Source organism: Mytilus galloprovincialis, chromosome 2 (assembly GCF_965363235.1).
Source record: "Mytilus galloprovincialis chromosome 2, xbMytGall1.hap1.1, whole genome shotgun sequence".
Lineage (NCBI taxonomy): Eukaryota > Metazoa > Mollusca > Bivalvia > Mytilida > Mytilidae > Mytilus > Mytilus galloprovincialis.
In genome coordinates this window covers 59,364,851-59,436,939 of record NC_134839.1, presented here as the reverse complement: position 1 = coordinate 59,436,939, position 72,089 = coordinate 59,364,851, and the positions used below count along the sequence as shown (strand labels likewise).

At 34.6% G+C, this 72,089-nt stretch overlaps 5 long non-coding RNA genes across 5 annotated transcripts; 3 read left to right on the top strand and 2 right to left on the bottom strand.

Annotated features, from left to right (window-relative positions):
- Nucleotides 1-25,967: 25,967 nt before the first annotated feature.
- Nucleotides 25,968-30,788, bottom strand: LOC143063989 (uncharacterized). Its single transcript, XR_012975156.1, has 3 exons — nt 30,353-30,788; nt 29,054-29,251; nt 25,968-27,351 (listed from the first exon to the last, which is right to left on the bottom strand). It is a non-coding gene; the product is annotated as an uncharacterized LOC143063989 (long non-coding RNA).
- On the top strand, nt 26,201-29,014 carry LOC143063988 (uncharacterized). The gene is made up of 2 exons (XR_012975155.1): nt 26,201-26,340; nt 28,062-29,014. It is a non-coding gene; the product is annotated as an uncharacterized LOC143063988 (long non-coding RNA).
- A 1,985-nt stretch (nt 30,789-32,773) lies between the features above and the next one.
- Nucleotides 32,774-34,935, top strand: LOC143062333 (uncharacterized). The gene is made up of 2 exons (XR_012974694.1): nt 32,774-33,098; nt 34,761-34,935. It is a non-coding gene; the product is annotated as an uncharacterized LOC143062333 (long non-coding RNA).
- A 16,948-nt stretch (nt 34,936-51,883) lies between these two features.
- On the top strand, nt 51,884-57,367 carry LOC143062332 (uncharacterized). The gene is made up of 3 exons (XR_012974693.1): nt 51,884-52,158; nt 53,908-54,051; nt 56,600-57,367. It is a non-coding gene; the product is annotated as an uncharacterized LOC143062332 (long non-coding RNA).
- A 4,571-nt stretch (nt 57,368-61,938) lies between these two features.
- On the bottom strand, nt 61,939-71,423 carry LOC143062331 (uncharacterized). Its single transcript, XR_012974692.1, has 3 exons — nt 71,085-71,423; nt 68,583-68,844; nt 61,939-63,046 (listed from the first exon to the last, which is right to left on the bottom strand). It is a non-coding gene; the product is annotated as an uncharacterized LOC143062331 (long non-coding RNA).
- Between the last annotated feature and the right edge of the window lie 666 nt (nt 71,424-72,089).

The window sequence follows — 72,089 nt, the reverse complement described above, 5'->3', positions numbered from 1 at the left end:
ATACATGTACTTCTGATATGCTAAATAATGATGTTTACAGATAAAATGAACGTGACTTTTTTAAAAAGTTAAAATTCTAAGTTTTTACTTCCGTGAATTGCAATTGAACTTTTTGTATTAATCTAACATTTCAGTTATGTTGATCTGTAATATACATTGGTATCTAATAAACTTGACAACTTCTTAAAACCAGGCGGTACGCGTACAGTCCGAACGTATTCGTATTTTGAAAAAAGTACGAAATACAGTCCAAATACTATGATCTGGAACATATACATGTAGTACATTAGGTGCAAGAACAAGGGCTGGTCGTCAGAAAGGTTCATGATAATGAGGAGATTCACTTGTTGTCGAGTATCGAGTTGCGAGTTACAAAAGTCGAGTTGTGAGTTACATAAGTCGAGTTGCGAGTTAAGAAAAGTTAGGAAAGTCGAGTTGGGAGTTAAGAAAGTCGAGTTGCGAGTTAAGAAAGTCGAGTTGCGAGTTAAGATAGTCGAGTTGCGAGTTACAAAAGTCGAGTTGCGAGTCACAAAAGTCGAGTTGCGAGTTACAAAAAGCGAATTGCGTAAAAATGTGGAAACGAAACTATTTTAATTTGTTGGTTTAACTGTTATAACATTTTGGAATGATGATTGCTTATAGAATTGTATATACAGTATTGTTGATTATTTTTGTGGTTTGGACTTCATCTGAGTCTCTTGTAAAAATAAAATGGATTGCTTAAGCCTCGGTCACACCTTACCGGATAGCACGAACGGACGCCTAACGGATGAAAATAAAAGTTGTCCGTTGACAAAATTGTTATCCGTTGGGAGTCCGTTGATGTACTGACCGAATAAAACGGACATGTAACGGATGCATAACGGACACACACCGGATATGCAACGTACGAGAAACGGACACATACCAGACAGAACGGATGTCGAACGTACATCCAACAGACGAGTACCGCATAAAACGGATGAACAAGATATACGGAAAAATCAAAGGCGACAATAATAATACATGTAAATCGCATAAGTATTCAAAATGTTTCTGTGTAACTGGTTTTGGTTTGTTCTTCAAAATTCCGCCAAAGGACAGTGTCTGGCCTGAATAAGAACTGCTTGATTGTGTTGACGTGCCTATACTCTAAGATCGATTATGAATAATAAGAATTCATGAACCTTAAGAAATCTGACTTACCAATAATTGGCATTTCTGACGCGAAATTTTCAATTGGCATTTATCCGTTTCAGATCCGTTCATCATCCGTTTTATCCGTTATACGTCCGGTAGAAGTCCGTTTCTCATCCGTTCAACATACGTTTTATCCGTTAAACGTCTGGTAGAAGTCCGTTGGTGAATTTATCTTCCAGACCTCCAACGGATGTTTAACAGACACGTAACGGATACAAAACGGAAACGGAACGGACGAGTACCGTACAAAACGGACGCCTAACGAACGTTCAACGGACAGTTTATCCGTTGGACGTCCGTTCAAAGTTTTGAACATGCTCAAAATTTTCCACCGGACAGAACGGACGTCGACGGATAAAACGTACGCTTAACGGACATGCAACGGATATGGACGGACGTCTAACGGATAAGAACGGACGTCTAAAGGACATGAACGGATTGAAAAAAAGATATTCGTTAAGCCTCGGTCACACCTTAACGGATAGCTCGAACGGATGCCTAACGGATAACTTTTTTTTCAATCCGTTCATGTCCGTTAGACGTCCGTTCTTATCCGTTAGACGTCCGTCCATATCTGTTGCACATCCGTTTAGCGTTCGTTTTATCCGTCGACGTCCGTTTTGTCCGGTGGGAAAATTTTGAGCATGTTCAAAACTTTGAACGGACGTCCAACGGATGAAATGTCCGTTGAAAGTCCGGTAGGCGTCCGTTTTGTACGATACTCGTCCGTTTCGTTTCCGTTTTGTATCCGTTACGTGTCTGTTATACATCCGTTGGAGGTCTGGCAGATAAATTCACCAACGGACTTCTAACGGACGTCTAACGAATAAAACGGATGTTGAACGAATATGAAACGGACTTCTACCGGACGTATAACGGATAAAACGGATGATGAACGGATCTGAAACGGACAAATGCCAATAAAAAATTTCGCGTCAGAAATGGCAATTAGATTTTTTAAAGCTCATGAATTCTTATTATTCCTAATCGATTTTAGAGTAAGGGCACGTCTTCACAATCAAGCAACTTGATTCAGGCCAGAAACTGTCCTTTGGCGACATTTTGAAGAACAAACCAAAACCAGTTACACAGAAACATTTTGAATATGTTTACGATTTACATGTATTACAATTGTTGCCTTTAATTTTTCCGTATATCTTGTTCATCCGTTTTATACGGTACGCTTCCGTTAGGTGTCCGTTTTATGCAGTACACGTCCGTTGAATGTACGTTCGACATCCGTTCTGTCTGTTACGTTTCCGTTTCTCGTACGTTGCATATCCGTTGTGAGTAGTAGAGACGGATCAGTTTGAGGCACCCCAAAAACACAGGGCGCTAGGGCGCTGACGTCATATGCGCATGCCCCGCCCCCAATATGATATATGGGCATATACTAGCCCTAATGACGTCAGTGTAAGTAAGTAAGATGAGTCATACCGAATGCACGCCGTCCATATTTGGTCATGACGCGGTGCGACCATGAATCATCAGGATGCAAGATCAGGGCATGACTCACTACATGATAATACGGGCTATATATCAAAACGGAAGCACCTGATGTCGGATTATGACTCTTGGACCACCATATGATGAATCCCATATATGGAAAGCGACCACAATACTCTATGACCATATATGGAAATTATGACCAAATTTGGTAAAAAAAACTTATTTTCACTCAAAAATCGAAATAAAATACATGATCACATATGGAAATCGACAAAACAACCTATGACCATATATGGAAATCATGACCAAATTTGGTAAAAAAAACTTATTTTCACTCAAAAATCAAAATAAAATACACGATCATATATGGAAACCGACCAGATACCCTATGACCATATATGGAAATTATGACCAAATTTGGTAAAAACTTTATTTTCACTCAAACATCAAAATAAAACACATGTCCATATATGGACAACAGGTCACGTGGTCGTATCGAGGAACGTTAACTCTGGTACAAAACAAGGGAAGCAACTCTGTATATATATCTCTCTCTTGGATTGACAATTCAACGTTCGAGGCAAGGTCACATGATCATATCGAAGAACTCTGGTACAAAAAAGGGAGGCAACTCTTCAAGGTGTGAACGTCAATCACCGATTAATCGTATCGTGTTCGGGGCAAATAGAGAAAAAAAATACCAACGCAGATGTCAGTTTCATATACATTTATTACATTCATTCGTACAATGCAAGCAGTTTGTCGTCGTTACTCATCAAGTCACTAGGGGAAAAATCTTTCACAATGTCTTCCATGCTAATGTTTCTATATCTCATCTTCACGAAATGTACACAATAGAGTCCGCACGTATCGGATGATCCCGGTTGCACTTGAGTCGTACTGAATCTGTATTGAGGTCCATTGGCGATGAGCACGTTCCTGAAGCGACGATGATAATACTCCGGAGAACGTCCGAGTGAATCGAAGAATTCTGCCGGTCCCGTGGATGGAAAGTGAAAGGCCACCCAATGCTTCCCCGGTCCATCGCAGGTATCCGTGTTGACGACATAGGTCATCGGTCGGTGCGAGATGTCTGCGGGTAACTCTTCGGCACAACGTACGTCCACCGGTAACCCTTTCAACGCTTCTTCTAGTTCTGCGTCGCTCATGGGAAGTATGTCTTCGTCCGTGTCGTATTCGGAGGTATCCTCGCTGCTGTCGAGCCTCCTCGCCTTGGAGATCCTTTCCTCCTCCTCCCTGCTGCACGCATGCTCCTCCAGTCCGCGGCGGTGTACAAAGACCAGTCCGCATTCTTCGCAGGCGATCAGATCGTTCGTGGTCGTTTCTTCCGTTTGGGTCGTCTCCTCCTCCTCTCCCGCCCCCGTCAGGACGTTCGTGCGCAGTCTCTCAGTCTCGGGGGTCTCCGGTTTGACGTCGACAAGGAGATAACCGTGTCGTCTTCTCGTGGCCTCGTCGAATTGTCGCAGGAAATGTTCGGATCGACCCGGGTACATCTGTCGTGCCAGGGTGGCCACGGGCTGTCGATCGATCGGATTGTCAAAGAGGACCATGTAATGACAGTTTCTTCTCTGGGTGGGGTCCTTTCCAAAATACAGGTTCTGGTAGATGGCGATCACGGAAAGATTTCGATGGTGACTTCCTTCGGTGAAGAGATCGTTGATGCGGGTGTCTTTGCTGGCGAGGGTCATCAGATCGTCCAGGACCACCATGTTGCGCACTCTCGGATCGAAGAAGTCGTCGCTCTCCAGGTCGGCGGGGATGCCTCTCACAAACTCCACCGGCGGGTGCACGCCGTCTCGTACGACGTCGTAGAGGGGTTGCCACCTCTTGTACAGCCAGACGATTCTCTGCGGTGCCGGTTCGCACATCGCTTCCGCTTCTCGGAGGACTTTCGCCACGAAATGCGTCTTGCCGCAAGACGTCGGACCCGAAACGATCATAGTAAACGGGTGTCGAAACAGGAACGGACCGGACGGCGGTTGTTCTACAACCGCAGGCACGGGCGGCGGCTGTTCTACCACCGCAGACACGGGCGGCGGCGGCGGCGGCGGCGTATCCCCATTACCATGCTGATTGCGATAATGTCTCAACATGACATCTCTCCTGGAAAACCGTCTATGGCAGGTAGGACATTCCATGTTTATACATGTACTTCGAAATCGAATCCGCTATCCTCTTATAACTTTTTTCTAAAATGCAGCAAGCAGAATACGTGATCGTCCTTGAATCGGCACACTCGTAATCTATCGTCTCTGACGGTGATTTCCAATAGTGTCACCTCGCCTCCTCTCGTCGTGCGGTAGAGTGGTCTCTCGAAGACGACTTCCATCGTCTCGTCCCGTCGCACTGCTACGGATTGAAGTAGTGGTAAATACGTGTCTCTGACGTACGATTCTTCCCTCACCACGTCGGAACATAGGTAGACCCTGCGCGTGGGTATTTCGAAAGTAGGCACGAACGTCATTTCCAATAGGGCACACTCCCACGTTCCATTCGTTAAGTGTGATCGAGGTAAACGTACTGAGAACTGACCTCCCCTATTCTCGGGAAAGAGATCGAGCGAGTCTCCGCTATTGACGAATAAATAAAACTCGTCCATGATTAGATGAAGCCCGTGTTCTCTCCTTCTTATAAAGTTTTGAACAATACCGCCGCCGCCGCCCGTGTCTGCGGTGGTAGAACAGCCGCCGCCGCCGCCCGTGCCTGCGGTGGTAGAACAGCCGCCGCCCATGCCTGCGGTGGTAGAACAACCGCCGTCCGGTCCGTTCCTGTTTCGACACCCGTTTACTATGATCGTTTCGGGTCCGACGTCTTGCGGCAAGACGCATTTCGTGGCGAAAGTCCTCCGAGAAGCGGAAGCGATGTGCGAACCGGCACCGCAGAGAATCGTCTGGCTGTACAAGAGGTGGCAACCCCTCTACGACGTCGTACGAGATGGCGTGCACCCGCCGGTGGAGTTTGTGAGAGGCATCCCCGCCGACCTGGAGAGCGACGACTTCTTCGATCCGAGAGTGCGCAACATGGTGGTCCTGGACGATCTGATGACCCTCGCCAGCAAAGACACCCGCATCAACGATCTCTTCACCGAAGGAAGTCACCATCGAAATCTTTCCGTGATCGCCATCTACCAGAACCTGTATTTTGGAAAGGACCCCACCCAGAGAAGAAACTGTCATTACATGGTCCTCTTTGACAATCCGATCGATCGACAGCCCGTGGCCACCCTGGCACGACAGATGTACCCGGGTCGATCCGAACATTTCCTGCGACAATTCGACGAGGCCACGAGAAGACGACACGGTTATCTCCTTGTCGACGTCAAACCGGAGACCCCCGAGACGGAGAGACTGCGCACGAACGTCCTGACGGGGGCGGGAGAGGAGGAGGAGACGACCCAAACGGAAGAAACGACCACGAACGATCTGATCGCCTGCGAAGAATGCGGACTGGTCTTTGTACACCGCCGCGGACTGGAGGAGCATGCGTGCAGCAGGGAGGAGGAGGAAAGGATCTCCAAGGCGAGGAGGCTCGACAGCAGCGAGGATACCTCCGAATACGACACGGACGAAGACATACTTCCCATGAGCGACGCAGAACTAGAAGAAGCGTTGAAAGGGTTACCGGTGGACGTACGTTGTGCCGAAGAGTTACCCGCAGACATCTCGCACCGACCGATGACCTATGTCGTCAACACGGATACCTGCGATGGACCGGGGAAGCATTGGGTGGCCTTTCACTTTCCATCCACGGGACCGGCAGAATTCTTCGATTCACTCGGACGTTCTCCGGAGTATTATCATCGTCGCTTCAGGAACGTGCTCATCGCCAATGGACCTCAATACAGATTCAGTACGACTCAAGTGCAACCGGGATCATCCGATACGTGCGGACTCTATTGTGTACATTTCGTGAAGATGAGATATAGAAACATTAGCATGGAAGACATTGTGAAAGATTTTTCCCCTAGTGACTTGATGAGTAACGACGACAAACTGCTTGCATTGTACGAATGAATGTAATAAATGTATATGAAACTGACATCTGCGTTGGTATTTTTTTTCTCTATTTGCCCCGAACACGATACGATTAATCGGTGATTGACGTTCACACCTTGAAGAGTTGCCTCCCTTTTTTGTACCAGAGTTCTTCGATATGATCATGTGACCTTGCCTCGAACGTTGAATTGTCAATCCAAGAGAGAGATATATATACAGAGTTGCTTCCCTTGTTTTGTACCAGAGTTAACGTTCCTCGATACGACCACGTGACCTGTTGTCCATATATGGACATGTGTTTTATTTTGATGTTTGAGTGAAAATAAAGTTTTTACCAAATTTGGTCATAATTTCCATATATGGTCATAGGGTATCTGGTCGGTTTCCATATATGATCGTGTATTTTATTTTGATTTTTGAGTGAAAATAAGTTTTTTTTACCAAATTTGGTCATGATTTCCATATATGGTCATAGGTTGTTTTGTCGATTTCCATATGTGATCATGTATTTTATTTCGATTTTTGAGTGAAAATAAGTTTTTTTTACCAAATTTGGTCATAATTTCCATATATGGTCATAGAGTATTGTGGTCGCTTTCCATATATGGGATTCATCATATGGTGGTCCAAGAGTCATAATCCGACATCAGGTGCTTCCGTTTTGATATATAGCCCGTATTATCATGTAGTGAGTCATGCCCTGATCTTGCATCCTGATGATTCATGGTCGCACCGCGTCATGACCAAATATGGACGGCGTGCATTCGGTATGACTCATCTTACTTACTTACACTGACGTCATTAGGGCTAGTATATGCCCATATATCATATTGGGGGCGGGGCATGCGCATATGACGTCAGCGCCCTAGCGCCCTGTGTTTTTGGGGTGCCTCAAACTGATCCGTCTCTACTACTGTTGTGTGTCCGTTATGCATTCGTTACGCGTCCGTTTTATTCGTTCAGTACATCAACGGACTCCCAACGGATAACAATTTTGTCAACGGACAACTTTTATTTTCATCCGTTAGGCGTCCGTTCGTGCTATCCGGTAAGGTGTGATCGAGGCTTTAGGCGTCCGTTCGAGCTATCCGGTATGGTGTGACCGAGGCTTTACATAATCACTACGTGTAGTATTTTCTGAAGAAGCAGATAGCCTTTTGAAATACAGCAGATTAATTATTATTTAATTTCATAGCTAGCACCGTCATTATAACGTAAAGGGAAATAGCAACCAAACTATAGTACATAAAAAGGGTCTTTGCATCGGAACTAAACACATTTATTCAAAAACCAGTTGTTGGCATGACACGGGTTATGTTCTTCTCATATTTGTTATGGTGGTATGATACTAAACCCCTAACGGGAAGGATTGTGCCTGATGTTCATATGATGAAATCATAATCTTTCAGTCAGTGTAATTGAAGTCTGGAGCTGGCATGTCAGTTAACTGCCAGTAGTCTGTTGTTATTTATGTATTATTGTCATTTTGTTTATTTTCTTTGGTTACATCTTCTGACATCAGACTCGGACTTCTTTTGAACTGAATTTTAATGTGCGTATTGTTATGCGTTTACTTTTCTACATTGGCTAGAGGTATAGGGGGAGGGTTGAGATCTCACAAACATGTTTAACCCCGCCGCATTTTTGCGCCTGTCCCAAGTCAGGAGCCTCTGGCCTTTGTTAGTCTTGTATTATTTTAATTTTAGTTTCTTGTGTACAATTTGGAAATTAGTATGGCGTTCATTATCACTGAACTAGTATATATTTGTTATGGGGCCAGCTGAAGGACGCCTCCCGGTGCGGGAATTTCTCGCTACATAGAAGACCTATTGGTGATCTGCTGTTGTTTTTTTATTCTATGGTCGGGTTGTTGTCTCTTTGACACATTCCCCATTTCCATTCTCAATTTTACATATATGTAAAAGACCCCTTCGGCAGATTTCGTTTAGAGTGGGCTTTTTGGGGCAGCGGCAGAGCCGGGCAATATTCGTTAGGGACCGCAAAATTTATTCTTTGGCAGTGACACTCAGAATTGTGGACGTTAAAATTATATATGTCTACATTGGCTAGAGATGAACGAAACACGATGGGCGTGCATAAAACCAGTTTAAACCCGCTGAATTTTTGTGTCTGACTTTGTTGCTCTTGTATATTTTTTTTATCTTGGTTCATCTTAATATTTAGGTGCAGAGACTGGCGTCCATATTCTTGACATTGTGTTTAGGGACCTGCTCGGAGCTTCCTCTAGGTGTGTGATTTCTCTCAGTGTTGCAGACTTAATGGCTTTTGGTTGAATTGTATATTTTGGTTGGGTTGCTGTCTCTTTCACTCATTCCCCGTTTTTATTCGTTATTCTATACATGAAGCTGTCAAAGATACTATAATTGTAAAAACTACCTTTGCGCCATTTTACAGGTAAGATTTAATTGGAAAGTTTAAAATGTTTAAAGCTACATCGTGAATAAGATTTTTTTTTAAGTATTCCTCCTGGGTACTGGGTAACTTATAAAACTGAGTCATTTAGGTTCACATGTTTGAGATTGTCAATTATGAGTTAGTAAAACGGTTTCCGTTAGTTTTATAAGAATTCCACTTGGATTATTTCACATTTTTCATGTTTGGGCCGTTTATAGCAGACTACAAAGAATGGATTTTGAAGGCCATACGGTTGTCTATGGTGGCTTTAATCCACTTCATTTGACCTTGATAGTGCCTCATTGTCAATCATACCACATCTCCTTATTTTTATATAGAGGTAATGATTCTGTAGCTTTTAAGGACCACACATGTAGGCAGTTATCCAGTGTAAATTAGTACGTTGCTTTCAAGTCTCGTGTTAGAAAAAACTTTTGGTTTAACTATAGTGTATAGTGTATAGTGCTTTCTTTTAGTTTTATGATGATGTTAATTTATAACAGAACTGCGCTTCAACATTTTTAGTGGTTACGATGACCGATTCTGGAAATATGCTTTATTATGCAATCAAAACCGTGCTTTAAATATAAAAAAAAAGAAGATGTGGTATGATTTCCAATGAGACAACTCTCCACAAGAGACAAAAATGACACAGGAATTAACAACTATAGGTCACCGTACGGCCTTCAACAATGAGCAAAGCCCATACCGCATAGTCAGCTATAAAAGGCCCCGAAATGAGCCTTTTATTTAGTATTGAATTGAATAGTTTTCCTATACATATATCAATTGAAATACCTCTATAGTTTTCAGGTTTAGATGGACCCTCACGCTTTAGAAATTGGAAAATATATGCTTAGGCTGTCGATCCTCCTCTTAGTAGTGGTGGATAAAGAATTAAAAAAAATGAGTTTTCATAATTGTTGTCTATGATTATAGTAATAGAAATCATCATTTTGACTTCTGCGGACACGAGATTCATCTTCAATAAGTTTATCGGATATATATAAGTCCAAGTTATAGGTTTTTCTGACTTGTGCATATATTTCTTTATACCGACCGTTTGCTTTCCCAGACTATCGTATGGAAGCGCATATGGTACACCCCTTGGAAAATTATTTTGTTGCAAATTAGTCGGAATTATTAGTTAAGTGGTGTGTTATAAGCTGGAATGAAATCATCATGAGGAATTAACTTGTCGGAATGATGAAGAAAAAGTTGCATTACAATGTCAACTTGCTGATATAAATATATTGACATGGTATTAAGAAGTCGACATGTTAAATTCAACATGTTAATTGATTAAGCCGACAACTTATTTGATGATGAGATAAAACCACGAGACCATTTTGGAAAAAAAAACATGATATATCTTTAAATCGATTTTCATATGTCGTTTTTTTAATGTGCTTCGGATGAGTGTCGCTATCCATTGAGTTAAATTTCAAATTAAAGTTCGAGTTGATGTTCTGAGTTATTTGGTATGATAAGGGGTAACGGCAGTCAAAGTACTAAAAAAAAAACCCACTAATTCGGACATAAGGGGGATATCCCCACACTAGTTCGGCTGTTTTTCCCTCCCTATTTCTCAAATGGAATCAGTATTATAATAAATTCGTGAAGGACTGCATAAAACCTTCCGTCTCGCCTGAGATTGCTGCTGCGGGGGAATTTGTGTACAGTTCAAAATAAAATCGTGACAATATATTTTAGCTGTTAAATGGGCTATGTTTGTTTGACTGTCCGTATTTTCCGTATGTCCATACATTTTTGTAGTATAAAACTAAGAAGATGTGGTATAATTGCCAATGAGACAACTCTCCATAGGACACCAAATGACACAAAAATTAACAACTATATGTCACCGTACGGACGAATATTAGCAACACCTTTTTTTACGCTTTTTGACACAGTTAAATGATACAAATGACAAATGATTTTTGTTTAATTCGTTATATATATATTATATATATGTACTAAACAGTTTAAAAAAAGGTATTATCCGGTGGATTGAAATTCTAATTTTGACCAAATTTTGGGGAAATATGCAACATCTTTACCCTTTTTTCCAACATTATTAGTAAAAACAAGCGGTTTTTTGCCATTGATACACCAAAAAGAAATATCTTGGACCATTGAGCTAATTTGTGTATCAAATCTACGGAAATTACTGGTTGCATACATATGCACATGTATGACACAAACTATAGGCTTAATTTGTAAGAAAGCAAGGAAAAGGGGGTGGTAAAATTTATGTATACTGCTGTCTAACATCAGTATTAATCCAGTGACACATTTTGAAGAACAGTAAAACTCCCATAACAAATCAGCGTCCTAAATAACTTTTAGTGAGTTTTTATAACCATTGGGATCCTCTTTGTTCAGCTCCTGCAAGTCTGTAATACCTTTGACTTTGCCATCTGATTAGGGACTTTCCGTTTTAAATTTTCCTCGGAGTTTAGTATTTTTTGTGATCACAATTTATACTACCCACACAGTGGTCGCCTTGTAAGCCACTCGGCATCACCCAGATTTCTAGGCACCCTTTAGTTTGCTGTCTACCTCTTTTTACTGGTCTTCTACGCTCTCTGCAAGCTCCGTCACAGCTATTAATCTGTCTGCTTGAGCTCTAACCACATTGCAAAACAATCCAACTGCTTTATTTCTATATAGATACTTTAAATGTATATTTTTACTCAGACATTCTGTGAACTTCTGAATCTAACCAAATAAATGGGGAACGTGTTCATTGGACACAAATAATGCCCAGCTTGCATATAACGTTATGGAGAGTCATTACCAACAACGGTAAAAGTGACACCATCCAAATTCGCTATGATCTGCGTTTTATTGTATTACGTTTCAAAATGGTTTCGGCAAAATAAAATAAGAGAACGGAAACAAATTGTTGGGACGTACGTATACGGACAAAGGTATCACTTATTGCCTCCGCCATTGCAGCGGGTGATATAAAAAAAAATCAGATGTTTTTTTTTATACTGAAATTGTACATACCCGAGCAATGCCCGACTATCCCTATTACCCCTATACGATCAAGTAGATTTGTTCTGGCAGAGATCAGGCTGAGATCGAGCATAGTTGATTAGGTCTAGCTAGTCGAGTAAAGATAGTGAATTGGTCGGATTTATGGAATATGTATTCGATTAGTGATCGGGTTGGAGTGGTGATGGAATCATCAAGGAGTCGTGAATGGTTTACTTAAGCTCGTATACAGTCGGATAGCAGTCGGGTAGAAGTCGTAAACAGGCCCGATCAAGTATTTTGTCACGTTCGGTAGTGGAAATTTGGACAATCGGGATCATCGAATTGATCTGATCGGCCTTGTGTAAATAAACAACAAAAACTATAAAAATCAGTTGCAGCTGTCTAACTCAATATATCAGTATTATAATTGGCTAGTGTAAATTCATCTAATCCGGTGTAGATCTCGATGCTCCGGGAAAAGTAAGCTGACCCTGCTCAACGTGAGTCACCTGTCGCACGGGTGTCATTCGGTTTATCGAGAGAAATGGTTGTGAAAGAATATCCAACGGCGGTCAAGTATTGAGAGACGATCGTGAAAGTTCTGGTAACGGATCGTGAAAGACATTTAATCGAGAAGACATATGAAAGGTCAGTAAATATTCTAATTTCATTAATTACACAGACACATTTACGACAAAATAAAACTGTCTGTCAAAATGGTTCAACATTATGATCAGTATGTCAGAATATCCAGTTTCAAAAGTACATAGTTATTACAAAACGACAAAAGGCAGATTGCTTCTCGACATTTCAATGACATAAAAAATGTAAACAAACACGATTTTTTCACAAATTCGACTAGATAAACTACGTTTATCAGAAAAAGGGCATTGTATTTGAATTAATTAAACGGTTCTCATATTTATTTTGTATAAATATAATCTGAAACTTGGTAAATAAAGAACTATTTACACAAAATTGATTTTTTGGATCGTGAAAGATCACGGGCCGAATTTTTGAAGATCGTGAAAAGGATCGTGAAAGATCTGATGCTACGTAGACGTTCACATTATTCTTTTATATATGATAACTGATATTTGTTATTGGTATTGAGAAAGGCTAGATAGGTAACATCCTCAATAGGTTTAAGCCAAACAAGTAAAATGTTGAAGAGCATGGAGGATCCAAAATTCCAAAAAGTTGTACCAAATACGACTATGGTAATCCTTAGTTTTTCGAAAAATTCAAAGTTTTGTAAACAAGAAATTTGTATCAAATGACCACATTATTGATATTCATGTCAACACCGAAGTGTTGAATACTGGGCTGGTGATACCCTCGGGGACGAAACGTCCACCAGCAATGGCATCGACCCAGTGGTGTAAATAGTTATTAAAGGTACTAGGATTATAATTTAGTACGCCAGACGCGCAAATACATTAAAATTATTATTTGGGCATTTGTGAACATGTTGTTTGTAAAATAGTTGGATGATTGCAGGATGAAGTTTTTTTTATTGTCATGTGAAGTACTCACTTATCATGAGTTATAGGATACCCATATTTTGTATATTGGATCCTATACACTGAATGTCCGTCAGACAGGATTCACCTGACCCTGAATTTGCCTCATTTCATGAATGAAGATTCATTTTAGTGGTCAAGTCCGTATCTAGGATTCGTTAAGCTTTAGGATAACTGTCTGTTGTTATGATTGTAAGGTGTATATTTTCGACTTGTGCAAGGTTTCAACTAACATTGAACTCATTATCATGCACCATTCGGCAATGTCTGTTTTATGTTGTTTGGCCTTTTGAATATATACCTGTATGCTATAGCGACAAGGTGTTTCGTGTATGGTGTACATGTCTGTCTGCATGTTTCTTATATGACCATGATTACGTCAATTGTGTTTGATTTATTAAATGATAGTAAGATGTCTATGTCTGGCTGTCGGTCAGGGTTCATATACTTTTGACCTTATGTTCCGAATTAATTGGCCAAGCATAACTTTCACATTTGTCAGTTTCTAATGCACTGTAAGGATCGGAACACATTTATTTGGTGTACGGGATATTTGTAGAGATCTGTATGGCATAGTTCATCTGACCTTGACCTTTTTTATGAAACATTGACAATCTTAAGCGCATTTGACACTTCTAGTAAAACCCTTGATATTATAGACGTTCAACAAATATACTATCATAAGTAAAGCAAACAAGACATTACAGCATTTCCGCTTTGGTATATATACGTATTCTATAGTATGTACCATATAGTTAAATCAATACTTATCTGCGTTGTTTATAAAGAACTTAAAAAGTTCTGTTGCACAAAATGTTGGTTATCATTCAATCCAAAATTACACATGAAATGTGCTGTTTTTGCTATGATTTTTTGTTTGATGGATAACATTTTGGTTTAAACGTTGCATATCCATATTATTGGCTAACTAGTGTCGGTCTGCCTGAAGTGCACTAGACTGATTCACAGAGCTGAATCTTTCACACTTATTTAGACACGTTATTAGTTTGGTTTTTTTTTAACTTTCGAGGTAAAGTGTTAAATAGAAAAAAGATAATAGCTTTAATGTCCATCCTTATCAAAATAGTTACAGGCTTCAACCACTTGCAGATTTATCAAATGGTAAAAGAAATACTGATTTCTGATTACTAGTATTAAGTCTGGTCACGCATTTTCTTTCACGATCAAAATAATACGTTGCCTGATCTTTCACGATCAAGTTTGATGGAAATTCAACAAATTCAAGGTTTTCATGAACAAATTAACGCTTTTAATGGAAGAACATACTTTAATTTTACTGTACTATCAGATACACCAAAGATTAAATTCAAAAGCGTGTTATTTGTAATTAATTTCATAGACACGCATTGCGCCTTTTGTGTTTTTTCAAAAAGTACTTCATATTTTCTTTATCTTCTTTCGCAGTTATGTTGAAGAAGTAAAACCATTTTGACAGACATGTTTTTTTGTTCGGATTTGTTCCGCGTTTTGAAAATTAAGCGATGTTTTCAAAGATTCTGAACTAGAATGTACATTAAATGTCTTTCACGATCCGTTACCAGAACTTTCACGATCGTCTCTCAATACTTGACCGCCGTTAGATATTCTTTCACGCTCATTTCTCTCGATAAACCGAATGACACCCGTGTGTCGTGTCATTGTGAAATTACAAACCCGGCGATTTGGTTCAATGCAGTAGGTCATCTTCGAGGAAAAGTGGACAGGATTATGGTTACAACAATTGAACATATATTATCTGTTGTTTCCCTGTAACTTTGGTGTGAAGATACCAGGATTAAAATTTTGTATTTACACCAGACGCGCGTTCTGTCTACAAAAGACTCATCAGTGACGCTCGAATCAAAGAAGTTTAATGGGCCAAATAAAGTACGAAGTAGAAGAGAATAGAGGATCACAATTCCTAAAGGTTTTGCCAAATACAGCTTAGGTAATCTATTCCTGAGGTAGAAATGTATTTCAAAAGTTCAAAAGATTTGTAAACAGTTTTGTAAACAGTTAATTAATGAAATGATTAATTTAAAAAGTGTTTCATTTGTTGACAACAAAGTACGAGTCATTGGATTTGTGTCGAGACTTCGACATTAATGTCGCGGAAGTGAGACACAGCAAATCTTTATTCCGTTGTCGTCAATGGCGTCGGCGTCTTCTCCATTTAGATCGTATGTTTCTCGTGTGATTTTTTTTACTAGTGTCATTTCAGAATGTTTTAGCTTACTATGCGGTAAGGATTTTGCTCATAGTTGAAGACCATACTGTGACATAAAATTGTTTACTTCTCCATGATTCGATATGTGGTCGAGAGATGTCTTATTGGCTATCATACCACATCTTCTTAATATCTTTATACAAGGTTAGGTTTTTTGATGCAGTTAATAAAACTGTTTTGTCGTGATAAGTTTGCAAAACTCCATGAATTGTTATTAAACTTTCTTTGAAGTTAATCTTTAAGATCAAGATAAATCATCTACATAAAAAAAAATATTTTCTAAATTTTGTATGTTACAGAAAAATTAACATTTTACAGTCAATATTACAAATTTTGCATTGACAGCAGCAATCTCAGGCGAGACGGAGAGTTTCATGCAATCCTTCGTGAATTTATTATAATACTGATTCCATTTGAGAAATAGGGAGGGAAAAACAGCCGAACTAGTGTGGGGATATCCCCCTTATGTCCGAAATAGTGATTTTTTTTAGTACTTTGACTGCCGTTACCCCTTATCATACCAAATAACTCAGATCATCAACTAGAACTTTAATTTGAAATTTAACTCAATGGATAGCGACACCTATCCGAAGCACATTAAACAATCGACATATGAAAATCGGTTTAAAGATAGATCATGTTGGTTTTTTTTCAAAATGGTCACGTGGTTTTATCTCATCATCAAATAAGTTGTCGGCTTAATCAATTAACAAGTTAAATTTAACATGTCGACTTCTTATTACCATGTCAATATATTTATACAGTATCAGCAAGCCGACATTGTTATGAAACTTTTTCTTTATCATTCCGACAAGTTGATTCCTCATGATGATTTCATTCCAGCTTATTACCCGAGCGGTGTACCATATATCGTCGCTGGGCTTCTAAAATGTTGTAAATTACAAATTTTTGAAGAAAAAAATATCTCACAAACAGGCTTTGAAAATTTGGGCAAAATGCATGCTTCCAAAATGTCGTATGTGAACTTGAACATTTTTGTAAATAGCAGTGAAATAAAAACTTTGACATTTCTGGATTATCCAAGAACTTAAATTATTTTCACAGAAATAAAGAAATGTACAATTTTTTTTTCCCAAAGCCATTCTACAACGATTTTCAAGTTTTCATACAACATTTTGGAAGCAAACTTTACAAACAACTGACATTGGCAATTTTGTAATATGTCTTATTTCACACATTTTGATTGGTCTAACTGAATGCTATTTTGTAATACCAAAGATTTCCTCCCGCCCAGACCATTGGTGTAAAAAAGTATTTTTAGCCAAAAAAGTCTTATACGACATTTTAGAAGCCCAGCGACGATATGCGCTTCCATACTATCGTCATGAAAAAGAAAGTCGGGACGTAAAACTATGCTTGTAACATCGCTAAAACGACTTTAAAGAACCTTCTTAAATCAGTCATCTACATGTATATCAAAGTCAAAGGATGAAGTTTTAAGTGAGAGATTGTACTTGCTTTTGAACATTTTTTCCTTTACGGACCAGCGATAAAAGAAGGAGAGGAGACGTCTCGAACTATGCTTCAAACACGTGCGTCGCAAAGTTTTTAATAAATCCTTTATGTTTCATGTGACGGACGCCATTTAACCCCATTATTTCGTCAAAAATATACAATCAACACCTTTATTAATTACTACAATGGCTATCTTGAGATCGGTCTAAAAAAAGATCTATCTTTAGTCTAATGAAAACGGGAAAGACCGATCTTTAATCTTCAATCGGTCTTAAAAAGTCCACTTCCAGATGCGGTTTTAAAAAGATCAATCTTATATGAATCGATCTTTTTTCAAGTGTAAATGCATGCTTAGATTGATCGATTCCGCTATTTTTGGATTATCTTCTAAATCTATTTCTATTTCTTTGCTGCAAATCCTCATCTTCAAACGTATTGGCCGTTCGTTATTTAGCGATGGTCTACACATGTGTCTTAACTTGTTACACATGTATGAACCAAAAAAAATGATTAATAAATCCATACAAGTTCCAATGAGCAAACTATGTTCTCCATGATTTTGCAATGTGTTATAGTCCGCGCGAGATGCAGAATTTCCTTTATTATTCTATTTTTTGGATTATACGTTTACGAAATATAAGGTAATAAGGTAATTTATGGTCAGACCGGTTCTTTTTATGTTGAAATGTAAAGATCGATCTCGTCCATTAAGGATACATTATTTTTTTTTCAAATACCTCCAGAACTAACTTATATTAGACTCTTATTATAAATAGTACCACATATAACTCTTTCAAATCCCGCAATCACGGGAATAACTATGTTCGGGTACATGCATGCTTTGTTTATCAAATGGGAATGAAACCTGAAAATTCGGTGTCAAAATATTTTTGTAACTCGCAACTCGACTTTTGTAACTCGCAACTCGACTTTCGTGACTCGCAACTCGACTTTTATAACTCGCAACTCCACTTTTGTAACTCGCAACTCCACTTTTGTAACTCGAAACTCGACCTTCTTAACTCGCAACTCGACTTTCGTAACTTGCAACTCGATTTTTGTAACTTGCAACTCGACTTTTGTAACTCGCAACTCGACTTTTTTTAACTCGCAACTCGACTTTCTTAACTCGCAACTCGACTTTTGTAACTCGCAACTCGACTTTCATAACTTGCAACTCGACTTTCTAAACTCGCAACTTGCAACTCGACGATAAGAAACCCTCGATAATGAGTCGGTGTAAAACGATGTATCTTCCTGTTGATTGTTTCCAATTTCATTGTAATTCTAGCAGATGGCATGCACGAGCTAGACAAAAGAGAACAACGAATTATTGCTAAATTGAGTAATCATGACTAAATACGCAAGAATTACGACTTTTTGTTGAAGCTAAATGTAAAAATTGAATATAAGTAATACAAATGATGTACGTAAATATCATGGATATATTCAGAATTCATTTCTTTTTGTGTTGTTTTGTTGCATGCTGTCTCATTGACGCGTTTCCAACATCTTTAATTATATATGTTAAAATTTGTAAACTATTGAATATGAGCATCTGGGATAATCTTGTCTGATGTTTAACATATTAACATTATTTCTGACAGCTCAGAAGCACCACATTACTAGTGAAACTGCAACCTGAACAATATGTTGAATTATGCTGTATTGATAAATATAATCCGGTTACTTTTAAGTTGTCAAATTAAGAAATACTTAATTGTGAATTCCTACTTTTCACGTGTATAACACAATAAAAAAATTAGATTGCCCATATACCTATTGACATTTCGTTAGGAGTAATAAGTATGTTTGGAAATGTGTTTCATAGGCTAAGTGCCATACTGTTTTGTTTTTGTTTTAAATGAAACACATAATGTATTATCTGCATGAAAATTTAAAAAACAACTTTTAAAGATTACGAAGAAACATCATTCATATATGTATTAACAAAATAATAGATAGGCGTAGAATTAACCCGGCTTATTGCGGCTAGTGTTTAGGTTATTCGCCCAATACATTGTACGTATAAAACAGACAAAGTTAATCTCATGTATAGCTACTTGTTCGGTGCCATTGGTGGTGAACGTTTCGTCCCAGCGGGTTAACCAGTCTAATATTCAATTTTTGTGTTGTCATAAAATATCATTGGTATTTTAATTTTCTGTAAATTTACTGTTTTAATAGGTTGGTTTGTTTGAAACACTAAGGTTTCTCTACCCTCATGCATATTTTGCATTTTTTAGTATATGACACAGCTTTTCTGTATTTTCGATTTATAATGCCCTTCAACATCGTATTAGATTGCTTTAACAATTTTGCAACTACTTTGATTCGATTGATGAGAAAATGTAAACGAAACGTGCTTCAAACATGCCAAATTATTAGCATGGTATTACTGATAAGTATTTAAAACAACTGGATCGATGCCATTGACGATTGACGTTTTGTTTCCAATGATAACCACAATCCCTGTAGTCAGCACTTTTCCATATTGACGTGAATTATAATTTGTATTTTCGTTTTCTCTATATTTACTAAGACTTTTCTATTTGCAGGCATACATTGACTTTAATTTGGCAAAGTTGTATTCGGCACACATTTTTCGGAATTTTCGATTAGTAATGCTTTTCAACTTCGTATTATAGATGGTCATCATACTATTTTGATTCGACAGGAGTCTTATGTAGAAACGTTGTGCACGATGTTCCTACAACACGTAACATTAAAAATTCGGCATCAAAGAGGGTTTTTCACTTCGAATAATTTTTGCAAGTTTTATTTGTTTTTTTAAATGTTGAATTTGTTTTAATAGTGGTTCGTGTTTGCTTACATTTTTATTTTGTTTTGCGGAAAATTTCGAAGATTCTGTTTTAAATCCTAGGGGTTGTAGGAGCAGCATGCGTAACGTAAGACAAAACCTGCGTCTGGCGCACCTAAGTAAGACTAATATCTTTGATTTCTTTCTATATCCCAAACTTTAACACCCGAAAATAAATACAAACAAAAACATTAAAGGTTAAATGTATATTAGCAATAAGAATGGCAATGGGAGTATGTCAAAGACTAAAACACTAAGTTAAATGCTTGTTAGAAATAAAAGCACTGTAATCAAGGATCCAAAGGTCAATAATAAGCCATCTGGTAGAGTTAAAACTTTATTTCAAATGAGCGATAATTAAGTTAAATGTTAAGCTATCAATGTAGTTTAAAAATTAAGCTATCAATTTAGTTTAAAGTGTTAAGCTATTATAATAGATCGAGTATTAGTTTATGTTATAGATCTATATAAAAAAAAATATCACATAAGAGATCAAACGAGTGTTAGATCAAGCTTCATAGACATGTAGATGTAGTTATGAAGAAATGCGATGATTGATGTAAAACAGCAAACAAACATCAAACACAAACATAAACTGTAAATAGCTATACACATACTCGTCTCATTTTGTATTTTAAATGAATATGTTTCAAATGAAGGGTTATTCAAATAAGAGGCCTTGAATTGCCTGCAGTACTCGTGTGGTTGAAAAATTGCATTCTCCACCCCTATTAAACAATATTTCGGTCTGTATCAGTTCAAACAGTGGTTGGTAGTAATTACTGCACTTATTCATAAACTATTTTTCTTGTGGATGATCATAAATTTATCATTAAATAAAAGCTAGGAGGCGGATTGTGTTAGTGGTAGTGGCCATGTTTGAAGGCAGTTTGGCCCTCAACAACAACGTGTCAACAAAGTTACTGTTAATGTATTATAATAATTTAATCAAATTATGGTGGCTAAAACGAATAAGAGTCTTTTGAAAAAATAATCTTAAATAGTCTACTTTTACTAGGTGGCGACCATGCCTGATGGCAGAAAGTGTCAGTAGTCATTTAGATCAAGCTTTATTAATTGATTATTTATTATCAAGCGTTAATACATGTAGATATGAGAAGATGTAGTGTGAGTGCCAATAAGACAACTCTCCATTCAAGTCACAATTTGTAAAAGTAAACCATTATAGGTCAAAGTACGGTCTTTAACACGGTGTCTTGGCTCACACCGAACTGCAAGCTACAACGGGCCCCAAAAATGACTAACTATTTAAACAGGATGTTAAACAGTAGTTCATATTGTTAAATTCAAAAGTAACTGTGCTATTCCAACTTACACAGGATATCAAAGTGCACATTATCTAAATTCCATAGTATTATGTCCATGCAAGAATGAGATAAACCAAACTTTTAGTAGTTATCGAGTGGTCGTAAAAAAGATCAGAGGTTCACAGCTTTTTATGTAAAATAAGACTCTGTTTGGACGCAAACAAATGTTTAGTAAGGCAATGTCAGAAAGACCATCATGGATTAAATATTTTGATGGCTTAAAGAGCAATTGTATGTTTCATAAAGTTCTTTTTGCGGATTTATTGGACCCGTAAATTTGCAAAGAATAAATAGAAATATCATAATTCAGCACATTGATTACACCGTTGAATTATGGCTTAAAAAGTTGTAAATACAACCTGACGCTTTGTGAAACTATCGTTGAGACATTAATAGAAAGTTGAAAACCGCCACGGGTGCGGGATTTTTTTCCGTTGTGTTGAAGACCCATTGGTGTTATTGGGCTGTTTTCTGCACTATTATCGGATAATCGGCGTTTTACGTTTCCTGATACTTATATATTTGATGACTTTTTATATCCCAAACTTTACCACGACCGACAATAAAAACAAACAAAACACTAGGTAACATGCTTGTTAGAAACGTAATCGCAGTAATCATGGAATCAAAGGTCAATAAGGAAATACGATGAAAAGGCGTGATAGTTGATTTCAAATTAGTAATACATGTTGTGTTGATATCGGAATAAAATGAAGTTGTAAAGTTTGAAGTTATAAATTGATTTTTCAGGCTAAGATATAATAGATCGAGTTATAGTTGACGTTATAAACCTGTATATATATATGAAAAAAAAAAAAAAAAACTCAAATAGGAGATCGAACGAGTGTAGAGTGTAGATGAAGAAAATGCGATGATTTATTTGGTGTTAATAAATTAAACAGCAAATAAACGACAAAAACAAACCTAAACTGCATACAGCTATATAAAGCATACTGGTCTCATTCATTATTTTAAATGAATATGTTTCAAATAAAATTAATCAAATTAAGAGGCATTAAATTGCCTGTATTACACCTTTGGTTCTCCATTCTCCATTTTCCATCCTATTAAATAAATGAATATTCTATTACCGGTGGATGATAAAAAATGTATCATCCAATAAAAGCCTGGCGGCGGATTAAATGATTGGTGGTGGCCATGTTTAAATCCAGTTTGGCCATCATGTTAATGTATCATTTAATCTAGAATGTTGTTGGCAAAACAAATATCGATTTTTTTTAAAAGATTTTTTCTTGAATTTTCTACTTTTACTTGGGTGGCGACCATGCCTGATGGCAGTTAGTGTCGGTAGTCAATTTTTATTCGTTGATCATTATCTAGCGTTCATAGATATAAGAAGATGTGGTATGAGTGCCAATAAGACAACTCTCCATCAAAGTCACAATTTCTAAAAGTAATTCATTTTAGGTAAAGGCACGGTCTTTAATATGATGCCTTGGCCTCACACCAAACAGCCAAACAATAACGCGTCCCAAAAATGACTAACCATTCAAACAGGATGTTAAACATAAGTTCATAGCGTTAATTCAAAAGTGACTACGCTAATCCTAGCAATAAACAGTGACTCAATGTGTATTTAAAGTCCATGGTATTTTTTTCATGCAGCAATGAGTTAAACAAAACTTGCACTAATTATCAAGTGGTCTGAAATACGAGCAAAGGCTTACAGCTTTTCAGGTACCATAAACTCTATTTGGACGCAAATATACAATGAGGCAATGTCAGAAAGGCAGTTATAGACTAGATATATCGATGACTTAAAGAGCAATTATATGTTTCAGAACTTACGTTTCGGGATTTATTGGACCAATAAATTTGCAAAGAATAAGTAGAAATATCATAATTCAGCACTTTAATTACACGGCTGAATTATGGTTTGAAAAAGTAAATGTAAGCTAACGCTTCGTGACACTATAAGAAAGATTGGTCATTAAGATGAGAAAAAAATCCGACAATAATGAAGAAGCTTCAATCTTTATTAAATCCCACACTTGGAGAAGGAACTTTTTATCGTTGTGTTGGTTATTGGTGGCCTTGCGTTGTTTAATGCTCTGTTATCGTTTTTTTTAGCTCACCTGACCCGAAGGGCCCAGTGAGCTTTTCTCATGACTTAGCGTCCGTCGTCCGTCGTCGTCTGTCGTAGCCGTTAACTTTTTACATTTTGAACGTCTTGTAGAGAACCACTGAATGGAATGAAACTAAACATGGCATGACTGTTCCTAATGAGGTGCTGACCAAGTGTTGTTACTTTGTAGCCGATCCATCATCCAAAATGGCCACCAGCGAGGGACTCAGTTTAACATAGGACCCATTAGGAAATACATACAAATGTCTTCTTTTAGAGAACCACTGAATAGAATGAAACCAAACATAGCATGAATGTTCCTTTTGAGGTGCTGACCAAGAGTTGTTACTTTGTAGTCGATCCATCATCCAAGATTACCGCCAGCATGGGACTTAGTTTAACATAGGACCCTATGGAAAAAATACATACAAATGTCTTCTTTTAGAGGACCACTGAATGGAATCAAACATAGCATGAATGTTCCTTATGAGGTTCTGACCAAATGTTGTTACTTTGTAGCCGATCCATCATCCAAGAGCACCCATGAGAAAAACATACAAATGTCTTCTTTTAGAAAACCACAGAATGGAATGCAATATTAAACCAATTTTATCTTTTTTTATATGATTTCAAAAACCGAAGTAGAGTCTGGTGAGCGACACAGCCTCTTGGGAAATCTCTATTCACTTGAAATACATAACTTTGATTTCGAATTGAAAAAAAAGGAAAGGAAAGGAGTAGGTCCGGTAAGGACCGATTTTGGCCTCAAATTTCAGGTTCATCTGACGAAGATTTTGACCACTTTTTAAACACTTAAGTGTCTATTTTATTTGAATTAATTAGTTTATGTGAAAGATTTTAACAGATTTAGTCATTAAAAACGATCCGATTCAAGCTCAAATATGAAAAATCTACCTAATATGCCGAAAAATATCACTTTTCAGATGGTTTTTGGTAAAAATGAAAGTGGCCGCATCCGTGTTCATCCTCAACCTTTATATATGTTATGTATTATCATAAAATACAACTTACATTTCAATATTAATGCCCGCGTCACACTGTCCCGATTTTTATATACGATGGACACCCAAATGCGAAAATTGAAAGTTCATACGAAGTTGGTCCCGATCTCGTTAAAATACCAAAAAGTGACCGAAGCAAGTACGATGAATAACGAAGTCTATACGATGGTGCCGAAATTATGTACGATAGCAAAAAATGGACATACGAAGGTTAACCGAAGACGGGTATGTAAGCTTCATATCTCAGCCGAAGCCTAAACGATGGATCACGAAGGCTACACGATGGATTACGAAGGCTACACGATGGATTACGATGATGGCGCGATGGCCTTACGATGTCTTAAAGACGTCGTGTACAGCTTACGATGCATTTAAATTATATGCCGAAGGCATCACGCGTTGTAAATTGTTTAATCAATATTGAATATATTATATTGTACATTTAATTTCTCTTAAGCGCTTTTGACTTTAAAGTTCAAAGGTCAAGGTCACAGTGGCAGTTGTAATACAAGGCAATATCACCATTGTGAACACTCTAAAACCATTATGCTTCAAAAGATTTTAACCACATTTGGTATATTGTTCCTCCTTGTAATGATCTGACATTTTTTACGTTCAAGGCCAAAGGTCAAGGTCATGCAGATGGACTTGTTTTTTTCTCCTTGAAATAGCATAATACACAGGAAATTGGTTGCTCATTTTTTTACCTGCTGGTTCAAAAGACAATATTAAAGGTTTTTCCAGTTACTGAATGTTTTGGTTGATTTCTAAAAAAAATAGTTTATATATCAAATATGTATATTCAATTTACCATTTTCTGCATATGTCATATACAAATATAGTGTCCATATTTGTCCCCAATATGTTACATACGAGGGGATGCCACGTTCGGCATTGCCTTGTTTGAACTGTAAAATGTGTGCACTAGTCTGAATAATCACCCATAATTATGCCCATGTTTACTGATCTATCTTAAAGGTAAGGTAATGGGTTCGTTGATCCCTTTTATTCAAAAAGAGCCCTTTCCTGGAGAATATCATAATAATATAGACAAAAGGAAGGATGTGGGGAAAGCAACAAATGCGGGAAAATTAGGAGATAACCGTATTGTATTTGAGGATTTGCGGGGGTAAACCGGGGGTTTTACTGTCGCAAATTGAGTTTACCTGGCGACGCGGAGCGGAGACAGGTAAACGGATATTTGCGACAGTAAAACCCCCGGTTTACCCCCGCAAATCCTCAAATACAATACGGTTATCTCCATTCTAGTGAAATCGTCTTTAAAAATAGTTAATATTGGAATTATTTATAGAAGTCATGTGACTTCAATATGTTTTCGAAGCGTCATAATAATAACCCTCCGACAAAATATAGTTCCAAGAAGAAAGTTTCCAAAATATTTTCAGACCACAAAATATTGTTGAATAAATAACTTGCTGGTAAAGATATATCAAATATTTTATTTTTCTCAATGAAATACTGTTTATAGAATATTAAATAAAGTTCACGATTCAAACTTGAACAAAATTAATAACAAGTAAGATGGCGGCAACCACGGATGTTTGGAGGTGCAGCACTTCTAAACTCCGTATAAATCACTGAAGAAGTCAATCATATTGGGTCGACAATGATCATTGCTGTGGTACATGGTAGTTGAAGATCTGAACGGAGGAATGGTTTATTTCAAACTGTTTGTTGTATGAAGGAACCGACATTCTGGTGTTGATGTTAGTGTTGTTGAGACACACGTTCTGCAACATGTTCATGTTGTACGGTACAGACGGAGGACAAGGTGGCGCTTGAAGATGTGCAGGTAAGACATTAGCAGGGTTTTGAGATATTGCAACAGTGTGAGAGGTGGCAGTTTGATTATTGGGTGATTTCCCTTGCAGGATTCCCGAATATTTTCTTTTTTGGGCTTCAGAAGAGTCGGCATTGTACGAATCGAGACTGCTCTCACACTTGTGCCCTGTAATCTTCATGATTTCCCTATTGGAAACTCCAGCATGAGACAAGACAGTAACTGTCGTAGCGCGAACACAGTGGTTAGTGTACATTTTACTGAGTTTGGCTTCTGTAGATATTTGTTTCATCATGTCATTCAGCATTTTTTCTCCAACAGGCCGTGATGTATACCATGTATTATCATCCTTGTTTACTTTTGCCCGCGGTTGCTGGAAGAAATGAGTACTGCTTGTACACCTTTTACTCATGTATTTCTGAAATGCTTTAAGAGGACAGTTGTCATTGCCTGTTGCATACATACGTGGATTTCTTTCAAAGTCATCGTCTGTTTGATCCCCTTTATGATTTTTAGTTGTTTCTGACATTTGAAATTCAACATATTCTACACCGCGACTATCTCTTTGAATTGCAAAAGTGTTGTCTGCAAATTTACGTTGGTTTTCCCGACCACGCCTCCCAAAGCTTAGCATAATGTCAAACCAAACTTTGCGTTGTAGACTTCTTGGGTTTTCAAGAGACAACACATGTGAATTTCTTAATTTTTCGAGATCGCCTTCTGCGATTGAAGAGTGGTGTTTTGTTCTGTCAAGTCCCTCCCGCTGTAACTTCTTTAACATTGCAGTAAACATTTGGTTTGAGGTATAAAGCGATTTATCTTCCATAAGAGATTCTGGACGGTTATAGGGAGGGCTTCTTAAATGGCGGCTTATGGAAGCACGGATTCCAACAAAAGTACTTTTTGAGTAGAAGTTCCCATCAGTTGTCCTGACTTGAGTGTAAAATTCACGTAAAGAAGTGTTGAGCATTTCTGTGCTGAAGTTTTCAAAGTTGACATCTTTGTTTCTGTCAGCAAGCCATTCTAAAAAATAGAGATACAAAGGTTCCTTTAAGCTGTTTATTATTCTTAATGTAATTGAAGGACCGGTAAAGAATTACGGCTTTTATGTAACTTTAAGATCTGGAAAAATTATGGCCTTTATTTTATGTGATTCGAGTGGAGTTACTTTAACATGCTAAATGTATTTTTAGCTTGACGTACATTTATTGTTAGGTTGCATATTAAAACCATATATTGTATTTGAGAATTCGCAACAGTAAACCGCTGGTTTTACTGTCGCCATTTGAGTGGTTGGCAATAAATATGTCTAGAGTTTATGTTTGACATCGTGAGTATACGAGTTAATGCTGAAGACAATGCAATAGTTTCGCAGACTTTCTCATTCATCACATTTTACGCCAATATATTAGTTAAATGGTATTTATTTTAATATGCTGCACTAGAATGGAGTAAACTGTATTTTATTTTAAGCTTGGCCTTCGTAAAACTTGATTTTACTGTCACAAATTATCTGTTTACCTAGCTCTGCTACGTGTCGCCAAGAAAACTGAATTTGAAATGAACAGTAAAATGTAGGTTTTACGAAGGCCAAGCTGAAAATACCGTACAGTTATTTCCTAATTTGTTTTAACTTAATATTGTACAGCAATAATTGTTCTCGTCTTGCATATCAAAGTAGTTATATATATATATAATACAGTAGTAATATGTGATATTTTTTTCAATTTCAGTAACAAGTGACGATCATATATGTATGGCCACACAGTGCTGGGCACTGCTACTGAGAGCATTTTGGTTCTGCATGCCTTATTTGCCGAAAGAGTTAATGTTGAAACACAACATAATCATGTGAACAGTGAAAGCAAGGAGAGGGTGATATTTCGGCCTATTTAAAGATATAGAATATACGCAACTATCTTTTAAATTGAAAAGTGTTCTTTAAAAATTCAAGATGGTTTTCACGACTGTGCCTTCTAAAACTTAGCATTATGCATGTCAAACCAAACTTTGCGTTGTAGACATCTTTGGTTTTCAAGACACAACATATTTGAATTTTGTAGTTTCTCAAGATCACCTTTTGTGATTGAAAGAACAGGGAAAGCAAGGAGATGGTGATATTTGGACCGAGTTAAGAATATAGAATAAACCGCTAATATCTTTTTAAATTGCAAAAGTGTTTTCTGAAAATTTACATTGGTTTTCATGACCACGCCTTTCAAAGATGAAAATGAAAAATAGTGTGAAGATTTCAATTGTGCAAATAATAATGGTGGATGAATGATCAGAATATAGTGAGCTTTATTGGTAAATGAGAGTTATTAAAATGGAGACTGAATGTGCAGAAAAAGCTTTCCTACTTTGGATATAAACTTCCTCCTATACATGTACAATGTACATGTAGTTAACTGTATGATTTACAGAATGTGTACTTGCTGCATAATAGCAGCTAGCTGATTTACAATTTTGTGATACAAGATCTACATTAATGATGATGTACATGTTGAAACATGCGTCAAATCAATCTAAATAAGAGTATTCAAAGATATTGCCTGTTGCCATGGTTACATATTGACTATATATATATACAACAATAGGTCAATAGCAGGAAAATATAAACTTTTTTGTATTATTTATAATCTCTAGTGGTATTTATCATTATAATGAAATTCATATACAATTTACATATCTTTTCTTAAAATTTTTTGTCCATCAGATAACGTACGTTTGAATATTTTGACTCCATATTTGGTCATTTTTTTGGTTCCTTTGCTGTTGGCATCATCTAAAATCAACTCCATTTCCTCATCATCTAGTTCCGCAAAGCGGCTTTGAAGAACAGCATTGTTTTCTTTCTGTGATTCTAGTATGTTGACAGCTTCTATCAAGTCAACATCACTCTCAGGGTCAATCAAGGGGTCCACTGCAACAGATAAACAAAGATACATGTACATGCTTTATCTTATTTGCAACAGTACGTTTGTAACAAAGCTTTTTATTTTTTTATTTTTTAAGGCGATTTTTTGTAACAATAATTGTCTTTGGAAGTTGACAAATACTTTGAATGGGTAAATTCCACTTTCTATCAGTTCGTTACTACAAATGTAAACTAATCATGCCTAATCGAAAGCAAACATTTTGATTTCCAACATTCTTTTGATACAATGTATTTCATTTCTCACAAGATAAACATTGAAAGTCACATTTTTAGCCTCAAAATGTTCTTTTTGTCAACATTGAAGCCATTCAGGCATTCTAAAGCATTCAAAGGGTATAAATATGTCTAGTTTTAGTTTATGTTTGGCATCATGAGTATACATATAACGTCACATTGTTAAGTTGCTAAAGACAATGCAACAGTTTCCCTGGACTTTTTCATTTATGTCATTTTACCCCAAAATATTTGTTAAATGCATATGGTATTTGTTTTAATATGCTGCATTAAAATAGAGATAACTGTATTGTATTTTAAGCCTTCGTAAAAGTTTAGAGACAATTGCACTAGAATGGAGATAACTGTATTGTATTTAGGGACTAGCCGGGTAAACTGGGGGTGCAAATATCTGTTTACCTGTCTCCTCTCCGCGTCGCCAGGTAAACTCAGTTTGCAACAGTAAAAACCCCGGTTTACCTACCCGCAAATCCTCCAATACAATACAGTATCACCCAATTTTACGAAAGGCCAAGCTTTAAATACAATACAATTACATGTATCTCTTATATGGAAGGTGGATTTCAGGTTTAAAAATAGTATTTTTGTGTCTCACTCCTTTTTTCGCAGCCCAATGTTATGCTGAATTAAAATGAAGTGGTTTTATTTGAAAATTTGCAAGTTTATATGTATTTATATATTTATTTTGACTTGCATGGAAAGGTTAATTCCACTTATTAAAAACATAGATTATTAAAGACTTTTAAGAGGAGTAACAAAAAAAAGAAAAGGGGGGGTGCATAACAGAAGAGATAAGGTGTTATGGAGAAAGCTGTGCAGGTTTTATTCTGCTTGAATTTGTTTGACACCTACGAGAAACATCAGCTGCAACCAAGTCCACTTCCATGGGATTTGAATTCATACTAGTAGACTGATCAGCTGTGCAATTCTCCGTTGACAATTGCAATATGTCGGCGTCGTCTGCTGTTGTGTTGACTGGTGGGTTTTCTGCCGTATCTGCCGTTTGGTCCTCTTCTAACCCTTCTAATAAACTTGTTTCTAAATTAAAGTTTGGCAACACTAAAGGCATTAACAAAAATAGTTCATTCTGTGAGTTATTCTCGTCATTCGGGTCATTGTTGTCAAAAGTAGAGGTATTTAGGTCAGCCATTGTTATGCAAAACAAAACAAGTGCGACGCGTATGAATTTGTTATGCGGTTGCGACCTAGTAAAACGTGAAATTTACATAAGCCTGAAATAGATATTGACCAATGAAATTGATTGTTTTAAAAATATTGCATTAGAATATGACATATAGAAAACAAAATGGTTATGAAGTAAACATTCGTGTGACAACAACTCAGACGATACATAAAAAATCAGAATAATGAAGAACAAGTTGGTTTCCCTATATACGTGTACCTGCAGTGTTGGTGTACGGGGCGCGTTTATGATTTTCATTATGTTACTTGATATGAAAAATTGACAAAAAATAATATTTTACTTGTAAAAGTAAATCCCGAGCCTGTAATAGCTGCTCTTCTTGTTCCATTTGAATTAATAGAAACAACGCTGTCGCCTTTCTTGTTCTCATAGAATCATATGATGAGCTCCATGTTTTGTGAACGTCTTTCTTAACTGTCGTGACCAGTGCATATCGCGCATGGCACTTTAAATGTATTTTAGCGCGAAAATTAACTTACATTTAGCTGGATTTATTGCCGTCGTAGTTCCATCTTGTCGCCTTCGTACTTTTATTCGATGGCAACACGACGGGATTACGAGGTCTTCACGTAGTCGTGTTGCCATCGTAAGACCTTCGGGTAGCTTCGTGATTCATTCGTGTAGACATCGTAATGTCAAAACTGCCCGATGGAAACACGAATGCAATACGATGTTCAAAGATGCATTCCCGGTTACATTACGATGGTGAGGATGGTGATAGGAACTTAATACGAACCCTCAACATCGGACGCACCTTCGGGGATTTTTTAACATGTTAAAAAATTTAGAACCCTTCCCGAAGTTCTTCCCGAAGGCTAGATAAAGTGGCCGATGGTTCTACGATGGTTAAAGATGGCACTACGAATAGTCCGATCTGGATACGATCAGTCCCGATTTTGAAAATTTCCATAATCGTGTTGCCATCGGCGTAAAAATCGGGACAGTGTGACGCGGGCATCAGGATGAACACGAATGCGGCCACTTTCGTTTTACACGAAAACCGTCTAAAATTTAGCTAAAATGCTAGAATTATGAGGATTTCAGTAATTTAGCATGACTTAATGGTGCTAGTACCGGATATATGTGCATTGTATTGTCAAAATCAGCCCATATTTATGTAGCAGAAGCATTCTACTGTCCAATAAATAACTAAAGGTTTACATTTTAACAATTTTGTAAAACAGTTATATTTTGGGGCCAAAAAGGGGTCTTACTGAACCTACTCCTTTGTTTGATTTAAGGCCTGATTTGGCACAAGATCTTAACTTCTCCTTATTTAATTATCATATTTAAGTAGTGCGTTTTGTGGAAACAACTTACCAAACATTTCAATTAAGGGTATTTTTAAGATCCGACTTGCAATGTGTCTTTTCCTAGTCGATTATTCTACATTCAATGATATTGCGATATGTACATCGTCAAAATACCTAAGGTGTACGCGTGTACTTCTTAAATATTCTACTATATAAATTCCATATTTAAAAAAATTGAAAAGATATAATGATTAATGCTTTTCAGTCAAAAGTACCCTTCTGTCAACATAAATCATGTTAAATATACACTGCATACATTATGCAGCTTTTCGTATACACGGGCGAGCAAATAAACGAACAAAACTTCAAGCTGTGTATATTAAATTACAGTTTAGGAAAATCATATGCAAATTAAAGATGATGTTCGTATCAAAAGATGAACAATTTTCTCCCGCTGTTACAATTAAAACTCCAATGTGCAATATATAAATACAGAACTAATCTTATTTTCAAACATACAACGCACAAACCATCTACCATCGGTTGAATACTAATAAAACAGTAAAATACAAAAAGTACAGTAGAAGTAGAGTAAAGATGAAACGTGTTCTTCTGTTGTTTGGACTTTTGTTCATATTAATGGTTCGAACAGGTGAGTTGGTAATTATTTTCAGTGTAAAGTTTAATTATGTCTTAAGAAAAAAGTCATTCGGGAGTGAATCCACATTATTGTTATGGTAGCATTTGTAGAACATTATATTCTAGTATGATTTGTGTTGCTAGTAAAACTTCATATCCAATTTATTACTATTCAGGATTGAGGATTGATTGAGGTTATTCCATGAGTTCGAACTCGCCTTTTGAATTTGATTGTATTTCATAAAAATCAATTAGATTTTTTGTGAGTTGATATTAAAATGCTTTATCTTAATATGATAACCTACTTTATATACAATTGCGTAAACTTTAAAAATAGTTTTTGATAATGCCAGCATGGTTTGTGCACAATGGAGACACAGGTAGTAAATGTTGCTTTTTTCTGTTGCAGAATGTTTTCCCTCGCCAGAAATAATAAGAAAAAGACGGGAAGGATGTAAACCACCTCTACATCCAGATGGCAATGGTGGATGCACCGATGACGGTAAGAAGTAAAAGTTAAAAGCAACAACAAAAAATACCCCCTCAAAAAAAAAAAAATATATGTTAGATTAAGTATTCAAAATTAAAGTGTAAAAAAAAAGGATTTTCTTCCCCAGAAAAAATTACCTTTAAGCTAGCTATATTTGGCCAATTTGAAACCTTTCGGAATTTGTGTCCTAAATAGACTTAGTCTTTAACTTCGAACCTTTATTGGCCTTTTAAAATATATTTAGATATTATTTAGCATCACTGTTGAGTATTTTGAAGACAAAACGCGTGTCCGGTGTACACATTTTAATCCTGGTAAGATGAGTTTATTTGCATCTCTATTTTCATGAATAAAAAAATAATAAAAAAGACAATATTAAGAAAAGGTTAATATGTTAATTATAGACAATCAAAATGGCATCAATTCAGCATACAACGGATTAAAAGAGGGGCGAAAGATACCAGAGGGACATTCAAACTCATAGATGAAAAATAAACTGACAACGCTTAAAAAAACCCCGACAAAATGAAAAATAATAGAATGACAATATTTGAATGACAATATTTAAAAAAGTGTCTAGAAAAAACGCAAATAAAATGTTCTATCATCCTCCGAGGACAATAAATCCTATAAGGAGTTGTCCTGCTGATCATTGTTGCAGTTTACAGTTTCAATATCTATTTACTATACTTTCGCAAAGTAAAAATAAAACCCATTCAAATGAATAATAAATAGTTTTAAAAGCCAATAATTTCTTTTCGGGGTCAACCGACTATTTTCGCCATCCGCCATTTTAATTAATTGTAGATTTTGATTTACTACTCATTTTTTTTTTTTTTTTTTGTCTATTTACAACTTATCTTAATCTGCAACTATTTCAACAAAAATAGGTGAAAAATGTCTTTCAATGGCAAAACATATAACTCCTATAAAAGGTCGAATGAAGATTTTAGCTTTGTTGACTTATCTGTAGATCTTGTCTTCCTGATCATGTTTGCTTTGTGATTTTTCTTATCTTTTTGGTATTATAGTTTAGACAAAATACAAACCCCCCAAAAAAAAACTGAGGTAGAAAAAAAGCCTTAGTTTTTCAAAAAAAAATCAAGTTTTGTTAACAGTTAATTTATAATTATGAACGTATCAATGATAAGTAATAAACTCATCATAGACACCAGGACTAAATTTTGTATATACGCCAGACGCAAATAGTGAAATAACTGTACATGTATTATAAGCATCTCTGATATATATGTACCAGCCTAATCATTTACAATCGCGGTTCGGAAAACATGTATTACCTATAATAATTGGTAACGTTTACATACGTTAAAACTTTAACGCGTAACTAACAAGATGTGAATTTAATCGACTAACAGAAAACAAATAATAGATTAACTGATTGTTGCTTGCACAAAATTTTGTTGCATTTTTCTCGTGCATATTTAGGATAAAGAATTATTGATTGCTCCATGGATGATTACGTCCAGTGGCAAATATTTCATGTTTAAAACGACAACATATTAACAATAAATTAATGTACATGCTGTTTATTGAGGTCATATAGATACTTTTTGGGGAATCGGACACATTTCGGAGTGTTGCATATATATTACCAATGTTGAACGTATATGAATGCATGCTCTATCTTAGATTTCGTTTTATTTCTAATTTTAGATGGAATTTTTGGCAATGGATTCCTCGGACGAAGAAGAAGAGACTTGGATTCGAAAAGAAAAACAAGTGTATAAAATCACACAATAACGATAAACTCTATATTTATTTCTATTTTGTTTTCAAATATGATTTATAATATACATGTACATATGTAATAAAAGAAATAATTTTAAAATACTTATTTTTAATTAGATGTAGGATTGTTATATCGTTCCCATTATTGGTGTACATGGTTGTAAAGGGGTGTTTCTAAACGGCGGAAACGGAAAACGGAACGGAAACGGAAAGAAATATTCATATGGACGGAATATAAGGGGGTGGGGGTTGAATGCAAAGAACTACGAAAATAAATAACGACTGAAGTATAAATGAAATCACACAACAATTATGTTGACAATAGAGTAGGAGCTAGATAACAAAGAAAATAGCAAACAGTTTGGGAAATACATAACATTGATAGCTAAAAAAATAAGATGCTAGAAAGAGCACGTGCCATTCATCTATATATATGTGCATCTTAAACAATAGGAACTCTAGAACATTATAGACTTGAAAAGTTCATGATAAAAATTTCTCTGTCTGCTTCCTGCAGATTTTACCCAAAACACAAGAGAGGATGAAAGTCGTCCGTCATTTAAGGTCAATCATTACTTTTAAAGGCTACTTACTATAACGGAAATATTAACTTGTTTGTAGATCTTGTCTTGCTGATTATTTTTGTTTCAATAGTTTGTAGCTATAGGTTATAGTTTTCAAGATATTTGGCAACAACACCAAAGATTGGTAAATCAGCGAAGACTAGATACTAATGATAACGAATCGACTAACGATTTCGACGGACATTTTGACCTCCTTGTAAATCTTGTGTTGCTGATAACTTTTGCAATTAATAGTTTTTAACTATTTCTGTATTTTTCTATACTATAGGCAAACATGGAAAGTGGTAAAATGTGTCATATAAGGGCAATAATTCCTATTAGAAATCATTTGACCGTTTTTACGTGAATGTACATTAGGTAGAGCTTAACTTTCTAAACATGTTTTTCGCTATTCATAGAGGTTTTTAATAGACAACACTTGCATTTCATTCCTATGATTTAATTTCAGCCATGTCGGTTACCTTGGTAAGTAGGGTTATTAAGCTCACTTTTTAAACTAGATACACCAATGATAATTGTTGCCAAGTTTAACTAAAACTGTCAAACGACTTCCTTTAAGAAATGTGCTTGGTAACATTATGCCCAGTGGTATCAGAGAAGATTTTTGGAAAAGTGAAAAAAAGCCGAAAACGGACGACGGACGTCACGTGACGTGAAAAACTCGCTTGGTAGGGTCAGGTCAGATTTTTAAAAAAGACGTTGAAAGTATACCACCACCAATGACTAAAACCAGCAGAAAACGAACATGACAGAGCAGAAACACTGAATGAACAATTCAATTTATATAATTACATTAACTAAGAAGACATCAATTAAATATGTACCACTAAATTAACCGTTAATTCCAAAATGAAAAGACATAATCAATTTAAAAATAGGACGAGAGAAAAAAAAATAGAATATGGACTCAATACATCAAAAGTATGAAGGCCAAGAGAAATAAGCCATAGAATGTCTAAAACATATATAATGAATTAGCAGCTAAAAGTTTTATCATTATTCGCTAATTTACTACAATCATCAATACCAGCTGAATACCCGATGAATCGTTATGGACAACAGCGTTTGTACATTTGTGCTACTAATTCTCTCTAAGATGCTATAACATATAGTATGCTCCAACATAATGCGTAACCGGCTGGATTATTATAATATCATCAATGCTTTTCGTAAATATAGCAGTTGCAACTTTGCGTTGTCATCACCTTTAGTTTATATGTTGGGTTTTGAGTACTATTGTTTGTCTTTTTGGTCTTTTTTTGTGTTTTTAGTCATGGCGTTGTCAGTTTATTGTCGACTTGTGAGTTTGAACGTCCCTGTGGTAACTTTCGCCTATCTTTTAATATTTCAAATAATAGTAAAACATCATATTGAATGAGTGAGACTATTTTCCATTGTAAAAATAAAAAAAAAAAAAAAATCATGGCTACTTGAGAGGGACTGATTTTTCAGAGAAGAATTAAGCGGTATGATATTTAAAGCTGACTGCGTGTGGACATTTTGATTTTGAAAGGACTAGGACATGACTACGACTATCTTGGTAAGGAAACTGTGGCAACTTGTTTCACATCAATTCGTATTTAATTGGTTTTAAGTTCTAGGAGATGCATATTTGCTTTTCAAACGTTAAAACCAAACAGCGTACTTCAATATTGTAATCGGGTGAGAAAGTTTTGTAAAGTAAGTGATTTTTTCAATTTAATTATTTTCTACATAAAAATAAAGGTTATATTATAGTTTCCGGGTTTCCTTATCGGTTGTTGTCCATAAAATCATTGTCCCATTAGGTTTCTTTATAGTTTTCTTTCCATTATACACGAAAAGTTACAACGAAAATAACTATTGCATAACAACGCAACAAGATACACCACATCAAAATTCAAGACAATTAAAAATGAAACAAAAGAAAAAATCGATGAAAAACATTTCCCCCAAAATGTATTAATTCATAGCCTATCTATAGAATCGAGGCCAATGTCCATCTTTTTCGGTCATATGTAGATTTATTTTTGTGCTGTTGGGTTACTATCTTATTGACATTTATTCAACTTTTTTCAATAAGAAAAGTTGAACCGATTACTGAATCACATAAGCGACGTATGCATGATCTAGCCTTGGATCTTGGATTTCAAAATCATAGTCTCATCATGATATGTCCTGCTAATTATTTCAATACTTTATTACCTTATGCTCTAAAATCTTTTATTTTTAATTTATTCCTCTGTTTTTCTTTCTTGAAAACATATGTTATACTTTATGAAACAAGCCTATGAAGATGAGATACCAAAAAGAAACGATGTCAATTCTTTCAGTTTCCGTTTTCCGTTTCCGTTCCGTATTCCGTTCCGTTTTCCGTTTCCGCCGTTTAGCAACACCCGGTTGTAGGGGTAGTATAAACCAAACTATGTTGACCTCACTGCTGTAGGAAGACTATTTAAACCCTATTTATCAAAGCATGGGTGTTTTTTCTTGTTAAGGTTAATGATCACACGATTGCTGGTAATCTGCACCATTTATTTAATTTGGTATTAAGGCAGTGAGTCCAAAGTGACATTAAAACTCATAACTGTCAATGCGATAACTAAAATAATAAAAAAAAACAAAAAACAGACAAACACCAATACACAAACACACTCTTAGAACTAAAGACTGAACAACACCAACCCCGCTCCGGAAAGGTAAACAGAACCTGCTCCACATATGGCAACCGTAGTTTAGCTCATGTAAATGCAGACCCGGTCATCGCAATTAAAAATTGTTTGGTTGTTACGTTGTCTTTTTCTTTCAATGTAATGAAAACTTTATAGATTTAACGGTCTGTTCTTGTTCGACTAAAAAAAAATCAAGTTTGTCATGCACCTGGCTAAAATTTGAAACATTATTATGAAAAGAATTTTAGAATCTTCTGATTGTGAATCAAACTTGTCAACAGTTGCCCGTTACATTGACAAGTCTCACGCTCTGTGAGGAATTCATACGATTTCTATTGAAATCGATTTCATTCACATTTATTTTGCTTTTACTTGGATTAATATATTTTAATGGGCTATTATAATTGCCAATGAGAAAACTATCAGGACATGCACTTCAATGATTAAACGTTACAATTTTTGTACAGTATAATACCTTCGACTGTTAGTCAAAACCAAAAACGTAGAGAAAGCTTTCATTTTTAGAAGGAACCAAAATAGCAGTCATTCAGTTAACTCAAAAGAGAAAACTGAAAGCAATATTACAAACAGCTACAAACGGCAAATTCTGGACTACATCTGTTGCCTTTTGCGTCAATTGATTACTGGAGGAGAGCTGTCTCTTTGGCAATCGTACATAATCTTCTAATTTTTATAAAAACTCATGACTTGAGACAGGCTCGTTCATAAAGGTATATTACAAATGATATGGTACATATTTACTACCTTCATATTTTACATTTTATTCGATTTACTCTCATACCCATATATCATTGTTAAAATCGTTATTATTATTCGCCTTTATAAAAGATAAAAAACGAGAGTACATCACAAGTATATATAAAACATCATTATAGTGTTTACCATTTGAACTGTTTCAACAAGTTCTTCATTCGATTTTAATACATAAAAATTGTATTTTGCAAGGATCACAGCAGCAAGTCTAAGATTAACATTTAAGTAATGACAGATCGTAGCCACCACAATGCGATACCATTAAAATATCATAAGACGAAGAACCATATAATTTATCACGTTATAAATCAAAACTTTATAATGATATGACTCAATAGAAGCAGTTATTGTGATTATATATTTCATGCATTTGCATACTTAAGTCGTCTCATATTCATTTTTTAATAATTTTATTTGGTGTTATTTGGAGTTTTATGTTCAAATTTCTATACTTTTAAAATTTTCAGTTTTTGGTTTAGAGCTCCTATAGAGTATAGCAATCTTTACAAATACACACTGTTCCGAAAATTTTGATGAATGTAATGTTTCAAAATGAATGTGCATATGATGCCCTAAACTAAATTTGTTTAATCTTTTAAGTATTAAACTATCGAGCAATGACCATGTCGGCACTATTTACACCCATGTAAGACTCGACACGATTAAATATTTCAAATTATGGTAAAGGAGTAAGGATTAGAACGAATAGTTCCTAACAAACCAGTAGAACACTCTGTGTATACATAGTGTTAACTTTGTTTGCACTAGTGCATTTCGACTTACGTATCTTAATAACAAGAAGCTATATGTACGTCTCTTTTCACGATCTTAATAATGTTTATCATCTTAATAAAGTGTTATTATATTCTTTATACTGTCATTGAAAATATTACTTTTACTGTTTAGTCTATTTTTGGAAATATCCAAGTGACGGGTCTCGATACTTATTACATCCGTCACTGTGTTATTGTGCTATGTTAACTTTTGTATTATTGTAGTTCATTTTTACTAATGTGATTTGTCTTTATACCTTTTTGTGTTTCTTTGTTGACATATTTCAATGTTTTTTTTTCATATTGATTGGGATTATAACACAATGTTAACTTGTGACATTTTTACCTATTGTGTCTGTTTGTTTTGTTCACATATCGTTGTCAATGTAATGGAATTTCAGGCGTCCTTCATAAAAGCGAGAGGTTTAAATTAGGTTGCTACAAAACTAGGGCTAAACTACCATTTCTACATTGGAAAATGCCTGTAACAAGTCCGGAATATTACAGTTGTTATCCATTCGTTTGATGTGGTTAAGCGTCTGATTTTGCCATTTAATTAGGAACTTTCCGTTTTGAGTTTTCTTCGAAATTCGGTATTTTTGTTATTCTACTTTTAACAAGAAGCTACAAAATGTAAATACATACATTAGGCTTCATATCAATTCTTATTCAATCTAAATTTGGACATGCGTAATATTTACGACATTGGAGGTTATTTATTTACCTCTACTACAAATATTAAAATCTTGGGTCACCTCATGTTTCCCCCCGGAAATTTAAGGTTTTACAAATTGTTGTAGATTACCTTACTATGAATAATCTAAAACTCTTGAATACTTACTGTCGTAGTCTCGCTTTTTATTAAAACCAGTTTTTCTTGGGCATCATTTACGTTTATAATAAGTATCATATGTAGCAACGAACGGAATGATGTCGTGCTCATTTTTTGTTGTTTCAGTGTTCAATGTGGAGCTTAACTGAATTCGATATAACGCCCTTTTTCACAATGATCTCGATTATGCTCGTTATGATCCGTTATAATGCCCGCGTCACACTGTCCCGATTTTTATATACGATGGACACCCGAATGCGAAAATTGTAAGTTCGTACGAAGTTGGTCCCGATCTCGTTAAAATACCAAAAAGTGACCGAAGCAAGTACGAAGAATAACGAAGTTTATACGATGGTGCCGAAATTATAAACGATATCAAAAGATGGACATACGAAGGTTAACCGAAGACGGGTATTTAAGCTTCATATCGCAGCCGAAGCCTACACGATAGATCACGAAGGCTACGCGATGGATTACGAAGGCTACACGATGGATTACGATGATGACGCGATGGCCATACGATGTCTAAAAGACGTCGTGTACAGCTTAAGCGCTATTGACTTTAAAGTTCAAAGGTCAAGGTCACAGTGGCAGTTGGAATACAAGGCAATATCACCCTTGTGGACACACTAAAACCAATATTCTTCAAAAGATTTTAACCACATCTGGTATATTGTTCCTCCTTGTAATGATCTGACATTTTTTACGTTCAAGGCCAAAGGTCAAGGTCATGCAGATGAACTTGTTTTTTCTCCTTGAAATAGCATAATACCCAGGAAATTGGTTGCTCATTTTTTTACCTGCTGGTTCTAAAGACAATATTAAAGGTATTTCCAGTTACTGAATGTTTTTGTTGATTTCTAAAAAAATAGTTTATGTATCAAATATGCATATTCAATTTACTATTTTCTGCATGTGTCATATACAAATATAGTGTCCATATTTGTCCCCAATATGTTACATACGAGGGGATGCCACGCTCGGCATTGCCTTGTTTGAACTGTTAAATGTGTGCACTAGTCTGAATAATCACCCATAATTATGCCCATGTTTACTGATCTATCTTAAAGGTAAGGTAATGGGTTCGTTGATCCCTTTTATTCAAAAGAGCTCTTTCCAGGAGAATATCATAATAATATAGACAAAAGGAAGAATGTGGGGAAAGCAACAAATGCGGCAAAAACATGACATATAGAAAACAAAATGGTTATGGAGTAAACGTTCGTATGACAACAACTCAGAAGATACATAAAAAATCAGAATAATGAAGAAAAAGTTGGTTTCCCTATATACTGTGTACCTGCAGTGTTGGTGTACGAGGCGCGTTTATGATTTTCATTATGTTACTTGATATGAAAAATTGACAAAAAATAATATTCTACTTGTAAATAAATCCTTAGCCTGTAATAGCTGCTCTTCTTGTTCCATTTGAATTAATAGAAACAACGCTATCGCCTTTCTTGTTCTCATAGAATCATATGATATGAGCTCCATGTTTTGTGAGCGTCTTTCTTAACTGTCGTATTAGACTGACCAGTGCATATCGCGCATGGCACTTTAAATGTATTTTAGCGCGAAAATTAACTTACATTTAGCTGGATTTATTGCTGTCGTAGTTCCATCTTGTCGCCTTCGTACTTTTATTCGATGGCAACACGACGGGATTACGAAGTCTTCACGAAGTCGTGTTGCCATCGTAAGACCTCCGGGTAGCTTCGTGATTCATTCGTGTAGACATCGTAATGTCAAAACTGCCCAATGAAAACGATGGAAACACGAATGCAATACGATGTTCAAAGATGCATTCCCGGTGACATTACGATGGTGAGGATGGTGATACGAACTCAATACGAACCCTCAACATCAGACGCACCTTCGGGGATTTTTCAACATGTTAAAAAAATTAGAACCCTTCCCGAAGTTGTCCCCGAAGGCTAGAAAAAGTGGCCGATGGTTCTACGATGGTTAAAGATGGCACTACGAATAGCCCGATCTGGATACGATCAGTCCCGATTTTGAAAATTTCCATAATCGTGTTGCCATCGGCGTAAAAATCGGGACAGTGTGACGCTGGCATTAGTCAGTGGAGCTCAACTGAGTTCGATTTTTCGATTTTACACCTTTTCTCACACCGGCATCGATTAGGCGCGATATTTTCATATGCTTTAAAGCTAACGGTAGACCATTTAGTTTAGCTTGGTTTGTGATAAGATAAGATAATGTCACCATCCATTACAATATCTATATATATATATATAAAAGATTTACTGTTCACCGTCATCAAATTCGACATAAAGAAATTAGGATGATTAACGTAAGTGAACACATGGATTTATGCGCTAGCAACAAGTCACCCAAATACTATGTTTTCCCATTTTACCAATGTGACGACCAATTTACCAAAGAAATGAGAATTAATAAAGAAAATATGTTTATACAAAAGTACAAACCAAGCCTAAACAGATAAGACGTTACTTTTGTAAGGGTTACGTCCCTTTAATGCATTGTTACAGCCTTATTATCGTGACGTTACATTACCGTTAGTTACATTCATCCATGATTATCACAAAGATGTGAAACAGGTTGGAGAAAAATGTAGAGAGTTAAAGGACTTTAAGAGCATTTTGAAATTTAATTTAATTTATATATAAATAAATTTGTCAACAGTCTCTTTAACTGAGGATGAAACTAAAGTCTTATCTAAGGGTTTGAATTTTTGCCCTACTCCAAGTAACATAGATAATGTGAAACTGGAGGATGACCTCAATAACTTTGCCAGAACCATCAGAATTAAAGAATACTTTGGTAACAAGGATAAAGAGAAGGATAATGAGGAAGACACAGACACGTCCAACTCGGAGGACGAAATCATAATTCCGCACTTTAAAAAGAAGAGTTCATGGATTCCAAAGCCCAGCAAATCTGCTACACTGGAAGATGTTATTGACAAAATCAAATCGGATGTTGTTCATCTAGCCAGCAACAAGTACTCGTCGTTTTATAACACCTCTTCTGACGAGAAAAAAGCCATACAATCGTTGAGAAACCGAGATGATATTGTTATAAAACCAGCAGACAAGGGAAGTGCCGTTGTGATAATGGACAAAGCCAACTACATCGCGGAAGTAGAGCGTCAGCTCTCTGATGAGAGATTTTATAAGAAACTTGACTATGACCCTACTTCCGAGTTTAGTTCCAAAATTATTACTGCGTTACAAACCATGCACAATGACGGTCACATAGATGAGGATACAATTGGATATTTAAAACCAGAGAACGCCAAGCCTGGTCGATTGTATCTTCTTCCTAAAATACACAAGGTTAACAACCCTGGTAGACCCATTGTATCCGCCAACGGCCACCGACTGAGAACATCTCAGAATTTGTAGACTTTCATTTAAGATCTCATGTAGAAAATCTTCCTTCTCATATTCAAGACACTACAGATTATCTTTGCAAAATGGAATCCATGAACCCTCTTCCTCCGGAAACCCTCCTTGTCACTTTAGATGTCACCTCATTGTATACCAACATACCTCATGATGATATGAATACAATCGTGTAGGGAAATATGGGACTCGCGCAACACTTTAGAACCACCTACCGAATGTGTAGTCCAGCTGCTTACTCTGGTCCTGAAATGTAACAATTTTACCTTTAATGGTGAGAATTACCGTCAAATAAACGGGACAGCGATGGGGACGAAAATGGCACCGTCTTACGCCAATATTTTCATGGGCAAATTAGAGAAACAAATTATTTCAACATCTTTATCCAAACCTCTGTCTTGGTTCCGTTTCATCGATGATGTTGACATGAAATGGATTGAATCCCAACAAAAATTGGATGCTTTTATCAGACATGCAAACAGTCAATTAAATTTACATATGAAATATCCAACTCTAAGATATCTTTCTTAGACACAACTACATCTATAAAGGACGGTGTCATATCAACAGACCTCTACTGTAAACCTACAGATAAACATCAGGACCTTTCTCCCCAAAGCTGTCATCCCAAACACTGTACAAAAAGTATCCCGTACAGTCAAGCTCTCAGAGTAAAGCGGATTTGCTCCTCTGAGGAGGCTGTCACTCAGCGGTTACAGGAACTTCGCGGATTTTTAATCAAACGAGGTTATAAGAAATGGGACATAGATAAGGGTTTTGCGCGTGCTAACAATAACAGCCGCAATGATCTATTACAATACAAAAAGAAGATGCGCAGCAAAATAGTTCCATTTGTTTTAACATAAAATCCCGCCTTTACTAACCTTTCACGTTTGATCCGTGCCAATTGGCAAGTATTGCCAATCACCCAAAATTATCCAAAATCTTTCCCGATCCTCCTGTCTTAGCTTTTCGGAGACCAGCAAGTCTAAAAGACTTATTAGTGAAAGCTGCCGTCTCCTCTAATAAAAGCTGTTCAACTACAGGATGGTGCAAGTCATGTGGACGATGTCTGACTTGCCAACAATTACTGAATACTCAAACTTTTACTTGCCACTCCACTGGGTCTGTGTACACAATATTTTGTAATGTAACTTGCAAAACCCAGAATGTTGTATACATTCTTCAGTGTCGATGTGGCATGCAGTATGTTGGCGAGACAGAACAGCCATTCAACAAACGCATGAATGGTCATCGTAGTGACTACACCTGCAAGCCCGACCTCCCCGTAAGTCGTCATTTAAGATCACATGGCATGCCCAAGCTGATCTTAAAATAATTACCATCACCATCATAGATCACAACGAGGACTGGTCAAAGACCGACAGACTTGCTCGGGAAAGTTTTTGGATAAGAAAGCTCAGGACAGTTTCCCCAGAGGGGAAAAATATAATAATTAGATGATAAGAAAAATGAGTAATAAATTTTACTAAGGTTAAGTAATAGAACGTGGCTGTGTATTTACACATCTCTGCCAACTGTAATTAAAACTAGTATAATTCAAAAATTCCTGAAAAATGTAAGAGTCCAGTACGGAAGCCGGAGTTACTGGACACAAGTGATGGCAGGGAAAATGAGTGACTCTTCTATGTTTTTCATTAATGCCCTCTGAGGAAACTGTCATGTCCTTGTAATGGATGGTGACACTTTAATAAAATAAGTAGATCCGTTTAATTTTGGCTGAAAGCACACTTTATAAAGGATTTCAGCCAAAATTAAACGGATCTACGTAAACACGTTTGATTTATCTCCCCTAACCGTTATTGTAACGTAATAAACGTTACCAACGGCAGTGTCGTCAAGGACATTGTTAAAATGTCGCCTGAAGATTGCCAGAAGGCATGAAAGCGCTAGTGACAATATTTTAACGAACTGTTATTATTTGATGTGAAATGTAGTTTGCAAATTTAAAAATATTATTATATACCTTCTGTACATCGTGTTTATTTACTTTTGCTATATATATACACATACAGTCATAAGAACCTAACATTTAAGTAAAAGGATGCCAGCCTAAAACGACTTATGAGACACTATCATTAAAACAAACATCTAATACATGCACAAAAAGACAGCTTTGTTGCATTTAAAAAGTATTTCGTAAATAAAAAATAAAAAAAAACCAAATATAATTTCTAGATGACATGTTTTCGTCGATAAAACATATGATAAAGGGAAGTAGCTAAAAGAGGAACCATATTCTCATTACACATAAGATACCGAAGTTTTTCAATATCGCATAAATACTCAAAATCAACATTTAAAAGACAGGCTTTAGCATATAATTCATGTCTGATATCAGAGTAAAAACAACAATTAAAAAGAAAGTGTTTTCATCTTCAATTTGGCAACTATCAGAAAAAATACATAAACGGTCTTGTAGAGGTTCTGGTGATCTAGCAACTTTAAGTTGTAAAGAATCAGCTCTGAATAGTGACAAAATACGTCGGTGGCATCTATTATTAACTACCTTTACATAAGGCTCCGTACCAATACAAGTTTTAAACAATCTATAAAATCTTAATTTATTACCATTGACATTATTTTTTATCATTCCATACTTTATGGTGCCAATATTCTTTTTCAAAAGTTTGTATAGAATCCCATACATTACTCATATTAATTTCATCTCCTACATTTATAATCAAACTATATTTACGAGCTAACTGTAAAACTCTATAATCACATGACGATTTTCTTCCAATCGTCCAGGTATGAACCTTTTTACATATATTACTGGTGTTGTCACATTTCAGACGATTCTATAGTTTAAAAACTTCAACTTTTAGTAGTGCATCACCTGATAAAAAACCCATATCACCTCTAGCAGCTAAGTTGCTGCGTCTTTTGCTTAAGCCTAAGAAAAATTTACAAGCATTGTTTTTCAAATTATTTATACTATTATGTATATTAATGCCCCATACACCGGAAGCATATGTAAAAATGGGTTTGACTAAAGTGTCATATAATTTAGTAAATACATCAAAATTCATACCACCAGTTTTACAAAATTTTGCCTTTATAACACCAAGAGCTCCATTAGCTGATTTATACAATTCATTTGCAATTATAGAATAATCTGAAAATTCATTCAAAAGTACACCAAGATATTTATAACAAGCTGCATATTCAAGACAAAGTTCACCACATTTGAACTGAAAATTACTTCTTTGTATAGATTTATTTCTAAAATGAACAATTTTGGTTTTGTTTTTATTTAGAGTTAATCTCCACTTTTCACACCACTTCTTTAAAATGTCCAACTGCTTTTGCAGTTTCTCTGCATCAGGTGCAATCAATGCAATGTCATCAGCATATAATAACATAGAGACCATTATGTTATCTATTTGAATACCACAATTTGCTTCTTTAATATCTGAGGCTAAATCATTTACATAGATAGAAAATAAAGTCGGCGATAAAACACAGCCTTGTTTTACACCAAGAGCAACAGGAAAAAAGGATGTCATAAAGTTATTTACTCTGACTGCACAATTGACATTACTGTATAAAGAAGTAATACAATTTAAAAATATACCGCTATTACCATTTTTTCTCAATTTAAATAGTAGACAGTCTCTATCAACAATATCAAATGCTTTCTTTGCGTCAACAAAAGATACAAATGTATCCTTGTTTGCATTTTTTTTGATTTTGTCAATATTATCTAATACATAAACATGATCTGTACAGTTTCTAGCTTTTCGAAAACCGTTCTGTTCATCACATAAAATTTCATTTTCATGAAGCCATTTATTTAGACGCTTATTCCAATTGTCAGCAAATTTTTTACATGGGATATATAAAATAGTTATACCTCTATATGACATATGATCGAATTTACAACCACTATCATTTTTTGGAATAGGATTGATAATTCCATTTAACCATAAATCAGACACTTTACCATTTTGAAAGCAGAATGACATAAGTTTAAATAACAGGTCTATACATATGCTATTGCGTAAACTTTCCGCATGAATATAGTCAAAACCGACTGCTTTATTCAAGTTAGTCCTATTTACAGCGTCAATGACATCTTGTCTCGTAACAGGGCAGTTCAAGGTATCATACTTCCTAGTCGGGGAAAACATGATTGTTTCCCTTTACCCAGTCTAAATGATTGTTATCAAAGTTGTTATTATCACCAGAATTAAATAGTTTTTCATAATCTGTTTTCCAATCGTCCAGGACAACATCAACATCACTACTAAAGCCTTCATCTGTTTTTACTTTAAATGGAATGTTTTGGCGACGTTCATTCTCAATGCCAATATTACCAATGTATTTCCAAAAGTCCCGAGTGCTATTACTTTGAAACAGTTTAGTCAAATTATCCTGCTCCTTTAATTGAAAGTTACGTTTAGTATTTCTATTTAGTTTATCGAACTAATTACGATTATTACAAAACTCCTGTTTTAGTTTACGTCTCAGATTAGTGTAGTTTTTGCATTTCAACCACTGCTTTTCTTTAATACACACTTAATCCATAATGAGGTAAGTTCTTCAGTCCAATATGTTTTTCAAAGCGATTTCTTCCTTTTATTTGAACTTGGTCCTGTCGGGGTCTTCGATATGGGAACTGTGTCTTTCATCCTCTTTCAATTAAAGTAACACACTCTGTATATGGACTTTTAAAGTCTTTATTTGTGACTAGTTCGTGTTTAATTTTGTCAATAGTATCTTGAATGTGTTTATTGTTGTCAAGAAAGTTCAATGGGAAGCGTTTTAAATTGTACCTGGGTCTATCTGTATTTGGTGCTTGTCCAATATTACTCGTATCGCATGCAATGTCGTTCTTTACGTTTACAGTCCACACTGTTGGTCCATGGTACGGGATGGACTTCTCAAAGTTCAAACCAGTATCGACTATAAAATCAGACATTAAATACACGTCACAGCTTGTACGCATGTCTAACTGTTCATGAGGTGTAAAGACATAGTCAAAAACTGACCGTCCACGCTTTGATACACAAGTGAAGTCGTTATGTCCATCAGCACGACCATTTAGCATACACAAGTTACAACTGGTCAAAAAGTCAATTAGACGATCACCGTACTTGTTACTTATAACGTCAATAATTTCTCTGTCGTTAATATCATCCACACCTTGTATGTAATCCTGCTCGCTCCCGCATCTAGAATTAACATCTCCACCAATATACACAAAGCCTTCATTTTGGTAGCAAGAAACTTGTTGTAGCAGATCATTATAAAATTTTTCACCATCATTTAAACGACTTGACCCTTCCGGTGGTAAATAGCAAACACACACATACATTATTTGAATCATCATATTTATGTGATAATTTAATCCACAAAATATCTTCCACTGAACTATCAAGAATTGAAACACTTAAAATATCCAAGACTTCATCATTTATCAACACACCCACACCACCAGATCCTCTCATTTTTGCATTTTAAAACTTTCTATTATGGCCATACCATTGATAACCACTGATTTCAATATTATCATCGTTTTTTAAGAAGGTTTCACAAACACAAATTATATCCAAATTAAGGAAATTCAAAACACTTTCTCTAATCCTAGAATTATCCGAATTTTTATATTTAGACCAACCATTTACGTTCCACACACCAAGCCTGACGTTTTCGTAACTTGCTTTCTTTGGGAGGATTCAACCACCAAAAACTTTGAAATTCCGTTTTTTTCGAACCATGTTAAGAATTTTTCATAAATTGTTGTCATTATAACGCATTTCAGGTGTAAGATTATTTTCAATATAAACGTTTGCAAGATTCTTAGACTTTTTCAAACTGGATTTTGATTTCATAAGTTTTTGCTTTTGTTCAAATGTATCTACCGTTGCAATAATTAAACCCGTCTTGTTTTTGCCTTTAGGTGTTAACCTTTTTGCCTGACTAACTTTGATGTCCGTTAGTTTTAATCCGTCTCGTATATCTTATTAACAGTGTTCATCCTGGCAGATGGATCGTTTATCTCTATCGTACACGGGGCTAGGTTTTTTTATAACAATGTTACATTTCTTATTATTTTCGGATGGTTTTGCAACTTCTGCGTAAGGTTTCGAGAGTTTATTTAAATCAGATTTTATATTGCCTATGTCCTGATTTATTTGCCTTTTGAAGTTGGAGATTTCTTTACCAAATTCTTCATGCAAGACTTTGCGTACAGCATCGGCTATCTTTTCAGATAATCCGTCCTCAAATTTCTTCTCCAGATTATCCATACGACTACTTAGAGAATCCAAAACTGAATTCACTTTCTCTGTCAAAGTAAAATTACATATAAAACTGATGACTCGGAGTTATTAGGATCGTCATTTTTAACCCTTTTGTTATTGTTTTTTCATCTCAGTTTGATGTTCGGGCCCATCTAAATTTTGCGAGGGTTTGCGTTTACGTTGGTCTACTTGATTTCTTATTGTGCTATTTGAACTATCTACTCCCACCATATTAATGTTTTTCTTTGTTCGTAAAAGTAAAGTGTTTGTGTCACTGAATAACTGATTACTAGTTCACTTTTCAACCACTAAAGGTTTTAAACAGTATCTAAATACAAAACTTACTGGTTTTAATTGCATATAAACAAGTTATTCCATATAAATCCAATATTTTCCACAAATTTTTCACAGCGAAAATTTTCACTTCACTTCAGCATGGGCATGCGCAAATATGCTCAAATATGTGATGATTGTGCAGATTCGGCTAAACTAAAAAGGGATATTCCTGTTTGTTGTGCGAGGAATGAAATGATTAGAACGAATGAGTATCAGTCGTTTACTAATAATAAATCAGTGGTGTCCTTTAATGGCAAATAAAGGCAATAGTAGTATACCGCTGTTCGAAAGTAAAAAATTGATTTAGAGGAAACAAATCCGGTATACAAAATAAAACCGAGAGAAACACATCAAATATAAAAGGAAAACAACAAAACAGCAGAAACACTTAAGAGAAACAAAAAACAAACGACAATGCTACACTCTTAGAAATTAACTATAATATAATAATTATTGCACTAATTGACACTAATCTTACTGAAACATGCTAAAACAATTAAAAAAAATGGCAAACTTTTTTTCTCTCACTTAAAATAATCATCTTTAATAATTCTAATTAAATTGAATTATAGTATTCAAATTCATAACTTTGTAGAAAGTGTAATTTGCAAATTAAACGACTCCAAAACAAAGATATAAGACGGGTAACTTTGACGGACCTTCAAGAACTATGAATGGCTAGGAAATTCTAAACGATCATGAAATATATATGCTACACCATTTACAAATACTAAATACACCAATATCCCTATTTGTATTATTTTTATGAATGAGTTACATCGGTGACAGACGTCGACCAAGCGGTTCTTACTGTGATGTAGTAACATAAGCGTTATGACAGGAAATTTACAGGAAAACGCGAGAATTCAGACGTCGTCTAAAGAAAATGTAAAGGACACACTCAACCTGAAATGAAAAACAACGGCTTATCAAAGGACAATCGGCGAAATATACGCCACGAACAATCGGATCAATTCCTGTGACGTAATAACATTTAGTATTGTAACAACGCAAAATGCGGAAACGTCCACGAATTTGAAAGTCGTCGTAATATTACCTTTTATACAACAACTATTCATGCAAGTGACCTTCAAACCGACATTTCATTTTATTTTACAGCTGATCAAAACATTTTGTATTGGTTTTAAACTGTTGAAATATAGTTAGTCCCACTTTCGCAACAAACAACAGAAGCATATTGACGATTTATTTTTATATCAAAGAAGGAGTGGCAGAAACGGTATAAACGAAATATGTTATTATTTGATAAAACAATTTCTTAAGTTACAACAATGACTGATATGGATTCTCCCAATGTAAATACAAACAGATAATGTAGTTTATTGAATGCTTTCTATATACAATTATAAAAAGTTGTCTGAGAAATAGAATTTAAAAATATGAATTTTTAAAAGTGTACATAGTTACAGTAAACAAATTCATAACTTTAAAAAAGCCTGTCAGTATCATACATGCCATTTGTTTGGACGAAAATATAGCCCCGAACATCAGTACAAATATGGAAGTGGCTGGAGTTCCACTCTTTTCTTTCATATCCTTAATTCTGACAGTGGTTGCGTTAATCATCGACATCGTGGGATTTGCTTCACCGTATTGGTATTATCAAAAATTTGCCGCTTTAAATGATGTAGTATATAAAGCAGGACTATGGAAGACATGTACCCCTGATTGTGTCAACGCTGAAAACCTAAAATGTAAGTACATTGCCAACTGACTCAAAGAACTTAAACAATTTAGTTGGTATTTATACCCCCGCTTTAAAAAGGGGGGTATACTGTTTTACCTCTGTCTGTCCTTCCGTCAGTCAGTCCGTCCGTCCCATGAATATTTTTCGTCGCATTTTTCTCAGGAACTACAATACAAGGATTTCTGAAATTTGATTTCAGGGTTTATAAATGGCAGCTATACTGTGTGATGCGTTTTCAGATTGATCACTTGACAACTTCCTGTTTACCGAACACTTGAATGATTTTACACATGATAGCCAAGTTGAAAATTTTCGTCACATTTTTCTCAGGAACTACAATACAAGGATTTCTGAAATTTGGTTTCAGGATTTATATAAGTCAGCTATACCGTGTGATGCGTTTTCAGATTCATCACTCGACAACTTCCTGTTTACCGAACACTTGCATATTTTTACACTATTAATATTATCCACTTGCGGCGGGGGTATCATCAGTGAGCAGTAGCTCGCAGTTTCACTTGTTTGTTCTACTTGACCGTTTTCCGTTTATTTCGGTTTTCTACGAATACGATTTTTTTAGAACCGAGAACCTGTATTAATATATATTTCGTTTTCTAAAATCAATGGTAAACGGTGAAAGTGTTTATAGTCACAATAACGTATGGAACGTAGTTTATTTCGTGTGAGTTTATAATACGACGAGAAAGCAGCAAGTTGTTTTGTCGGTTTGATAAATTAGCATATCGTATCAATTTTCAGAACAATTATTATCATGACCATGACACAAAATCAGTACATGAACAACAAGAAAAAAAAACCACAGACTAATAGCAAATGTATAATTAATGCGCTTTTATTGCTGTTCTTCATCTCCGCATTTCTGATTTGTTCCTGTTATAGATAATTGTGTGGCGTATTTATATATACTGTGGAAGATTATTTGTTTTATGTTCAATTTATCTATGCTTTGTGAATATTTTTTTTTGTGTACAAGCTTTTGTTGTAGACACAATTAATGTATGTGACACATATTATAATGCAAAATCCAGGCTATTTATTATGAACTAGCTCCCGTCGAAAAAATATTGAATCAGTCACAATTTATTCATCCATGGGTTTAATATTTTTTTTAAGTTTGATGAAGGCGAATACAGAAAAAACGCTTCGGACGTACCGAATTATAAAGTTTTACTTTCAATTTCCATGGGTGCATATGGTACACATATTGAAGTGTGTATGGATATTGTTTCTTCAAATCTGTATATATCCAAGTGTGCATAGATATTACTATTATACTGAATATTTTTAAATAAAATTTTGATACATTACATCATTGACCATTTTACATATGAAAGTGTGGATATATTCCTTGCTACGTATTCAGATATTGCCAACACTCAAACTCAAAGTGACATCTGTTAATTTAGTATAGATAAGAATATGCATCGATTTCAGGAAAAAAGATGCAAACTACACAAAATATGTACAAGGTTTTTTTTTGTTTTTTTTTGTTTTTTATTTTTTTGTTTTTTTACTCATCGTATTGAAATTATTGGTATTCAGTGCTCTTGAACTTCAAAATCAATTAATTTTTTCAGCTATTTTGAATCGAGTGCTATTTCCATGTTTAATGCATTTTGTATATGCGAAATGAGCGTCTAGCTCACTAAATGATAAGTCTGCTTTCTGTGATGAGTTTAAAGTTTTCACCTGTAGTTTTTTAAATCGAATTTCTAAATTTTGCAATGAATTTCAGCATGGCAAGAAGCAGTCCAAGCAATGGAGACTCTTGGTTTTATTTGTCTACTTGTCGCACTTGTGGTATTGATACTAAAGTTGTTTGTTATGAAGGACAAACAAATGCTTAAATGGGTTGTCATAGGATCCCTAGCTGGTGCAGGTAAGAAAAGAAACACTTTTTCCCTCGTAAATATAAAACAGAAAATTCGCATGCACAAATAAACTATGATTTCTTTGGGCCGCGAAATTTCTATGTTGACAGTATGCACTGTATAAAGCATAAAGCATAAAAGATTTATTTAAAGTCGGTTATACATATAACAATACAACATAAGCTCTGTAGAGCTTTTATCCGACATACATATAAGACAAGCACAATACATAAAACACATAAAACATGCAAAATAAATAATGTTATCAAGCACAACAATTAATTAGCACAATTAAAGCATATAAGCAAACATAAAATGCAGATAAACTAACATTCATGCAATAGCAATTATAAAGCACTAAAAGTAATTCAAACTTTGTGTTGCAAACAAAGTGTATATTTATTGCATATCGCAAAAAAATTATACATCAAAACAAATCATATCTAACAAGTGTGCTAATAAATGAACATAATACCAAGATACGATATACTCGAACGTTGCATGAGTGTAATCTGAGATCATTGTTAGGGTAGGATAATGGCTATTTGCAACGAAATTTGCTTACTGTATAGTTTTTATATGATATTTTGACTAATTAGAAACCAATTGTTGTTATGATTGGTTTTAAGCGCTTTCTGTTGTAATGATTTGGCAGGTCATTTTATTATAGACCTCCTGAGTATTTTCTTAGCCTAAATAAACAACAACGCGATTTTGAAACATTATTTATTTAGTTTAAACATATTTTATTGACTCAAAGTAAAATTGATTGGACACAAGTAAACTATACTTATGAAGTCCGCTCCAAATAACAATAAAATACAATACAATATTAATATGAGCATGCAATAATTAAGAGTATCAAATACTTAACGAGTCTTTCAATTGAAAAAAGATGAAACAGTAATGACGTAAAAATTGGTAATGATGATGATGATGACGTAAATGTACCACAAATATAATTTGTCTACATAACAAGAAATATCACTGAACTTTTAATAAATTCGAATACATGTTTAAATATATGGACGTTTTGTTCATACGGGAGGTCCAGATTACCAGATGTTAGTGACTTAACATTAAGAATTAGGTCATCAGGAAGCCATCTTAGATTTTTCATTAAAATTTCTCTCTGGTGTGTATATAAAGAACAGTCGAAAATGAAATGGTGTACAGTCTCAATGTTGCATCCACAGAAGCAAGATGGATCAGCAATTATATTGACCCTTAACACGTTATAGTTCAAGATAGATGAATAGCATTTGAATTATAATTGAATCATATCTAGTTTCCTCAGTCCATATAGATAGTGCGAGAAAGAGTCTGATTTTCGTAGGGACAAATCGGTATGATTTCATAGTCTAAAAGTTGTTGATGGTATAAAATATTCTTTAATAAGAGATAATCTACAAAAAGGAACAATGATATCACTGCCGTTTCACAAGGAATATACAGGTGTGCTCTGTACACTAGGTGGAACAAGATTGTATAGATAATCCGGAGCTTGTTTATATTGAATGTTATAAAAAAAAATGTTATTTTCATCTTTTTCTTCTGCCAGGTAAATTTTCCCATCCAACTTCTAAAGAGATTTTCAGAGTTTGTAAATAAAAACAAACAATGATTTTAAAATCTACGGTTGATCAAATGAAATGTAACCAAGTATGGAAAGAAACAGTCAGATTATTTCCGGAATTTATTTTGATGTATTCACTGGACCAAATCACTCACCAACTTTTATTGCGTAAAATTGTTCGAACTTTTATTCGTTTTGGAGTTCATTGCTCTAGGTTACACACTATTGAAACCCAATAATGTATTCAATCTGTTTATAAAACTATTTTCAAGTTTATCATGAAATTGAAGGTGACGTCTTTTCTTAAGGGAACAGTTATCTACTGTTATGTGAATTGATTTTGTTTACATTGGACAACACTTCATCCTATATATAATAATACATTCAAATACAGTCTATTATTTATCTACGAATGCGTGCAGTTTTTACAGATTTATATGTACCTATAAACGACTGTGGACGGAGAGCTCACTCCCTTTCTACGTCAAAGGCCAAATATGTCCTTGAATTTCAACTGTATCATAAAATATCAAAATGGCCATAAATTGGTTCTTATATATATCTAATTTTTGAGCCGTACTCTAAAAAATAATTCTCTTCATAAAAGTACATTCCTGGCTTAAATATAAGCACATTTTGGATATATTGTCAAAAAATTATCATGATTTTGTGCATTTTTTTGGATTGGACCTAAAAGCTTGAGAAAGTCATTGGTCGCAATCAGGATTCGAAATCATCGCAAACCAAAAATTGTAAATGATGATATCAAATCCTTTGACACATACTATTTTGTGTATCATGGACGGCGGCCAAAGTGAATTATGATAAATTATCAGTCTCGTTTTAACAGCTAAGACCTCTGATAAATTCAAAGGAAATTTTTAATGGTCTTTTTTTATCTATCGAATTCTTGTGTTATAGAATTAAACATATCATTTGTTCATTCATATCAATATCTGTTAATTATCTTTTTATTTCAGCTATATTCATTCTGATAGGCGTTTGTATTTATGGCGGAGAAGCGGAAAAGCTATTAAAGGAAAATATCCACTTTGCGTTTGCATTTGTCATCATAGCAGCAATCCTAGCAATAATTGCCGCCGTTTTATTGTTCATGGATAAGACAGCAGACTAGTGTTATTATAATGAGAGTCAGTTCAGTTCTATTAAGATGATGTACACTTTGGCTAAAAAAATGTGTTTAGATCAAGATTAATATAAATTATTAAGACCAATTAAAACAAATGAGTTATATCTTTAACTAACTTTATTTGCAAGGCCCAGCAGCTGTGTATAATTGTTTGCCTCGCTATATATAACTAAACTATTAAAAAATACATTTTACAAAATTAATAGAAGTAATTTTAAAACAAGCAATATCTTTGTATTCTTGTTTTTCGTTTTTGCTAATGTGCTTTTTCTATATGCCTTTTTGTGGTTTTATCTTTTTGTGACATATGTGTTTGTTTTTATAATAATTAATATTATAATACAATGTTGACTGCTGTTCCCCTATTTTTGACCTTTATACCTATTATGTCTGTTTGCTATGTTCACACATCTTTGTCAATATGATCAAATTTGGTGCGACTATTATACAAGTGAGAGGTTTAGCTAGCTATAAAACCATGTTTAATCAACCATTTTATACATAAAAAAATTATCTGTACCAATATAAAAAAAGAAGATGTGGTATGACTGCCAATGAGACGACTATCCACAAAAGACCAAAATGACAAGACATCGTCAACAATGAGCAAAGGCATTACACGATAAAGCACCTAAATATTTGGAAGAAATGATTGTACCATACGCTCCTATTAGAACACTTCGGTCAGAAAATTAAGGACTCATAAAGAAACCAAGAGATGTCCGCACTAAAACTTACGGTGAAAGACGATTCGACCGAGCTGGAGCTACATTGTGGAATGACCTACCAATTCATTTACGGAATTAACAATCGCTTCCTCGTTTTAAAAAAGGTTTGAAGACACATATTTTTAGACTGGCGTTCTGTGATGTGTAAGAACTGTGATATTTATTTATTATTCTAAAAGCTTAAGTGATAGGGCCTTTTAATTTTTAAAGTTTATCTAAATTTTTAGTTTTAAAGATTTTATTTAAGAGACAGTTTTATTTATTTTTTCTCTGTCTTACTGGTTAAATTTCTACCTTATATTTTCTCTTAGCTAAGTGAATTAATCCTTTGATGCAAATTTTTATAGATTTTACTTGTGTATCTACCGCAGGGAATGTAAATACTTATAATGTTCACTTTCATGTCCAGTGCACGATGATTAATCAATATTGTAGACATAACAATATCTACAACGTTAACACGATATTGTGTCAACATTGTATACATTGTTTGAACCCTTATATATTGTTTACATCGTTGACATCGTTAACATCGCGATGTATACAATGTTTACACGATGTTGTGTCAACATCGTATACATTGTTTGAACCCTTATATATTGTTTACATCGTTGACATCGTTAACATCGCGATGTATACAATACTAACACGATGTTGTGTCAACATCGTTTACATTGTTTAACTCTCATATATTGTTTACATCGTTGACATCATAAACGTCGTGATGTATACAATGTTAAAAAGATTTTGTGTTTACATAGTTTACATCGCCATATAAACTATGTTGACACTATTTTGTGTCAAATTAGAGCTATAACATCACATTTTATTTTAAAGAAAAACATAAAAATGCAAACTGTATACATGTAATCGACAAACTTCAATGAATAATTATTATATAAATGAATAAAAAAACTTTTTTTTTATATTGTCAACATCACAATGTATACGATGTAAACGATGTAAATACAAAGGTATAGACTTGGTTCACATTATTTATACGATGTTGACGATGTAAATGATGTATAAACGATATTATCAACATCACGATGTAAACGATGTTAACGATGTAAACATAAAGTTATAGAGTCGATATACAATATAAACACGATGTTGACACGATTTTGTCAACATTGCGATGTATACGATGTGAACGATGTTAACACAAAGGTAAAGACTTGGTTCACAACACCTATACGATGTTGACGATGTAAAAACGATATTGTCAACATCACGATGTATACGATGTGAACGATGTAAATAGAAAGGTGTGGACTCTATATTCAACATAAACACGATGCTGACACGATATTGTCATCATTGCGATGTATACAATGTGAATGATGTAAACACAAAGGTAAAGACTTGGTTCACAACATCTATACGATGTTGACGATGTAAAAACGATATTGTCAACATCACGATGTATACAATGTGAACGATGTAAACAGAAAGGTTTGGACTCTATATTGAACATAAAAACGATGTTGACACGATGTTGTTAACATCACGATGTATACGATGTGAACGATGTAAACACAAAGATTGAGACTTGGTTCACAACATTTATACAATGTTGACAATGTAAAAAACGATATTATCAACATCACGATGTAAACGATGTGAACGATGTAAACACAAAAGTAAAGACTTGGTTCAAAACATCTATACAATGTTGACAATGTAAAAACGATATTGTCAACATCACGATGTATACGATGTCAACGATGTAAACAGAAAATTATAGGTCGATATACAACATGAACACGATGTTGACACGACATTGTCAACATCAGGAATATACGATGTGAACAATGTAAACACAAAGGTACAGAACATAAAGATAGGATACAATGTTAACACAATAACGACACTATAAAGTTGACATTGCGATGTTGACAATATCGACAAAACATCGTGCACTGGACATACTTCAATGTTCATCATTATTTTATTTAATTTTTGATTGACTGTTATATTTAATATGTTTTTATGGTATTTATTGTGATATATATTTCCCCTTTCAATGCTCTTAATTTACATTATTATTCTATTTAATTTTTGTTTTATTCCTATGTTCATATATATAAAGTGCCTAGAAAATCAACCTAACGATGTAAGAGTAGATTTGATTCGTAACTTCCTCCCCGGCGCCGGTGCTGGAACCTGTACTTTTTTTCTAACTTCTACGACAACACCGCCTAGCATTGTGCAGAGACCTTATCCCCTCCTCTAACTCTAGCTTATAAAAATAAGCTTTCGTTTCGGGAGGTGTTACCTGCTTGTAGGAATTAAACAAGGATCTCTGATACAATACACAAAGTATTTATTTTTAGTTAATAAATATATATCTATAATACTAAAATTACGAGGTCCAATTTGTCAGCCGTCATCACGTAAAAACGACGAATCACAGAATTCAACTTTTATTATATATAACTAATATAGTACAAAGGTGTAGATTTAAAATTACACCACTCCAGGCCCTTTTGTTTTCCACGTAATTAATATTGCCAGTAATTAAGAAGTTCCGGGTCGAGTCCGCTACCGATACCAATAGTATATTCACCTGTTACCTTATGGTGGCACGGCAGTATTTGCATTCCAGAATTTAGGTTGCTCTTTTGTGTACCCTACTTAGGTTAATGTATCTAAACAGTGTGATTGGACAAAAAATACACTACAACTGAACATACTTTCCCAAACTGAGGGATGAATCAGGTGTAGAAAAATATGAAATAATTTTACATACAGATGAAAATGAATTTTTGAGAATTTTTTTAAATTTTTTATTCACTGCACCATAAAAGACCTAAAAGTACTAGTGGCCTTAGGTTTTTAAAAATAGCAAAAAAAGTAAACGGTCATGATACATATTCAAATTCATTTCTGAATAGTAAAATGAAAGTACTTCAGTTAACTGTGAATGTAGAATTTTTTGCAGTGTTAGAAAGTGGTGAAAATTCTAAAAAGGCTATCATTATCCCTTATGGGCCAGGAAATACTACCGTGCCACCTTATCTGTACGCTCCGCATCTGACAGGCGCACCACCAAACGTTGTATTCAGGACTAATATGCTATATACACGGGTCATAACCACAGGGTTAATTTGACACTACTTAATTGTAAAATTGTTACCTATTGTAGTATTTTAATCTGTAAGACTTTTTTAAGATAACAATACGAATATTAAAAATCTGGACTAAAAATAAGGCGTATATGTACAGTTTTCAATTTGTTAGTGGGCATGACGTAAAACAGCAAAGCAAAGAATTCAACTTTATTTATAACTTATATAGGACAATGCTGTTGATTAAAAAATACTCCATTCCAGGACCTTTTGTTTTCCAAATAATTAATATTACCAATAACTGGTAAGTTCCAGTTCAACGGGTTCAAACAGAGAAAGACTTGAAAGCAGAGAAAAACTGTATCTTATAATCGACATGACTTTATCAGATGACAATACTAATACTAAAATAAGGCTTGCTCATAGTTATATACAAGAGAGTCCAAAATAAAAAAGGAAAATCCAAGAATGTCCTTTTTACAGGTCGAAATTTGCTGTTATTGTGAAAATACCTAATTCTGTAATTTCATATGCTAATATTCTGCTTTTGATGGGTATTTTTTGCAAACAAACAGTGTTAGAAGAAATTTCTTCTCTTGCAAAGGGAACACATGGAGAAAAAAACATCATTAGTATGACAATTTTATTGGATATATATATTAAATTACTATTCATATTATACAAAACATTCAAATTACAACGAGATGGAGGAACAGTAACCTATAAATTAATAAAATGGAAAGCCATAATTTGTTCAATAAATTTTGTTCATATAAATTTCCCGTCTCCTTGGAAGAAATTTCTTCCAACAAATTCGAAAATTTATTTCATTTCTAATAAAGTATCGTACAATTTTAGTTCATAAACTCAACTTTTTCACTTCATTTGTTATCCCCTCTCAAGTTGGAAGAAATTTCTTCCAAGTAAATTTAAATCATCCAAAACTTGTCCCAAATATAGAAACATGTAATATTTTTACAAATTATTGTCCATTTGTTCAACACAGATATTTCACTTATTTAATGTTCCTTCTTGGAAGAAATTTCTTTCAGTTACTTTTACAACAGTAAGAAATTTCTTTAAAGATTAAAAAAATATATTTCCACAGTGCACTGCAGAAGTTTCAATTGAATTTAGCAAAAAAAAAAATTGCCAATACATTATTAATTATTCAACATATTAAAAAAAGAAACATATTTATATTTGGTATTTATATTATAAAACAAATAAGTCACTCCATTTCAAGACTCAATCTTGGAAGAAATTTCTTCCAAGAACTTTTACAGCAGAAAGAAAAAAATCATTCCATTCTGAATAAAGTATCCACCACTACTTGGAAGAAATTTCTTCCAAGTTCATTTACACCCGTAAGTGTACAAATTTGTTGTCATTGATACTGGTTGGAAGAAATTTCTTCCAAGTGCATTTATAGCCATGTGAAAAATTGTCATTTCGTTTCCTATAAAAGCTCCGTCATTTCTTGGAATATTTTTTTTTTATTTCGTCATTTTTTTCCAACAGTATATTTTATTCCTCTACCTTTATATAAAAAAAAATTAAACCTTTTAAGAAATCTAGAAAAAATGAAGTACATTTTAACAAGTATTACATGAAACAGGTTTTTTAGAACTCATGTTAGACTTGAACGCTGAAGTTAATTCACTAAATTTTGAATAGCTAGCACATACATATTACATAAAACAATAATGCTAAACACCAAATACATGTAACTGTTTAATATTAATAAGGGGGAGACAATAAGGAGGGGGAATCTGAAGAATTAGTTATTTGCACTTTTTAATGTGCGGTAAACTGAAAGGCTCTATGTACAGTAGAAGAGGTGAACATGTTTCCCTGATTCCTATACCCTACTCCCAGACTAATATTTGGTTAAAGGCATTTTTCCAACATATCTATTCTTATCCTACAAGACGTTTTGCTAATTCTGACACCAACAGTGCATATCAAATTTCTGTAAAAAGGACAGGACATAGATTTGTGACGTCTATGACACAGTACAATATAGAAAACAGATTTGAGGCTGGCCATAGATTTGAGGCTTACATATTTGTTTGACTTTTTTTAACATAAAGGTTTCAAAAGTAAGAAAATGTGATTTTACAAAATAGGTTCTAATTGTTACCTTATGCACTACAACCACTAACTAGAATGCTTAACAGTACACTACTATTAGCTGGTTTTGGCATATTGTTAAACAAAGCTATTCATTTCTCCGGTAATAACAGTAGTAATGAGACTATTTAAAGTCACTTCAAGATGAAATATGATCAATTAATTGAACACAAATAATAATTCTACAACAGATAAATGCATTGCAATACAATATCAACAAAACATAATATTAAGTTCAAAAAAGAAATCTCTTAGTTTGCCTTTTCCTGCAGTTCTCTGGTAATAGTATTATCAGTTCACACAAGAATGTACTTTGTTTCTGTTTCTTTGTTGCCTTTATTTTATCTGAAAAAACAAAGTACCGCATAATTATGTTCTCTGTCTAAAACATGAAGATGTATCAATAGCATGAACTTTACTCAAATATACACCAATATTCATAAAAACAAAATAAATTTATTTTAAGTTATATAATCTGGCTAAGGATATGACCAAGTCCCATCCTCTCCACTCTTGGCTGTTTAAGATAGAATTTTGTATCAGTGAGGTAATGATTATATTGGTCCCATTTGTAACTTGCAGCATTCAATTAAAATGATTCGAAGGGCCTTTAACATGTTTAATGAGCATGTGTGAATGTAGAAAAAATAATAAACGATTGCCATGTGGTGATTATGCATCAAGTCTGAACCCCAAAACCATTATAAAACAACAATGAGTGACAATTTGAAAGTTCTTAATCAACTAATTGAAGTTCCTTTATGTTACTTTCACACGCAAATGTTTGAATATCAACGTATCCTTCTGGTTCCTGCTTCCAGGAATGTATGTTATACTAGCGGACAAAATCATTTTTAAAACCTCAACACTTCGGAGAGTGCAAGTGTTTCCGTTGGTCAAGAATGTTACAAAAGAACAATATTATTCCTATAATGCAATTCCATACGGTACCAGTGGTATATTCTTCATTTTTTTCATCGAAGACTATACAGGAAAAATGGATAGCATTTCCTGTTACTAGATATGTCCGTGTTGTATAACAATCAAAATCATATACATGGTATGCAGCAAAAATGGATAGTGTCTTTTTTGTTGTTGGGATATACAAGTACCCGGCCACGTCCACAGTGTGTTTTTGTTATATGTATTTCTATTTATCCACCTGATGAGTTAGGCTTTTTCAACTGAATTTATAGTTCGTTCTTACAAATGTATGTTGTACTGTTGTGCCACTTTCCCAGGTTATGAGAGATTTTGAATCCCGCTAACATGTTTAGGTGAGAGGTTACGCGCTATAAAACCAAGTTCAATACACCATTTTCTACACTTGAAATGCTTGTACCAGGTCAGAAATATGACAGTTGTCCATTCGTTTGATGTGTTTTGTCATTTGATTTTGCCATGTGATTAGGGACTTTCCGATTGAATTTTCCTCGGAGTTCTATATTTTTGTGATTTTACTTTTTAACCCCGCCACATTCTATATGTATGTGCCTGTCCCAAGTCAGAAGCCTGTAATTCAGAGATTGTCGTTTGTTGGTGCGATACATATTTTTATTTCGTTTTCGTTGATTTTGTTGTACATGAATTTGGCCGTTGATTTTCTTGTTAGAATTATTTAAACTTGTCATTTCGTGGCCTTGTATAGCTGATCGACTATTGGGTATGGGGTTTGCTCATTGTTGAAGGCCGTACGGTGATATTAAAATGCTGCTTAAAACATCGACTACATGTAATCTTTCAATTAATGAAAAAAGTAAATTTTAATGACCTTGAGGTGAAGATTTTTAAACATATTTTCTATAATTTGTAAAATGTTATTTTGATTTTCTGGATTTTTTTACACCAAATTGGATAAGCTTTCAATAAGAAGTAATTGCAATCCTGTATCGTCCAATTAGAACCTATACAAGATTTTAGTCAGAGTACCATCTTAAAAGAAATCGCTGTGTAGTTGAAATGGGCATAACATTGTAACCATTGTCAAGCGAAAATGATAAAGTGTAAGAAACAACAGACAAAAATTTCAAAATTATGCATGAATCGAATCATTAATAACACAGTAATGTAAAATGATAATAAATATAGGAAGATGTGGTATAAGTGACAATGAGACAACGCTCCATCCACGTCACAAGTTATAAAAGTAAATCATTATAGGTCAAGGTAAGGTCTTCAACACAGAGCTTAGGCTCACACCGAACAGCAAGGTATAAAGGGCCCAAAAATTACTAGTGTAAAAACATAAACTAAATGCTCCGCAGGGCGCAGCTTTATACGACCGCAAAGGTCGAACCCTGAACAGTTGGGCAAGTATGGACACAACATTTAAGCTTGGTACTGTCTGAAATTGGAATGTGGTCAAATGTTTGACATAATATTGGTTTTGACACAAAATAAATGTGGTCAAAAATCTTGCAAATCTATAGATATTGCTCGTCAGTGTGCAAATTGAAGATATTATCTGGAACCTTATAGTACAATTTCAGCGAGATCCATATACTCTAACACAAGTTATTGTCTAAACCTAGAAAAATGCTTCTTTTTGGCCCTTTTTGCCCCTAATTCCTTCATGTTTGGGGCAATAAACCCCAAACTCAATCCCGTCATTCTCTTTGAGAGATCCATACACTTACACACAAGTTATTATTTGGAACTAGAAAAGGCTGGTTTTGGACCCCTTTTCGGCCCTTCATTCTTAAATGGTTGGTCCCATAACCCCCACTACAAAGGTCTAAAAGTCTGAAAAGACCAGTTTTTGTCTTAATTTGCATGAACTTTTACTCGGCATTCTCCAAAAGTATGACTTGTGTTTTAAGTTTTCTTGACAAATTCTCATTTATATCAAGTTTGTATGAAATTTACTTGACATATTCTTGGCATTCTGAATATGGTCTTAAAATTTCTTGACAAATTCTTGACATTTAAATAGTGTCTTGAAATTTCTCGACATGTTCTCGACATTCTTATTTTTTCTCAGTATGGCTTGACATATTCTGAACATTTTGAATTGTGTCTTAAATTTACTTGACAGTTCTGAGTTTAACAAATCATGACTAATATATATATTCATGATATAACTTTAATCTTTATTTCTCTGTTGTTTCAAGTTACACTTCAAAAATAAAAGTAAGGCATGTAAAATAATTGAAAATTTGGGTAATTAAATAGAAAGTCACAGGACAAAAAGTCACAGACAAAAAGTCACGGACAAAAAGTCACAGGACAAAAAGTCACAATTCATATATATTTTTTTTTGTCAAACAATTATAAAATTCAACACTCATATTGCAATAAAAAATGATTTTTGGTTGTCCTAAAAAAGAATAAGGTTTTTGAAACAAGATGGGAACAAATTCTTTGACCTTCACGAAATCCCTCCCCCCTCTTATTTTAGCCACACAAACCCAAAAGATGAATTTTGGGGTCCAAAAGAGACGCATGGTCACATTTTAAAACTGCCTAATAGACACTTATTTTAGTAAAGCATTTGACTGGCAGTTTTGCGAACGGCAAAAATCTAAATGCTGTTTGTCAGCAACTTCAACTTATGTTCCAAGTGAAAACAACTAATAAATTAAACGTTTAATAAACATAAATCAAAATTAAATTACATGGGGGATTATTAAGGGTATTCCAACTAAGTTGCACCAAAAGGGTATCTTACTATACCAAATTAATCGTTGATTCTTCAAAGTTTAGTTTAGCCATGATAAGTATATAACAGCAAAAGAATGTCACAAACAGTGCAGAATAAGTCTGTTCACATTTTAAGGCGAAATTTATACTGTTGAGATAGTGTCAAGACATATTTAAGACTGTCAAGGATGTGTCAAGACATATTCAAACATTATTAAGAATGTCAAGAATATGTCAAGACAGATCGAGACATTATTAAGAATGTCAAGAATATGTCAAGACAGATCGAGACAAATTTAAGACAGTCAATAATTGGTCGAGACTAATCCAGACTGTTATCAGATGATACAGGAAGTGTCGAGAAATTTTAAGACAATGTTCATACTGTCAAGACACTTGTCAAGAAAAATTAAGAACCTTATGAGACAAATTCATACTATGTCAAGAATTTTTAAAAATTATTTAGACAAATTAAGAATGTCGAGTAAAAATTCTTGCAAATTCAGACAAAAACTGGTCTTTTCAGACTTTTTTGACTTTTGTAGTGCCCTAAACAGAATCCTAACCTTCTACTTGTGGTATTTAACATTTTGGTACAATTTCAAACCAATAGAAATATTCATACACAAGTTATTATCCTGAAAATAGAAAAATGCTTGTTTAGGACCCTTTTGGGCCTCTTATTCCTAAACGGTTGGGACACCCATGCCCAAAATTTATCACAGGCTTTCTTTTTGTGATATTGACCCTTCTAAAAAAATCATAAAGATCCTTTTACGTAAACTAAAGTTATTGTCCGGAAACCATTGTGTCTTCGGACGATGACGACCACGTAGACGACAACATCATAGTATTATACGATCTTAAATTTTTTTGTGGTCTTATTATAGAAAGAGAAACGAGAAACACTAATGTACCACATACATAAACGACCACTGAACATCAAATTCCAGATTCATGGTTTAAACGTTTTAATGGTACCAAACCTTCTCCCTTTTCAGAAACAGTAGCATAACATCACAACATAGAAACACACACTATAAAATATCAATCTAAATAAAAACAAGTGTAACTTTTTTTAATAACAGCAACTGTTGATTTCGTAGGGAATCAATTTACATGAATTTTGTTTGTAGAAATGTATTAGGTAAACCAGTATTTAATGTGTAAATGAAGTGTGAATTTCCATTACGGACCAGTTTCTTTGAAGTATTATTGCAAAATATTTCCATGTGTTGAGTCAATACTGCTAAAACAGACAGTAAAGAGGACATCTATTGAGGAATCCAACTCAACCAGATGGGTTCGGTTCAGTCGCTCGGAACACTTTGTAAAAGGTGATTGTAAGATAGAACAAGATGCTCCATTGCTCACATTGATATTTTTATTTACAATTGATGCATGAAATATTGCAACCGTTGTAAATTTTGCTTTAATTTCAGAGATACAAGTCAAGAACTTCATTTCCCCCTATTGTCTATTCTTAGCCATGTCTGTCATGTTGGTTGGTTAGCAGGGTCATCGGACACATTTTTTTTTTTAACTATATACCAAAATGCTGATTTTGGCCAGTTTGATTAAATTTGTCTCAATTGTTTCAGGAGAAGACTTTTGTTAAAGATTTCGAAAAAAAATAATATAATTTGACTTTAAAGAGCAATAATTCCTTATGGGGTCAATTAGTCATTTTGGTCATTTGACTTATTTGTAGATCTTACTTTGCTGAACATTATTGTTGTTTACAGTTCTATCTCTATCAATAATAATATTCAAGATAATAACTAAAATGTCCTTAAAATTATTTATTCAGGGACAAAAACCAAACAATTTACATCTGATCGTCTGAAATTTCGGGACAGATAGATCTAGACATGGAAACCAATTGTTTCTTGTCAAATTTGCTCTAAATGATTTGGATTCAGAGATATAAGCCAAAATCTAAATTGTTCCCCCATTTGTTCTATTTTTGAGCGATGGTGGTCATCTTGGTTGGTTGTTCGGATCATTGGACATATTTATTAAACTAGATACCCCAATATTGATTATGGCCAAGTTTGCTTAAATTTTGGCTAAGAGTTTCATCAGGGAAGATTTTTGTAAAAGTTGACGGACGACGGACGAAAGACGCCGGACGACGAAGGCCTAGTGATGAGAAAAGATGACTTGGCCCATAGGGCCAGGTAAGCTAAAAATCAAATCATTATATAAAATAAAAAAAAAAAGAATAATTATATATTCCTACCAGAATCTTTGTCTTGAGCTGCTCGGTTTTTTCCATTTCTTTTTGATTAAGAAACTATTTTCCTATGCTGATGTGCTGGTTTCTTTCCAAAATCTTTGTTAACTTTTAAAGTACTGTTTTGCTTGGTTTTATTCTTTGAGGATGTTTTTTTTTTTGTGTTTTTTTTTCTTCCAGATGAGCATGATGGGCCATTTAAAAGGGCTGGTTTCCGTTTCTCTTGTCAGTTTGCTTTTGTCCTTTTCTTTTCTTCTGGCATTTCCACCTAAAAAAATATCATTTTTGTTTTACTTTTAGAGACAAAATATTCTATATTGTGCCTGATGTTCATATGATGAAATCATAATCTTTCAGTCAGTTTAATTGAAGTCTGGAGCTGGCATGTCAGTTAACTTCTAGTAGTCTGTTGTTATTTATGTATTATTGTCATTTTGTTTATTTTCTTTGGTTACATCTTCTGACATCAGACTCTGACTTCTCTTGAACTGAATTTTAATGTGCGTATTGTTATGCGTTTACTTTTCTACATTGGTTAGAGGTATAGGGGGAGGGTTGAGATCTCACAAACATGTTTAACCCCGCCGCATTTTTGCGCCTGTCCCAAGTCAGAAGCCTCTGGCCTTTGTTAGTCTTGTATTATTTTAATTTTAGTTTCTTGTGTACAATTTGGAAATTAGTATGGAGTTCATTATCACTGGACTAGTATATATTTGTTAAGGGGCCAGCTGAGGAACGCCTCCGGGTGCGGGAATTTCTCGCTAAATTGAAGACCTGTTGGTGACCCTCTGCTGTTGTTTTTTATTTGGTCGGGTTGTTGTCTCTTTGACACATTCCCCATTTCCATTCTCAATTTTATTTCATTTATTTTTTTTACGGAAGCCTTTTAGAGTCGTGCTTATTTACTTTTTAAAATTTGATATAACAAATTATCTGTTTGATATAATAGATTATCAATTTGATATAACAGATTATAATTATTTGATATAACAATTTATCAATTTGATAAAACAAAAAAGAAAATTTGATATGTCAAATTACTTATGCAGGAATTGGGGTTATGCCCTCAGTTTCTTTTTGACAAAAATGTTTTATAAGTGAAATGCTTAAACTGTTAAGAGATATGGACCTAAATGTTATTTTGCATTGCTTTGCTCATGATCTGAAATCCTTTAACCTAAATATACAACGTTATTAAGGATGACTGTACTAAGGTGAAGTTTTGGAATTTGTGTCAAATGTTCGGACTCCTTGGTGTTTTTCCATACAATACAAGGTAAAATATTTTGTCCCATAACACCCATTTATCTTTTCATATAAGACTTTATAGCTCATGAAAGGTCATTTTCCAAAATTTAAGAAGATTCTTGATTTTCTTTCTTTTGTTTTGAGACCCAAATAATACCAATGCAAATGTAAGGTAAAAGTCCGAGTCAGACTTTTCCCGCCATATTTTAAATCTCAAACATCTCGAAAAGGAGGTCCATGACCTATCAATATTTTTAGCTTATTTTCATCCTTAAAGAATGCTCTACCAACTTATCGTATTAATTTTAATTTATTAATTTATTAATTTTCGCCTAACCTCACCTAAGTACATCCTTAAGGTGCTCTATATATGTTACTGTTATTAATAACTACGTATACGAGCATGTACAATATTACATAACTGATTTTATGAGTGCCCGTGTGTAAGGGTTAGGGTGCAAATAAGAAGTACGCTTTAGAAGCGAGGCTCCTGCTAGAGGAGGGAGATAAAGACTAGGTAACAGGTAACAGCCCAGAGGTATAAAAAGGGGAGCCCTCAGGGCCTAAAACACGGAAGTGGAAAACGCGGAAAAAATTGGTATATCTCTGGAATATAAGATAAATTAATAATTAAAACGGATTTTGAAAGCTTATACAATAGACTATCAGATAAAAAATAATTTAGGTATGCGTTTTCACCGAAAAGTTGACCGGAATTAGTCTCTCTTAGCGTGACCATAGCAATTCGTTTTGGAACCTTAAATCTTAATTTCACGAATTTATAAAAGCATATAACCTGATCAAAATCTGGAAAATGATTCTTAAAGATAATTTTATGTAAAATAATATGATATAAAGAAATATACAATGTATAATATGTATTTACATTGCGTAAAAAGGGTTAAAAATTGACCGGGGGGAAATTGACCGGAAGTCTTCCTTGTTTAATATAAAGATGAAGTCAAATTTTCAACTTTGAATTAAAATTTACCAAAAAAAATAAAAAGCCCGGTAAAAATCGTGAACATGTTTTTTTTTAAAATAATTTAAGTAAAAAATATAATCCGACATGAATGACATGAATAATCGATCTGATGCTTCTTAGTCGAAAATTAAAACTAACGACCATATATTGCATTCAGTTGAAATGTGATAAATGTTACCAGGAACATATTTATTCCCAGATGTTACGTACACATATAAAATAAACAATACTTTAGATATTATTTGTATCCAATTGTTTTTGAAATTTCTACTCACCGAGTCAGTTGGTGCAACCATAAGTGCTTTCATAGCAACGTCCAGAAACGATTTTATTTTTTCGATATATTCTCCTCAATAAAAAGAAACATCCGATTTTTAACACAAATTTAAAATTCTAAATATTTCTGTTCAAACATATGATGTGTTAATAACTAAATATTGCTTACAAATGGACTGTTTCATACCACCCGACTATTAAATGAAACAAAAACAGTTAGGACGCATGTTGTGCACCCAGTGTGATGTGTTTTGCGCACTGTGTGATGCGTTTGATGATAAGACTAGCTTAGGGTCAATTAACATATTAGTTCTGTTAATATGTAACAAAAAAGGGCATGCATTTCCCATCGTTATTAAAATAATTATTAAGTAATATATGTCCTCATCTCCTTGTCAAAAACTTAAAACTTGACAAATCTGACAAATCAAATCCTTATCATCGAAGTAAAACTGTCCATACGGCATAACCAAACTTATGAATTTCATTTATACACATTACGTTGATGTTTTCCGTTGAATAAACGAATCAAAATCTGACTGGCTATATGACAGTAAAAGAGATATGAAATTTCTTTAATTGGTATAAAGAAACTTGAAGATGCAAGTCAAACATGCTCGTATAAGTGTCATGCATGCACGGATTAACCGACGTGCAAGGGCTGTTTAGCCAGTCAAGGTCATTTAAAACTTCCATTTGTTTGCATGCACGATGGACGTATTATAAACAACAAATTCTGGATCTTTTGTCTATATATATTCAAAAATAATTAATTTACTCACAAGTAATTAATGGTTTGGCCACAAGTAAATCATATTCATGAGTTTGTTACGATCATCTATTTCATAAAAAGACATATCTACAAATTATAGATAAGGTCACAACAATTTAATTTCATGTTCTACGGAATTTTTCGACTCCAAAAATTGGGGCGAGCGAGCGAACGATTTGAAATTTTTAATATAATAAAAAATAATTTTGCAAATTTTTTGAAGCGAAGTTTG